Raw genomic sequence first — 72,089 nt, forward strand, 5'->3', positions numbered from 1 at the left:
GGCTTAATTTGATTAAGCCAATGGACTGAGATTAAGTCTAATTAAATATGATTTAATTAGATTTAGTTTGGGCTTGATTGGATCAAGTCCAATTGGTTTATTGGATAAGCCAAGTGCAAGGAAAGACTAGTCCTAGTTCAACTAGGACTTGGGTCAATCTAATTTCTAATTTGATTAGAAAATTAAATCAGATTTAAATCTAATTTAATCTGATTAAATTAGGTTCTTAATTAGGTTAAGACCTATTTTAATTGAGTTGATCTAATTTTGATTTGATTTGGTTTGGGAAACCAAATTAAAACAAGTTATGAGACAGAATCCTAGTAGGACTAGGATTCCACCTTGCGCCACATAAACCTTCTCCACGCCCTCTCTCTTATTCAACGCCAATCTCCACTTATTTTGTGCGACAAAAGCCCTCTCCCAGATCTCTCCCACATTCACAAAAGGTCTCCTCTCTTCTTTCTTACATGGAAGGTGATTTGGATCAAATCTAAAAGGAATAAGTTTGGATTTCGAATTCTATGAGATAGAGTTTTAGAAATCCAAAACTCTTTCAATTTTGCACCGAATTTATCCAAATTTTTTTTGGAATTTTCGTGGCTTTTAGGGTTTACATTGTACACCCTTTTCTGGTGATCCATGTACGAAAATATGAGGAGGTGCTCAAGAGTTGGGCGTCCCTTAACTTGCCATGTTTGGATAAGCCTTGACTAGGTGTTTGACCTAGACAAGGACTCTATCATATCTCTCTATATAAGATGAGTTTCTTTATGAAATTTTAAGGAGAGATAGATATTTGAGAGGCCTTTTGCCATCCAAAAATAAGAGAGAAATACCTTTGGGTCGTGGAGATATAAAAGACGAAGTTTGGGTGTCTAGAGAGAAAAACGTGAAGAAGAAGAGGGTCTTCTTCTAGGGTTTTTATTTTCATATCTTTCCTCCTTCCATCTTGAGTTTCCTGAGAGCGTCTCAGATCTGAAACTCCTCCTTCTACTTTTCATCTTTGGAAGAGTCCAAATCAAGAAGAAGGAGGCACCTGATCAACCATCAAAGAAGGATCAGCGCAGTACTAGCATACTGTGCTGATTTCCTGAAGCAGGACTTCTGATCGAGATTCGTGGGCTCGTGTGGACGACTCCTAGAGGCCGGACGCGTGTGCGGCTTGCAACATCATCCTTAAGCCTGGATCAGCGAGGTTAGAGCATCTAACTTGCAAGGTAATAGATCTGATCTATTATTTAATACATACATTAGATGTAGCTAGTATAGAAACATGTTGATATGATCAACATGTAGTTCATACTATATTTATATATATTTTAATTTTTGATTTAATGCTATGTAATAATCATGTAATAGGATCTTAGATCTAGAGATTTTCTGATCTTATAAAATAAATTTTGATTTATTTTAGTCTTCCGCTGTATGATCTTGAAAAAGTTTCAAGATCTAACTCTGAAACCCTAGATCTGGTTCCTACAGGAGGTTCGTCTTCTGGTTCTCGATCTTTTAAGAAAGGGAAGAAGAATAAGAAGAAGAAAGTGAAGAAGGTGCAAGTTCAGGTTGGGACATCAGTGCAGAGCCAGACCAGAAAGATCAAGCCCGATAAGAGTCTATTCTACTGGCAAGCACCCTAGATTAGATAGTATGTCAGATATCTACTTATGGCACTGTAGGCTAGGTCATATAAACAAGAACAGAATAAACAGGTTGACTAAAGAGAAAATCCTCGAAGTCAGTGATTGTGAATCACTTCCAACCTGTGAGTCCTGTCTTCTTGATAAAATGACCAAGTCACCTTTTACTGAAAAGGTGAGAGAGCTATTGAGCTCTTGGGCCTAGTACATACTGATGTATGCGGGCCCATGAGCACCAGTGCTAGAGGTGAATATTTCTACTTCATAACTTTCAGAGATGACCTATCCCGATATGGATATGTCTATCTGATGAAACATAAGTCGGATTCATTTGAAATGTTCAAACGATTCCGAAGTGAAGTAGAAAAACAAACTTGGAAGAGTATTAAAACTCTTTGATCTGATCGAGGAGGAGAATACCTTTCTAGTGAATTTCTTACATATCTAAGAGAGAATGGGATTCTCTCCCAATGGACTCCTCCAGAAACACCACAGCATAATGGTGTGTCTGAAAGGAGGAATCAGACTCTGTTAGACATGGTCCGATCCATGATGGGTTTTGCTAGCTTGCCGATATCCTTCTGGGGATATGCACTCGAATTGGCCTGTTATCTGTTAAATAGGGTTTCAAGTAAGTCTGTAATTAAGACTCCATATGAGATATGGATGGGACGTAAGCCAGCACTTTCACACCTTAGGGTCTGGGGGTTCCCGACCTATGTCAAACGATTAGTCACAGACAAACTTGGACCTAGGTCTGACAAATGCTCATTCATAGGGTACCTCAAAGAGACAAAAGGATATTTTTTCTACCATGCTGATGAACAAAAGGTGTTCGTCAGCCTTAAGGCAATCTTTTTAGAAAAGGAGTTCCTTGGTGAAGGAACTGTTGCCTCTAAGATTGAACTTGATGAAGTTCAACAGGTAGAAGGACCGATACCAATAGCTGAACCTGAGTCTGATATGATTAGATCATATCCGGAGCCCAATGTACCTGCACCATTAAGGCGATCTGGTAGAGTACCGCATCAATCGGACAGATACTACGGTTTCTTGGTCCAGGATGGTGATCCCATCGAACTTGATGAGAATAATGAGGATCCGATCACCTATATGGATGCAATGCAGAGACCTGATTCTGAGAAATGGCTTGAAGCCATGAAATCCGAAATGAAGTCCATGAAGGTCAACGATGTATGGACATTAGTTGACCCACTTGAAGGGGTTAAACCCATTGGGTGTAAATGGGTCTTCAAAAGGAAGAGGAGCACAGACGGAAAGGTGGAGACCTATAAAGCCCGTCTGGTAGCCAAGGGGTATCGTCAACGTTATGGTATTGACTATGACGAGACATTTTCTCCTGTGGCAATGCTCAAATCCATTCGGATAATACTTGCAATAGCTGCCCATCTGGATTATGAGATCTGGCAGATGGATGTAAAGACAGCCTTCCTGAATGGAGAGCTGACCGAAGAGGTGTATATGATACAACCTGAGGAGTTTACATCCACAGATGAGTCCAAGGTGTGCAAGCTTCAGAGATCCATTTATGGATTGAAGCAAGCTTCTCGGAGTTGGAACATGCGTTTTGATAAGGTGATCAAAATGTATGGCTTCATTGAGAATGAAGAAGAGCCCTGCATCTATAAATGGGCAAATGGTCCAGTTGTGGTATTTCTTGTCTTGTACGTAGATGACATTCTCTTAATCGAGAATGACATCCCCGCACTACAGGGAATAAAAGTTTGGTTGTCATCACAGTTCTTCATGAAAGACTTGGGTGAAGCATCCTACATCCTAGGGATGAAGATCTATAGGGATAGATCTAAAAGGATGCTTGGGTTATCCCAGTCCATGTACATAGATACTATGCTGAAGAGGTTCAGCATGGAGAATTCCAAGAAGGGCTATCTACCGATAGGCCATGGAATTTCTCTCTCTAAGAAGGATTGTCCGACAACTCCTGAAGAGAGAGAGCGTATGAGCAGAGTCCCATATGCTTCGACCGTGGGATCTATCATGTACGCCATGACATGTACAAGACCAGATGTGGCATACTCACTAGGAGTAGTGAGTAGATACCAATCTGATCCTGGAGAAAATCACTGAAAAGTGGTTTAAGCCATCCTTAAGTATTTGAGAAATACTAAGGACCAATGGTTGGTTTATGGCGAGTCAGATCTGAAACTTGTGGGGTTCACAGACTCCAGCTTCCAATCTGACCATGATGATAGCAGGAGTGTGTCGGGTTATATCTTTACTCTGAATGGTGGAGCCATCTGCTGGAAGAGTTTCAAGCAGCATACTGTGGCAGACTCTGTTTGTGAAACGGAGTACATCGCAACATCAGATGCCGTGAAGGAAGCTGTGTGGCTAAGAAAATTCATCAACGAGCTCGGAGTAGCACCCTCCCTCGATGGTCCAGTCCTGCTCTACTGTGACAGCACTGGTGCCATAGCTCAGGTGAAGGAACCCATAGCACATCAGCAGACGAAGCACATCTTGTGCCGCTTCCACCTGGTCTGAGAGATCGTGGATCGAGGTGACGTCGACCTTCAGAAGATCGACGGAAAGGAGAACCTGACAATAAAGGAGTTCGACAACCACAAGTCAAAGATGGGTATTAGATACTGTGCCGAGTGGCTTTAGGACAAGTGGGAGTTATTGGGAAATATATCCCAAAAAGCCAATCGTCAAGCTGTTGATGGTTGAGCAACCAAGTATTGTAATTGATTTGTTAATAAATAAAATATATTTGGTATCTTCATCATAAGCTTTCATCTTCTAATGAACTCCGTTGTTATGATGAAGTCCTTAGGACTATTTAGGTTCGATAAAGAGAAGATTTATCGATTAGTCCTTAAAACTGTTCACGACCAAATGATAGGCTGTTAATAAGGACGACAGCTTCTATCGAGCATAGGTCGCTGTAGGCCATATGGGTTGGTTGTCCTCTTAACCAAAGAGTGTGGAGACACTGGTATGGCATACAGGTGAGATGTAAGGGTACATCATCATTGAACGTGACCAACTCCAGAGTATTCTGCTGTAGAGAATGTCTCTGATGGGATATAGGTATAAGTGTCCCTTAGACTTGAGATCGCCTCAGTGACTTGTAAGCAACTCACTGTGCTTTGGTACTGGACTAACTGAATTTTTAATTTAGGGACGGAAGGCTTTTGGGCACAGTCAAGTACTTGCGAAGTCAGAGTGTGATCGAGATGGGATTGACCACTCCAAGAGTTGGAGAAGAATGAGTCGCTGTATTTCAATTTAGCAAAACCTTGGCCAGGGTAATCCATCAGATGGATTTGATATTTTGAAATACAATGTGGACAACCTGATCAGAGTTGACAGTTAAACTCTGGGGTGTCCTATGGTCATTTTGGTCAAGGGGATGAATTATATGAAAACTATATCCGTATGGGTTCTAAGGATGTTGTTCTACACATTCGACCTATCCGGTCGTCGGGTATCATTGCTAGATGGTCACTTCGATTGGTATAGGAATTTATTCTTATGCTACCGACTTAGGTTTGGACCTATGAGGTCACACACATTAGAGTTCATGATCCGATCAGATGGTTGATCAACGATTAAGAATCGTTCTAGGGTTAAATGATCAATACGATTGACATTTAACCCAGTGCAAGTGTTGCAGGAGGATCTATTAGCAATTCGATTGCTGATTGGCTTAATTTGATTAAGCCAATGGGCTGAGATTAAGTCTAATTAAATATAATTTAATTAGATTTAGTTTGGGCTTGATTGGATCAAGTCCAATTGGTTTATTGGATAAGCCAAGTGCAAGGAAAAACTAGTCCTAGTTCAACTAGGACTTGGATCAATCTAATTTCTAATTTGATTAGAAAATTAAATCAGATTTAAGTCTAATTTAATCTGATTAAATTAGATTCTTAATTGGGTTAAGACTTATTTTAATTGGGTTGATCTAATTTTGATTTGATTTGGTTTGGGAAACCAAATTAAAACAAGTCATAAGATAGAATCCTAGTAAGACTAGAATTCCACCTTGCGCCACATAATCCTTCTCTACGCCCTCTCTCTTATTCAACGTCAATCTCCACTTATTTTGTGCAACAAAAGCCCTCTCCCAGATCTCTCCCATGTTCACAAAAGGTCTCCTCTCTTCTTTCTTACATGGAAGGTAGTTTGGATCAAATCTAAAAGGAATAAGTTTGGATTTCGAATTCTATGAGATAGAGTTTTAGAAATCCAAAACTCTTTCAATTTTGCACCGAATTTATCCAAATTTTTTTTGGAATTTTCATGGATTTTAGGGTATACATTGTGCACCCTTTTCTGGTGATCCATGCACAAAAATATGAAGGAGGTGCTCAAGAGTTGGGCATCCCTTAACTTGCCATGTTTGGATAAGCCTTGATTAGGTGTTTGACCTAGACAAGGACTCTATCATATCTCTCTGTATAAGATGAGTTTCTTCATTAAATTTTAGAAAAAGTTTGATATTTGAGAGACCTTTGTACCATCCAAAAATCAAAGAGAAATACCTTTGGGTCGTGGAGATATAAAAGATGCAAGTTTGGGTGTCTAAAGAGAAAAACGTGAAGAAGAAGAGGGTCTTCTTCTAGGGTTTTTGTTTTCATATCTTTCGTCCCTCCATCTTGAGTTTCCTGAGAGTGTCTCAGATCTGAAACTCCTCCTTCTACTTTTCATCTTTGGAAGAGTCCAAATCAAGAAGAAGGAGGCACCTGATCAACCATCAAAGAAGGATCAGCGCAGTACTAGCATACTGTGCTGATTTCCTGAAGTAGAACTTCTGATCGAGATTCGTGGGCTCGTGTGGATGACTCCTAGAGGCTGGATGCGTGTGCGGCTTGAAACATCATCCTCAAGCCCAGATCAACAAGGTTAGAACGTCTAACTTGCAAGGTAATAGATCTGATCTTTTGTTTAATACATACATTAGATGTAGTATAGAAACATGTTGATATGATCAACATGTAGTTCATGCTATATTTATATATTTTAATTTCTGATTTAATGCTATGTAATAATCATGTAATAAGATCTTAGATCTAGAGATTTTTTGATTTTAGAAAATAAATTTTGATTTATTTTAGTCTTCCGCTGTATGATCTTGAAAAAGTTTCAAGATCTAACCCTGAAACCCTAGATAAGGTTCCTACAGGATACACTAATTCAGATTTTATATTTGACATTGATGGTAGAATATCTACATCATAAGGTGTGTTTCTATGTCGATATTTTGGAAGGATTCTAAATAGTCGATCAATGAATGTTGAGTATACTGTAGATGTGTAGGATGCATTTTGATTTTAATGTTAGTTGTAGGATTGATTGTCATGCCATTTGAAGCCATAACACTATACTGCAAGGACAATGACACCATAGTCCTTGCTAAGGAGCTAAGGTCTCACCAGATATCCAAGCACATAGAATAGTAGAACACGTGACTACCTTAAGTAGAAATACATAGAGGTGCAGAGAGCAAACTTTATATGTGATGTGGTTGACTCACTGGTAAGTCACTTAGCTAGCCTAAGACTAAAGTCTGTCTTATGAAGATGGGGCTTGGTACATGGCAGATTGGCTTTAGTGTAAGTGAAAGATTGTTGGATATATGCCCTAGAAGTCAATCTTGGCTAACACATTTTATATCTAAAAAATAATTTTATACTTATTTGGTAGTTATATTAACATTCATGTTTATGTGTCTATGAACCATCCAAATAATTAATAAGATGATGACACATATTCTCAAAGAGTTGAGAATTTGAGACATGTGTCATTGATGATTGATTCTTAAATTACTCCTGATCATAGAATCATCATGGGGATGGTGATTGATCCAGATAGATCAGTGCACGGATCACTTTCTTTAGGCAAATGGATCTCGAGTCTGCAATGTAGTGACACTGGAGCGAGAGTACAGATAGTTGTTAGAGAATAACTAGCACTAAACGTGACCAACATGAGAAGTCATATGGATGTCTGCTCACTTGTTAGTGACTTTCTCGATGTTGCAGTTATATGATTGATCCTTTAACATAAGATGGCACTACTGCTCGCAGTGAGGCTGCTAGAGTTTGACTGACACATCAACACGAGTCTCGAGATGCCCTTGTAGTGGATGTTGGTGACAATTGGTCCACTGTAGGAGTGGGGTGGCCTTAAGATGGGATCTATCGACTCTAGCAGAAGGGAGTAGTTCTATGAGATTTAAGAGGCTAAGTCTTTAAGTCTATGGCCATAGCATTGTGATTGATGGAAAAGAGTTTTCATAGAATCACATATGGACTTGAGTTGATTGAATCTATCATATGATCGATGTTGAGGTTGTTAGGACCATCGTATACTTATGTGGACCTGAGGAGACCAGCGATGAACCTCTCTACAAGAGCCCATGTCAATCCGAACTCTGTAGGGCCAGCAAACACAAGCCTTAGCACTGCTGCGCAAAATCCCTGCATAGATCTGGATTGCATAGCTTGGATTGCTCTGTGTATAAATCCCAAACCCTAAGGATTTATGATGCCATCTTCTAGGGCTCAAAAGGGGACTTCCCCCTTTTTTACAGTAGAGAATCAGATCAAGAAGCCTTCTGATTCTTGTGCAAATCCTGATGGAATCCCAGACTGCCTGCACACCTAGGTGCTAGAAATCCTGTCACCTAGGGCTTCCAGTTTCCTACCCTTACTGCCCTTATCCAAAGCCCATATTCACCTGGACTCTTCCTCTCTGATTTCTCCACATGCTTCAGGTGCCTTTTACCATGGAAAACTTGGAGAAACCAAAGAATAGAAGTGCACAATCTTAGATCAGCAGCTAGCTTGTGGTGGCAAGAGTCCTTCTCAAGAAGAACTCTTTTGGCATCAACTTCCTCCCCTTTGGATAATCCTTTTAAGATGCCTCTTCACATGGGATTCCTTGGAGTATTGGGACTCCAGATGGCAGCACAACTAGGGAATAAATCACCTTAAAATTATACGGAAGAAAAGGATCCAGCACTCCTTCTCTTGGCACTCCAAGGGGGTGCACGTAGATACCCCACACACCCCCCCCCCCCCTTTCTTCCTTCTCTAGGGTGGCTTCCTTGCTGCCCTAGATGCTATCCAAACCCTGGGAGAGAGAGAGAGATAGGGAGAAAAGCCTCTCTTGATTCCTTGTAAATTAGAGTTACATATACAAATATATATATTCAAAATACATGGACCAAACCCAAGCCCAAAAGCTCCCTAGGATAATCCAATTGAGATTGCTCTCAATCTTATGGATCCAAACCTAGATTAGCCCTCCTCAAGACCCAATCACCTGGGCCTTAAGCCCGTGGAGGCCGATCCTCCATCCTAGGCCCAAACCGGCCTAGCTCTAGAGCCTAAACCGGCCCTAGAATCCTTGAACCAAACCCATGGCTCACTCTATGGGCTCTTAAGGCTTGGGAGTACCACATCAACTCCTACAATCTCCATCTTGATGCCCCAAGTCTTGGCAAACCTGGCAATATTCTCCTACACGATCCTGCTGCCTCTGCTTGCCCTGACAGCTCCTTGTGTGACCCTTGCCCTACCAACCTTCTTCAGCTTTTGTGCATCCTTGAAGACCTCTGGGATGACCGTCTCCATCACTAAAAATCTTAACTTGCTTCTTGGCACCACCCTAAAAATTGTAGACTTCCTTCTGCTAGGCAGCTGCATCACTTGCCCTGGACTTCCTTGGAGAAATCACAGTGTTCTTAGACTGGCATTCGCTGCAACCAAAATTCTCTCCACCTATGAAGCCACCTCTTCCTGGTGCTCCCCCTAAATCCAAAGTCCATCTGATGCTGTAGAAGCCGACTCTGTAATGAGTCACGTAAGGCCAACCACCCAACTCTGCATTGCTGGGTCTGCTGCTGCACCTCAATCACCATCGCAGTCCCTTCGGACCCTCTGCACTCTACGGACACCTCCAAAGCCATCTCGGATATCTCCATATCTTGTGAGCACCTTCAAAACTCAAGAGTTCATCCAACTCTTCTAAAATATAGCGATTGAACCTAAGGAATTCCACCCTAGCACTTTATCTTCTTCTGCCTTTGCACCAACCATCGTTTCAGCTTCTCCTGGAGGAACTGCAGATCTCTTGGCATGCACTGAACCCACCTATCATTACCTGGGCTAGTCACCACCCCCACATAGGTATCTAGGTCCTCTCTTACTGCCACCACTGCATCTAACACCATCTCTGTAGAGCCTCGATCCATGGTACCCATAATCCTACATAAATCTATGCAATGTGTCACCACCGCTGGTGCTGGAATCAGACACCTGTCTCTGCACCCCTTGGCTCTAAACTTGTGCCAAGCCATCCTCCACATATGGAGGCACCTCTGATCGGTGCTCCACTTGAATCATGAGTCTTCCTGATGCCCCTGTAGAATTTAAAATCTGATCCAAGATTAGCCATCCAGCCCTGCCCTACTGGACCTCTTACTGAACCTCCACTATCGTTGCTACCGTTTCGAATCTTTTGCACTCCATAGACACCTATGAAACTACTAGAAAACCTCCTCCTCCTCTGAACCAGCTATGATACTCTATGGATCAGCCATCTCCATCACCTCAAGGCTTTGCAAACCCTTGATCTGGTCGAACCACTGAATGCACCCCAACTACTTCCCCTCCTTCCTATATCCGAAGGCTGTATAGTCGCTTCTTCAGCTCCACCTCGACCATTACCCCTTGGAGAACCTCTTCTCCAGTGCACCATACATACCAAACACTCCTCATCCACCAAATAATGTCTTTGCTGCCCACCTTCCCTAGAGAATATTATCGCCTACCTATCACACCCTTCAGCCTTTCTTTTTCCAAGGGTGGATCCAACCGAAGTTGGACCAGAAATCCTATCACCTAAATCTCCACCTCGAAAAATTTTTCTTCCCGTCAAGCCTCTCAACCTCCACCTTCAACCCGCTGCTCCTGATTGACCAAACCATAACAAAAAATGAAAGTGAATCGAGGCATACCGTGGACTAGGTGTGCTGATTTCTGCAATCTGTGTGACTTCTTCCTCATTTCCATGCTCCACCTGGCTCTGATACCAATTGTTAGGACCGTAGCTCCTAACTAACTTTTTAAAAGGCAAATACCTATTGGGAGGTGAGATTTATTAGCCTTTATCCACTAGGCACAGGGGCTTCACATCTAAGTTGACCCGCATCAAGCTAGATCACCCTCAATCAGTAGGCTGGGTGGTTAAATCTATTTAATCTTACCAACTAGGTACCAGTCGATCCTCCTTATCAATTTCTATAATTATTATCAATATATCAGCTACCTTCGACTACCAACCCCCACCTAAGTCTCATCGAACTCCCTCAGCCACCATCCTCTTCCAGAGTCTCATAAGTCCTCTTCGACTACCTCATCGAATCTTCTCGACTACCATCCTCTCTTAGAATCTCATCGAGTCCTCTTCGGCTACCAACCTCTCTTTGGGTCTCACCAAATATATGCTGGAACCTTGCACAATAGAGGTTTGATGATTCATCGATGACCTACCATCTGATCGGGACTCATGATAGAGGGACTGTATCATACACTAACTGCACCTAGAGGTTTATCTTTTATTCTGCTGGATTGTCACTACATATTGCTAGGTATCACTGATGGATTATAAGACTCATAAGGATCATCTTGATGATCAATGATCCTTGATGGGTAGAGTTAGAATTATTCCAATCAATTGAAAAGTGTTTCAATGATATTGTGATAGAAATCACAATATATCTCACTACCAGACAGAATAGAACCTATGGGGTCACATACAAAAGAAACTTTTGACTGATCAGATAGTTGAATTATGATTATGAATCGTAATAGAATTTGATTATCAATTTGATTGATAATTGATCCAATACAAATATTGTATTATATAACTTACTAAAGAGTTAGTGAGTTATAGGAGAATTAATTAGCAATAAGATTGCTAATTGACTCAATTTGATTGAACAATGGGGTTTGTATTGAGTCTAATTTAATTAGATTTAATTTGACTCATTATGGATTTGATTTGATCAATCCCAATAGGATTAAAGGATAACCCCAATAGGGTTATAGGATAACCCCAAAAGGATCGGATGATTAGCCCCTGTTGAATTAAGATTTAAGTTTGACTCAATTCTTAATTAGACTAAGATGTATGTATTCTTAATTGGACTAAAAATCCTCATTTCTATGGGTGCACCAAATCCTAATAAGATTAGGATTAAAATTGAGTTTGACTCAAGCACCAAGAAAGAATCCAATAGGACTAGGACTCCTCCTCAAATTAGGAGACATCTAATCTAAATAGATTGAGCTCCAAATCAGATTTAATTTTTTATCTATTTGAGTCTAATCAAGTTCTAATATGATCAAAATTTATTGTTGTTTTATTGGATTTAAAACAGCCAATTTAATTAAGAGTGCCATGTTCTTGAAACTCTTCCATTCCATGCGCCAAAAGGAATCCTATATTCAACCAGATTTGTGCACCACCTATGGTCCACACCACAACTATTTTTTTATGCCACTTTCTCCCTCTTTTTAGCATGTAAGAAGAAGTGAGAAATCCCTCTTCATCATGTAAAAAAATTGGGCATGAAACCATGTGATGGGTAGTGTCCAATGTATGCTAGAGTCCTAAAGTGCTAGGACTCCAATCTCCTACTCAACTTGAAACTCCTTTTGGCCTATAAATACCCACCACCTTAGGATGGCTTAGAGAGAGAAATAGATCAGGTTGGGATGGCAAAAAACCAGACTTTTAGGCATAGAGAGGGGGCGGCGTGCATGATCCTTAGCATGAGGTGAGTAGGTCCCTATTTCTTCTTTCTTGCAACAACCAAGGGTTGGTTGCTAGGACATCTTGTCTCCTCCCTCTCATCCATGTTTGGACATGGTTGTCTCATCTTTTCTTTATCTAAAAGTTAGATAAAATTTTTACATCTCTATTATAGAAATTTGATGCATGAATTTTAGGAAGAAAAGAGAAGAAAGGGTTCTTCTCATGATCTCTAGCGTAGAGATCAAGATCCTCCTATATTTTTTTGTTCTCTAAAAGTGTCTTAGGAGAAAAAAAGATTTTTAACAATCAAGATGAAATCTCTGCAAGGAAGCTAGCATCCCAGTGAGATCAAAAAGCTTCTGATCAAATTAGAGTCTTGTGTAGATACTCATAGAGGCTGGATGTTTGTGCAGCTACAAAGGACCTTTGAAGGACATCCATGATCATCTATTCACGTTGAACATTGATCCATATCCAGATATATTTTATATTTATTTCTATATCTAAATCTTATATCACATATGATGATCCTATTTATGGTTTGAAGATTTGATCTTATGCGTGCTTAGATTAAATTAGATTTAATTTAAAAAATTTTAAAATTCTGCTGCATATTTATTTTATAAAATATGCATGCATGAAACCATAAAACTTCAACATAAATATGTTCAAATGAGATCTAAAGTAATTTATGATTTATGATCTAATTTTTGATAGTTTAGATTAGATCTAAATGAATTCAAAGATTAGATCAATTGTTTTCTTAGTAGCCTAGTACTTGGATTGAATTGATCACCATGGCCGTCTGATAATAAGAGGAAGCAGGGATCAAAGTTTTTCTCTTGCTTATTTGATAGATTCTCTTATGACATGTAGGGGTGCCACTTGTGATTATATCCCATGAAGAAGAACTGCAAATAGAAATTGTATGTGTTTTATGTTTTAGATTTAGATCCTATGATACATATGTTCGATATGTGCTTTTAATTTATTTTAGATCTAGAATTTATATATGTGATATATATATATTGTAGAATTTAGATCTAAAACTTAATTTCTGTAAAAATCTAGATTCAAAATCCTAGGATCTATCTAAAATATTAAAATTATTTATGCAAAATATCTTGATTTGAAATTCAATAATGAGTTGCTGGTATGCCTGCCGAGTCATGTGAATACTAGTTGGTTGCTGTTCAGATCTCTTTCTTTATGTGGATATCTGTAGAGGTCAGGCACTTGCATGGCCACAAAGAAGAAAATCTTTCTGCAATCATCGATTGCGGAGATCTTCTACCCATGCAAAGGTATAAAAAAAATATATTTTTTTTATTCTATTTTCATTCTCATATGTACATAGAGATTTTGATATTAGATTTTTCTTTTCACATGAAAGGTTAGGTAGATTATTTTATTCCATTATATTTTCATGATTAGATTAGATCTATTCATCTCTACCTTTCCTATGAATATGATTAATTAGATCATGTGAAATAGATTTTAATTAATGAGATTAATTAAAGTACATGGAAGCAACCTAAGAAATTCTTCACCCGCTTCTTAGTCATAGAGGTCTTCTACCCATGTAGATTGGAACGACGGAGCTAGATTGGTGAATATTGGGGGTTCTTATAAGTTAGCCCCCACTTTTCATATGACTAAGATCTTCATGAGCATTGGTTCATTGATAAACAAGGGGCCTTTTGGGGTTCTTATAGGTTAGCTCCACTTCTTAGTCACTGAGGTCTTCATTGTTGATCCTTTGTATCAACAAATTTCAAGGGTCCTTTTATGTAAGCCCTCACTTTCCGTATGACTAAGATCTTTATGGGCGTTGGCTTGCTAAAAAGTGAGTGGCCTTCGGAAGTCCTTATAAATTAGCCTCTGTTTCTTAGTCACCAAGGCCTTCGACTTGTTGGTCGCAAGAGACAATAGTATTCCTAGAAAAGGAATCATTTTATTAGTGGATCATCAAGTCACATTATTAGTAATACATTAAGAGATTCTTTGAGTTCCATGGCCAAGATAACAGTGTCCTATCTAGTTGCTTGAGGCGATAAGTCTTCGGTCTGATGACTTCATCCACTTAATAAGGGCCTTCCCATTTTGGAGATAATTTTTCACATTCTGTAGGTTAGAAGACTTTGACTCATCAAAAGATCAGATTGCCAGTTTTAAACTCTTTGTTCCAGATATGAAAATTGTAGTATTGTGCCACCCTTTGCTGGTAAGCCGCCATTCACACTAGTGCTTTCTCGTAAACTCCTTCGAGCAGATCCAGATTTGCATGAAGTTGCTCTACATTACTCCAGTTGTCATAGTTCTCAACTCGATGTGAAGGGAGTCCGATCTCTATGAGAATGATGGCTTCTGTTCCAAAGGAGATATTGAAAGGAGTTTCTACTATAGGGGTTCTTTAAGTGGTTCGATAATCCCAGAGCACACTATGTAGCTTATCCACCCATGCTCCTCTGGGTCGATCGATCCTGGCCTTTAGTCTCTGCAAAAGTGTATGGTTAGTTACCTTAGCCTAGCCTTGCCATTAGCTTGCGGATGTCATAATGAAGTGAAGTGCTTGACAATATTGTAGCTTTGACAAAATTCAATGAACTTGGAGCCCAAGAATTAGCATCCACTGTTAGTGATCAGTACCCACGGGTAGCCAAATCGACAAATAATAGACTTCCAGATGAAGTATGTTACTCTGACTTTGGTCATTTTGGCTAGGGGCTCAGCTTCTAGCCCTTTGGTGAAGTAGTCAATGACCACAAGTAAAATTTTTTTCTGATCCAATGCTGGTAGAAAGGGGCCTAGGATGTCCATCCCCTATTATACAAATGGCCAAGGGGTGGCTATTGGGACTAGCAGAATAGTTGGCTGACGCTGAACATTAGCGTTCCATTGATCAATCGCAATGCTTGGTGAAGTCAACTACATCATCTTGCATCGTAGGCCAATAGTACCCCTGTCGAAGTATCTTGCAAGCTAGTAACTTGCCATCCAGGTGGTTTCTACATATCCCCTCATGTATCTCTCAAAGGGCATACTCAGCTTCGAAAAGATAAAGACACCTGAGGAGTGGTAAGGAGAAGGATCTTTTATAAAATTTGCCTTCGTAAAAAATATAGCAGAGAGCTTGGTACTTGATTTTTCAAGGCTCTTTAGAATCTGTTGGCAACACTCTATCTCGTAGAAAGTGGATGAAGGGATCCATCCAATAAAGTTCATCATTGATCTGCAAGACTAGAACAGATTCTTCAGTGCTGAACTTCTTCATAACCTCAACTCTATGATATGGCACCATAATTAAGCAAAAATACATATTCGATGGTTGACTTGCACTCATCTGGGTCTCCACCCCAATCTATATTAGTATATCTAATCAAGTGTAAATCCTTCCCTTGATAACATAAGCAAAACTCTACCATGCCTTGTAGATATCTCAAAATTCTTTTGACTACTTTTAAGGGCTTTACTCCAAGGTTTGATTGAAAATGGCTAACCAAGCTAATGATATAGCAAATAGCAGGCCGAGTACACATCATATCATACATAAAACACCCAACAGTGCTGGAGTAAGTGACTTTTCTCATTTATTCATGTTCTTCTAGAATTTTATGGCACATGTTTTGACTTAGGGTCTCTTCTTTTGCTACTGGTATATTAATGGGATTGCAATCTTGCATTTTGAAACATTCAAGAACCTTCCTAATGTATGGTTTTTGAGATATGGCTAGTAGTTTCTTTGATTAATTTTTTATGATCTTAACTCCAAGCACATATGCAGCCTCTTCCATGTTCTTCATTTCAAAGTTGGAGGACAACATTCCTTAATGGCAATGATAAAACTTATCAAATTATCAGTTAGTAAAATATCATCCACCTAAAGAGTTAAAATTATGAAATCATTCTCAAATCACTTGACATATACATAGTGATCTTCATCGATCATCACAAATCCATAAGATATTATGGCATAATGAAATCTCAAATATCACTATTTGGATGATTGTTTCAAGCCATATATGGACCTTTGAAGCTTACACACCTTGCACTCTTAGCTTACTGAGTCGAAACCTTTCAGCTATTTCATATAAATCTCTTCATCTAGTTCTTCATTAAGAAATGCAATCTTTACATCCATATGATATAATTCTAAATCTAAATATGCAATTATTGCAAAGATTAGATGAATCGAGGCAAACCTCACTATAGGTGACAAAGTTTCCTCATAATCAACATCCTTCTTGTTGATTATAACTCTTAGCCACTAAACATGCCTTATATCTTTCAATAGATATATCTACCTTTCATTTATCTTGAGAACTCGTTTGTTCCCAATGGCTTTACGTCTTGGTGGCAAATCAACCATGACCCAAACATACTTGGCTTTCAAGGACTCTATTTTTTCCTCCATTGCTTTCTTCCACTCTTCTTTTGCAATGGATGAAAGAGCTTCTTCCACCATTTTAGGATTACTTTCATCTTATGGAGCAATCATAAAATCCTCATAATCAATGTCAAAACAATGATGAGATATTCTTTCATGATTGCTTCTACTTATTTGAGGTTCTTCTTAAGCCAATTCATTGGTAAGTGGATCACTCCCACTTGGCTCAAGATACCATGATGACAACACATTTGGTTGTTCAGTGGTTTCACTTTCATTAGGATCTTCTATTTCATAGAATCAAAAATCCTTAACAACCTCACCTTTGATTGGAAATTCACTTCCAAGAATGTAGCATCTGTTGGTGCAATTTCAGTTACAATTTCATCTGATTGTTCTCTAAGGAATACATATTCTTTGGATTGCTTAGAGTATCTCATGAAGATACATTTCTTTCCCTTTGGACCCAATTTTCTGTACCTATGAGATAGGTTATGAACATAAGTAGCTGACTCCCACAATCGTAAGTTGCTCAAGTCAGGTCTTCAACCAGACAATAGTTGATAGGGAGTTGAATTAACTGATTTTGAGGGGATATAGTTAAGAATATAAGTTGCGGTCAATAATGCATCATCCCAATAAGATATTGGCAAAATCAAGAGTGTCCTATTCCTCCTTTCTGCAACATCATTTTATTGAGGAGTTCTAGAAATGGTTAATTATTTGGATATGTCTCTTTCATCACAAAATTCTTTAAATTATTTAGATAAGTATTTATGCCCTCTATCCATTCTCAAAGCTTTGATACATTTGTCAAGCTGATTATCAACTAGGTTCACATACCTTCTGAAGCAATTCAATGCTTCTGATTTGTGAGAAATCAGATAGATATGATCATATCATGTAAAATCATCAATGAACATGATGAAATATCAAGCTCCATACCTTGTCCTCACATTCCTTAGGCCATAAACATTAGAATGGAGTAATTGCAAGAGGAATTTTGCTCCAGTTTCCTTATCGAATGATTTTCTAATTACTTTTCTAGCTAAGTAGTGTTTGAAGTGAAAAATCAGTGCAAAGGTAAAATGATAATTTTAAAACTTTTTCAAAATCACTATTTTACAGTAAAAATTATTAATTAATCTAATTAATTAATAAGAATTTACCCTACACTAGGATCTAAATATGATATATAGCATGCATGCATTTAAATTTGAAATTCGAATTTGAACAGTAAACACTTTACTGTAATATGTTCAGAACACAATACCTTTGTGCGGGTAGTAGATCACTGCAATCAGATCACCGTCGGGAGAGTCTGATTGTCGTGATGCAGCTACTCAGTGTGTCAGGCCTCTGTGGATCATCCACATGAAGCTCTCGATCTGATCGACTCCTCACGAGTGCTAGCTCGTTGTAGAGCCCTTTCGACGGTCGATGCTGATCGAACTCCTTCGATCTATGTCTGTCAATTCTTTGGATACTCCAAATCATCAGCAGACGTGTTTGAGAAGATGTTGAAGATCTCTCTAAAATTTGGTGGGTTCACGACACTCGTAGCTCACCTTCTCACTTTTCGAACTCCAGGCTGAAACCCTGAAGAACTCACTGAAACCCTGCGCACACTTTTTCTTTCTTTTTTTTCTTTTTATCTTGGAAGGATATTGACCTTCACCTTGCACACAAGGATTCCTCATGCCCAAATTTTCTCTGCAAAATTTTTCTTTCACACGCCCCACTCTTCTCCTCCTTTTAAAATAATGTCAAACGTCTTACCCACGTGAGAGGATAAAGATGAGTAATTGCACATTTGAATTCAAATCAAATTTTGAATTCAAATGGAAATCAATTTATCCCTATCCACTAAGGGCGTGAGAAGAGGAGGGCGTGGCTTAATTTGTGCATGAATGATTTCATGAGAAACATTTTCTCATGTAATAAATGGAGCGTTAAAAGAGGATAAGGTCAAGGCACTAAGATTGGTTGCTCATTCAAATTCAAACTTTATTTTGAATTTGAATGGCCAACCAATCATCCTTATCCACTCATATGGTGCATTAAAGTAGGGCGTGAGGAGGGCTTTGTGTGAGAAAAAATTTATGAGAACTTCCTTCTTGTGAATTCAAATGAACGCAGTGGAAGTGAGGTGGCGCAGGGAGAATGGGTCAAGGTGGTTTCATTACTTAAACCAACCTAATTGAACCAAATAAGTTAGGCCCAATTAGAATAATTTAAATCCAACTTAATTAGGCTTAATTAGGCTTAATAAAATCTTAATCAAATCTGAAATTGATTAAGCCCAACCCTTGATCATTACAGGGACCAAACCATCTCGATGATTAGGTCAACTCTTAACCTAATCGGGTCAAACCCAACTGAATCCAATTCAATTGGACTTGATCCAAAATTAATTACTCAATCAAATTGAGTTAATTAGTGATGAAATCACTAATTAAATCTCTCATAAATATTGAGTCCAAATTCGATGGATAATCGGGCATCAGAATTCATCGATATGTAACCTTAATCGAAGAGTCCCAAACCAGTGGGACTCTTGACCCCGGTACCCAAAATGTGTGGGACTCATGATCAGAGAATCCTGATTCTCAATCACAGAGTCCCAGACATGTAGGATTCATAGTCCATGAGCATTAGGACTCTTCATTAGCCATCAGATCAGATAGAAACCTCTAATGTATGTGACCCCACAGGTTCGAACCTAAGCCGGTAGCATAGGAACCAATTCCTGTACTAATCGAAGTGACCATCTAGCAATGGTACCTGACGATCAGATAGATCGAATGGTCACAATCGCAACACTCAGAACCTACGTAAATATGGTTACTGTATAATTCATTCTGTTGACCTCTGTGTTTAGGACAACTCAGGGTTAAACTGTCAACCCTGATTGATCATCCGAATCGTGCTCAACTCAAACAGTCCTATGACTCCTCACAAAGATTACCCTGGCCAAGATTTTGCTAAATTGAAATATGACTGTACATAGCTCCTAAACTGGAGTGGTCAATCTCATCTTGACACATGCACCGACAAGTCAAGTACTTGACTACACCTAGCAGCCTTCCGTCACTGAATTAGAAATTCAGATAGTCCAGTGCCTAAGTGCAGTGAGTTACTTGCAAGTCACCATGGTGGTCTCAGGTCGGAGGGATATCTATACCCATATTCTATGGGAACAAATCTTGACAGCAGAAATAGCTCCGGAGTCAGTCACGTTCAGTGCAGATGTACCCTTACATCTCACCTGTATGCCATACCAGTGTCTCCACACTCATTGGTTAAGAGGACAACCAACCTATATGGCACACAATGACCTATGCTTGATAAACGTTGTCGTCCTTGGTAATAACGTATCATTTGGTCGTGAACAGATTTAAGGACTAAACGACAAATCCTCCTTTGTCGAGTCTAAATAGTCCTAAGGACTTCACCACAACATAGGAGTTCATTAGAAGATAAAATATTTTGTGATAAAAAATATCAAAATAATTTTTATTAATTTATAATTTATGTACATATACAAAAATGAGCATAACCGTCAACAAGCTGATGATTGACTTTGGGACACTATTCCCAACAATCTCTCACTTGGCCTAAAGTCAATCGGTGCAGTATCTAATACCCATCTTCGATTTGTAGTCGTCGAACTCCTTCACCGCAATGGCTTTAGTGAATGGATCGGCCAGGTTCTCCTTCCCGTCGATCTTCTGAAGATCGACGTCACCTCGATCCATAATTTCTCGGATGAGATGGTAGCGGTGCAGAATATGCTTCTTCCGCTGGTGTGCCTTCGGTTCCTTTGCCTGAGCAATGACTCCAGAGCTGTCACAGTAGAGCAGAACTAGACCAACAAGGGAGGGTGCTACTCCGAGCTCGGTGATGAACATCCTCAGCCACATCGCTTCTTTGACAGTATCTGATACAGCGACATACTCTGCCTCGCAAACTGAATCAGTCACTATGTGTTGCTTGAAACTCTTCCAGCAGATAGCCCCACCATTAAGGGTAAAAATAAATCTCGACACACTTTTGCTATCATCGTGATCAGACTGGAAACTAGAGTCTGAAACCCTAAAAGTCTCAAGTCCGATTCACCATAAACAAGCTACTGGTCCTTAGTATTTCTTAAATACTTCAGGATGGTTTTAACAACCTTCTAGTGATTCTCCCCTGGATCAAATTGGTATCTACTCACTACCCCTAGTGAGTATGCCACATCTAGTCATGTACATGTCATGGCATACATGATAGATCCCACTGTCGAAGCATATGAAATTCTACCCATACGCTCTCTCTCTTGAGGTGTTGTCGGACAATCCCTCTTCGAGAGAGAAATTTTATGGCCTATCGGTAGGTAGCCATTCTTGGAATTATCCATGCTGAACCTCTTCAGCATAGTATCTATGTATGTAGACTGAGATAAATCAAGCAACCTTTTAGATCTATCCCTATAGATCTTCATCCCTAGGATGTAGGAAGCTTCTCCCAAATTCTTCATGGAGAACTGTGACGACAGTCAAATCTTTATTCCCTGTAATACAGGAACATCATTCTCGATTAAGAGAATATCATCCACATACAATACAAGAAATATCACTATTGGACCATTAGTCCACTTATAAATGCAGGGCTCTTCTTCGTTCTTAACGAAGCCATACGTCTTGATCATCCTATCAAAACGTATGTTCCAACTCTAGGATGCCTGCTTAAGTCCATAAATGGACCTCTGTAGTCTGCACACCTTAGACTCATCAGTGGATGTGAATCTTTCAGGTTGTATCATATACATCTCTTCATCCAGCTCTCCATTTAGGAAAGCTGTCTTCACATCCATCTACCAGATTACATAGTCCAGATGGGCAGTTATCGCAAGCATAATCCTAATGGATTTGAGCATTGCCACAGGAGAAAACATCTCATCATAGTCTATACCATAACGTTGACGATATCCCTTGGCAACCAAATGGGCTTTATAGGTTTCCACCTTTCCATCTGCACCCCTCTTCATCTTGAAGACCCACTTACACCCTATGGGTTTTACTCCTTCGGGTGGATCAACCAATGTCCACACATCGTTGACCTTCATGGACTCCATTTCGGATTTCATGACCTCTAGCCATTTCTCATAGTTGGGTCTCTGCATTGCATCCATATAGGTGATCGGATCCTCATCGTTTTCATCAAGTTCGATAGGATCGTCGTCCCGGACCAAGAAACCATAGTATCTATCCGATTGACGTGGTACTCTACAAGATCGCCTTAAGGGTGATTGAACAATGGGCTCCGGATCTGATCTAATCAAATTCAGTTCAGGTTCAGCAACTTGTGTCAGTTTTTCCACCTATCGAACTTCGTCAAGTTCGACCTTAGAGACAACAGTCCCTTCACCAAGGAACTCTTTTTCTAAAAAAATTACCTTAAGACTGACAAACACCTTTTGCTCATCAATCAGGTAGAAATAATACCCTTTGGTCTCTTTTGGGTATCCTATAAAATTACACTTATCAGACCTAGGTCCTAGCTTGTCTGTAATTAAACGTTTAACATAAGCCAAACACCCCCAAACCCTAAGGTGTGAGAGTACTGGCTTACGTCCTATCCATATCTCATATGGTGTTTTGGTTACAGACTTACTCGAAACTCTATTTAGAAGGTAATAAGTCGATTCGAGCGCATATCCCCAAAGAAAGATCGACAGACCAGCAAACCCCATCATGGATCGAACCATGTCCAACAAGGTCCGATTCCTCCTTTCAGATACACCATTATGCTGTGGTGTTCCAGGAGGAGTCCATTGAGAGAGAATTCCATTCTCCCCAAGATATGTCAGAAACTCATTGGAAAGGTATTCACCTCCTCGATCAGATCGAAGAGTTTTAATACACTTTCCAATTTATTTTTCTACCTCATTTCGGAATAGTTTGAACATTTCAAATGACTCCGACTTATGCTTCATTAAATAGACATATCCATACCTCGATAGGTCGTCTATGAAGGTTATGAAGTAGAAATATCCACCTCTTGCACTTGAGCTCATGGGTCCACATACATCAGAATGTACCAGATCCAAGAGTTCACTGGCTCGCTCACCTTTTTCAGTAAAAGGTGACTTGGTCATTTTACCAAGAAGATAGGACTCATAGGTTGGAAGTAATTTACAATCACCTACTTCAAGAATTCCTTCTTGAGCCAACCTGTTTATCCTGTTCTTATTGATATGACCTAGCCTACAGTGCCAAAGGTAGACTTCTGACATATTATCTATTCTAGGACATTTACCGAAGGTTTGAACCACATTAACAGGTTGTGATAGAAAGTAAATTCTATTATTAAGTTGTCCAACAAATATTGTAACACCATTCAAAATGATATTGCAAATATTTTTTTTTATTAAAAATTGATAACCGTACATGGCCAAAAGGCCTACAGAAATAATATTTAATAAAAAGCTTGGACAATAGTGACATTCACTCAGAATTATATTTCGATAACTGATTACAACATTCATAATTCCTAATGCTAGAACTGGAACTTTGCTTCCATCTCCAACATTCAGGAACCTCTCGCCTTCATCAAATCTCCTACTGACCTGCAGACCCTGCATCAAATTACAAATATGATAAGGGCTTCCGATATCCAATACCCAGGCAGTAGTATCACAAATGAAAAAGTTGCAAGGTGTTATCATATAAGTACCTTGCTTCTTCTTTGGCCTGTTCGGATCCAGTGAGGCAATGTATAGAGGACAGTTCCTCTTTCAGTGCCCCTGCTTCTTGCAAAAGAAGCACTCTGCCTGGCTCTGGTCGGGCTTGCGCTTCTTGGTCTGATCCTGTGCAGACGTCCCAGCATGCAGCTGCACCTTCTTATTCTTCTTCTTCTTGTTCTTCTTTCCTTTCTTAAAGGGTCGACGACCAGAAGAAGACCCTCCCACAATATTCACCGACTCCTTATGGAGCTGGTGGTCCTTCTCAAAGTTCTGCAGCAACCCCAATAAGCCGTGGTAGTTCACTGCAGGCTTTGTCATTCGAAAATGAGTAAGGAAGGGAAGGTAGGACTTGGGCAGAGAATTAAGGATCGCATTCTTATCGAGCTGCTCGTGCAAGAGAAAGCCCAGTTTATTTAGGCACTCAATCATTTCGATCATGTACAGTACATGATCAGTGACTGAGGCTCCATCCCTCATCCGAGCATTGAAAATGGCAGAACTAGTTTTATGCCTTTCAACGTCGTGAGGCATGCCAAAGGAGTCGTTCAACATTTGAAGCATCTCCTGTGGTTGGGCATTCTCGAACCTGCGGCTGAACTCATCATTCATTGCCGCCAGCATAATGCACCGAACGGTGGTGCGGTCGTTGAGCCACTTCTGGTAAGTGTCTCGGACCACCCCTCTAGTGTTTGGGGCTGGCTCCTCAGGTGTCGGATCCGTTACTACATAAAGGATCCGCTCATGCTCAAGGATAATTTTTAATTTTCGATACTAGCTATCAAAATTAGGTCCCATGAGCTTATCATTATCTAATAATGATCGGAGCGAAAGGGTAGTGGCCATAGCTGCATAAAAAAAATCAGACCTATATTAGTACATAAATTATTAATACTAAAGACTTGGACTTTAGTCTAAAGTTTCTCCTAGTATTTTTACGAACTGGTAGCCTCAACCTCCAATTCGAGGAATTACTTTAATTTCTTAGTGGGTAGTAGAATCCACACAGACTACACACAAGCCCAACTTTGGTTGGTCAACCCATGTGCATCTATGGATAGGTTCATAATCAGTTGTTTCTCTAAACAACTTCTAGTAATTGATTTTGCCCCAGAATCTAATCAGTAGGCTTTGGCCTCCACTGAAAAGATCTGGTTAGGTCCAACCATTAACATGACTTGATTTGGTAAATCAGACCAATAAATGATCAGGCCCGACTTTGGTCGGCCAACCTGACCACCATCAGAAAGACTCAAACCAAATTATCATATTATGAATGATAATTCCATTAGTCAATAAGCACCAGGCCTTTGGGCCTCCAATGATTATTAAACTAATGGACTGATTATCACTCACTTAATGGAAGGCTATGACTTAGTTATCACTATAACTTAATCATTTTAGGGACCTAATAATTTTGAGGATTTTATTAAAGGATAGATGAGAAGAAAATATCATATCCAGCCAATTTCAATCCTCCCACTGACTTCACCAAGTCAGATTAAAAAAGATTTAATTAAAACTGATATTAGGAGCACCTAAATCAGTCACACTGATTTACCTAATGACATGGGTGAGCCCTAATCACCAAGTGATCTAATCAAAACCTAATTCACCAGGTTGGCCAGGTAAGTGAGATCAGTGGTGGGGATAAGCCATTAACTCGTCAGAGATTGAGTCACTGAGAGTATTTCCTGCTTAAAAACCATTGATCAAACTGCCAAACTTACTTTAGACACCAACTGGTTCATTAGTTTTAATTTGATCAACTTAGTAAATAGGGTTCCACCGCATAGCCATGAATTAAGTCCATCTTGGTCTAGTTAAAGACATGGACCCATTCAACTACAACTATTGGAGTTGAGTCTAGAGTATCTTTGACCTAATCTAATTTAACTTTTGATTAGATTTGACCAATTACTCTAATTTAGTCCATTTCTTTAAGCTAACCTTAGGTCTAACCCAATTATGGACCTAATCCATCTAACCCATTGACCCACAAGTTTATGCAATTGTCTTAGGTCTTAATTCATAATTCTAGACCTACTAGACAACACTTAATTCTTTTAATTAAGTATTTGGGCTGATGGGTCAGGGTTTGGCATTTCGAAAATAATTTTTAAATTTGAAAGGTTTTATTTTCTGTTCACCAAATATGTTGACGCATTTCATAAATAGCAATCCTATTGCTAATTACATAACAGAAAATAACTCAATCAAAATAAATCATGAATATTTCTTTCGCTACTTCATCTGCATGGGATATAATTGTATCGGCACCCCTACCGCCATAGGAGACCCCATCGAATGGGAGGAAATGGCCTTCAAACCCTACTTTTCTCCTATGACCGGACGGCCATGGCAACCAACCTAATTCGATTACTTGCTACTTGGATCAAGTATATCTAAATATATCAATTTCAAAATTTAAATTTTAGATTTCAAATTTTAAATTTTGAATTTCAAATTTCAAACAAATTTTAAATTTCAAATTTTAAAATTTTGAATTTCAAATTTTGAATTTTAAATTTTAAATTTCAAATTTCAAATTTCTTCTAAATTTCAAATTTAAAATTTTGAATTTCAAATTTTTGAATTTTGAATTTTAAATTTCAAAATTCAAATTTCAAATTTTGAATTTCAAATTTTGAATTTCGAATAACTTTCAAAATTCAAATTTTAAATTTTGAATTTCAAATTTTAAATTTAAACTTTTTTAGATTACAACTTAATCTACGTATGCAAATATATATATCATATCTTACAACCTTGCTCTGATACCATTTGAAGCAAAAAATCAGTGTAGGGGTAAAATGATAATTTTAAAACTTTTTCAAAATCATTATTTTATAGAAAAAATTATTAATTAATCTAATTAATTAATAAAAATTTATCCTACACTAGGATCTAAATATGATATATAGCATACATACATTTAAATTTAAAATTCAAATTTGAATAGTAAACACTTTACTGTAATGTGTTCAGAACACAATACCTTTGTACGGGTAGTAGATCACCACAATCTGATCACCATCGGAAGAGTCTGATTATCACGATATAGCCACACAGTGTGTCTAATCTCTGTGGATCATCCATACGAAGCTCCCGGTCTGATCGACTCCTCACGAGTGCTAGCTCGTTGTAGAGCCCTTTCGACGGTCGATGCTGATTGAACTCCTTCGATCGATGTCTGCCAATTCTTTAGATACTCCAGATCATCAACAGACATGCTTGAGAGGATGTTGAAGATCTTCCTAAAATTTGGTGGGCTCACGACACTCGTAGCTCACCTTCTCACTTTCTGAACTCTAGGCTGAAACCCTGAAGAACTCCCTGAAACCCTGCGCACACTTTTTCTTTCTTTTCTTTCTTTTTCTCTCAGAAGGATATTGACCTTCACCTTGCACACAAGGATTCCTCACGCCCAGATTTTCTCTCCAAAATTTTTCTTTCACACACCCCACTCTTCTCCTCCTTTTAAAATAATGTCAAACGTCTTATCCATGTGAGAGGATAAAGATGAGTAATTGCACATTTGAATTCAAATAAAATTTTGAATTCAAATGGAAACCAATTTATCCCTATCCACTAAGGGCGTGAGAAGAGGAGGGCGTGGCTTAATTTGTGCATGAATGATTTCATGAGAAACATTTTCTCGTGTAATAAATGAGGCGTTAAAAGAGGATAAGGTCAAGGCGCTAAGATTGGTTGCTCATTCAAATTCAAATTTTATTTTGAATTTGAATGGCCAACCAATCATCCTTATCCACTCATATGGTGCATTAAAGTAGGGCGTGAGGAGGGCTTTGCATGAGGAAAAATTCATGAGAACTTCCTTCTCATGAATTCAAATGAGTGCAGTGGAAGTGAGGTGGCGCAGGGGTCAAGGTGGTTTCATTATTTAAACCAACCTAATTGAACCAAATAAGTTAGGCCCAATTAGACTAATTTAAACCCAACATAATTAGGCTTAATTAGGCTCAATAAAATCTTAATCAAATCAGGAATTGATTAAGCCCAACCCCTGATCATTACAAGGACCAAACCATCTCGATGATTAGGTCAACTCTTAACCTAATCGGGTCAAACCCAACTGAATCCAATTCGATTGGACTTGATCCAAAATTAATTACTCAATTAAATTGAGTTAATTAGTGATCAAATCATTAATTAAACCTCTCATAAATATTGAGTCCAAATCTGATGGGTAATCGGGCATCAGAATTCATCGATATGTAACCCTGATCGAAGAGTCCCAAACCAGTGGGACTCTTGACCCCAGTACCCAAAATATGTAGGACTCATGATCAGAGAATCCTGATTCTCAATCATAGAGTCCTAGACATGTAGAACTCATAGTCCACGAGCATTAGGACTCTTCATCAGCCATCAGATCAGATAGGAACCTCTAATGTGTGTGACCCCGCAGGTTCGAACCTAAATCGGTAGCACATGAACCAATTCCTGTACTAATCAAAGTGACCATCTAGCAATGGTACCCGATGATCGGATAGGTCAAATGGTTGCAATCGTAACACTGAGAACCTACGTGAATATGGTTACTGTATAATTCATCTTTTTGACCTCTGTGTTTAGGACGACTCAGGATTAAACTGTTAACCCTGATTGGATCATCCGAATCGTGCTCAACTCAAACAGTCCTGTGACTCCTCACAAAGACTATCCTAATCAAGATTTTGCTAAATTAAAATACGATTGTACACAGCTCCTAAACTGGAGTGATCAATCCCATCTTGACACACGCACCGACAAGTCAAGTACTTGACTACACCCAACAGCCTTCCGTTACTGAATTAGAAATTCAGGTAGTCCAATGCCTAAGTGCAGTGAGTTGCTTGCAAGCCACCGTGGCGGTCTCAGGTCGGAGGGATATTTATATCCATATTTCATCGGAGCAAATCTTGACAATAGAAATAGCTCTGGAGTCAGTCACGTTCAGTGCAGATGTACCCTTACATCTCACCTGTATGCCATACCAGTGTCTCCACACTCATTGGTTAAGAGGACAACCAATCTATATGGCACACAATGACCTATGCTTGATAAACGTTGTCATCCTTGGTAACATCGTATCATTTGGTCACGAACAGATTTAAGGACTAAACGACAAATCCTCCTTTGTCGAGTCTAAATAGTCCTAAAGACTTCACCACAACTTAGGAGTTCATTAGAAGATTAAATATTTTGTGATGAAAAATATCAAAATAATTTTTATTAATTCATAATTCATGTACATATACAAAAATAAGTACAACCGTCAACAGGCTGACGATTGGCTTTGGGATACTATTCCCAACAATGTTCATATATAGATAGGTCCACTTTCAAAATTGAATCCAACAAACTTTTTCTTATAAGTTTGTTCATTCGATCTTGATCTATATGTCCTACTCCTGCTTGCCAAATATTTACATCTACATTGTTACTACTAGAAGATGCATTTTAAAAAAAAGCAACTATTAACAAAAATATCATATTATTCAACATCCAATAGAATAAGACCATCCAGAAAATATCCAACACCATAAAATAAATCTCCACTATATAAATCCAAATTATTATCATGAAAATTCAAATTGAAACATAAATCTAGAAGAACAACAATTGATATTAAGTTTCACCAAATTTCTGGGGTACTATATTAGTGACGACAAAAGTTGCATTGCTAAAGCCATTGCTAATAACTTATTAAATTTAAAATAATAAAATAATTAATTAATTAAAATTTAAAAGTTATAGCGATGGCTATGCTATCGTTAATAACAAAACCCTCCATTGCTAATGGATCTTCAACCCATTAATGATGGTTTTCTTTTTCATTGTAATAATTCATTGGTAAATATTACTAATAGTGATGGCTTCTTAGCCATCATTAATAGAGAATATTCTTGTAGTGGCCATATTACAATGTTTAATTAAAAAAATTAAAACTATTGGGGGGTAAGTGCAAGTCATGAAAACTTGAAGGGTTGTCACTGTAATTACCCTGATTCCTTTTGATGCCAATCGTTGACTTAAAAAAGTTAAAGAATGCACACAGAAATGCCATGGATTAGGTGATCGTTAATTTAACAACTTTTTCTATGGTGCTCAAAAGGATAAAATTATCTTTTAACAAAGTCAAAATTCTGATAATTTGATCCATTTTGGATGGTCAAGATTAATCCATCGATAACTACCTATAGCCAATCATGTGCATGGCTAGTGCAATAATGTTTTGAAATACAAGATTATTTTCATAGTGAGATGAATGGCAGAGGAGGATAATTTTGTTGATGTTAAGGGGCTTTTTTCGAACAATCTTCTCCCTTTCAACCCAATAACTAGATCCTTACCACAGAACTTGGAGGAGGAGGAGGATGAGGGGTGACTTGAAGATGGAGGAGAGGAGAAGGAGGATGTGTGGGTTGAAGATAGATGAGAGTAGGAAGAGGAGGATAAGTGTGGGTTGAGGATGAAGGAGGAGGAGGAGGAGGATGTAAGGGCCCAATCCATATATAATCAACAGGCCCAAGAGTTTTTTTCTCACATGAATTTTAAAGCATCCAAAAAAAGAAAGACTTTGTATGTGCTATGTATGTGAGTGTCCTGATGGGAGTTTGCCTCTTTTCCAACTCCGTTAGAGAAAGGTACCTAGGGCATGCTGAAACCTTAGGATTTTGGGTCTAAAAAAGGGTCTCCTCCACCCACTAATCACCTCACCCCCAAAGATAATCAACACCAATGAAATCTAACGAAAACCTCTTATTTTTCCTTTGAGCACATATGGTGAACCATCATCAATTCATCTCTCAAAATTGAGGTAAGAGACCTCAAATCCCTCTCCCCACCTTATCCCAACTTTTACACCATTGATGCAATGGGTTAGAATCAACCGAGTGTCAGATTTGTGATGAAATGGGACCTCCCCTATTCTAATTTTTTTTTTTTAATTTTATCGACCACCAGTAGATATGGCTACTATCGAGGTCATGTCCTCTTTAGCATCGAGCACTGCTGTTGATCGTCGGCCCTAGTTTCCATCGGCATGGTGAGTAGAAGAGGAAAAGGGGGGAAGGGAGCTTTGTTTTAAAGAAGAAGAAGAAGAAGAAGAAGAAGAGAGAGAGAGAGAGAGAGAGAGCTATCTCTCTTCTATCTCTTTCCTCCTTCATTCTCTCTCTCACTAGTTAGGTGAGGGATTAAAAAAATAAGGAGATTCAAGGGCCTTAGTAATTGACCCTAGTGGACTTCAAAATTTTTAATAACTACTATACAACTTTTCTTGATGTTTGGGTGGATTCTATAAGGGACAAGTCATCCATAGAAGAAGAGTTTGATCAGAGTATACTGCACCCTAATTCATAAATTCTAATGTGGGATTGCATTTACTGTGTTAAATCAATCATCCATTGCAGTAAGGGGTCTTCAACACAATCATCTACACAATTATAGAATTACATATATAGATGTACCCTAATGATTGTTATATATTTCATATATATGGTATGTGTATTATAATTTGATGAGTTGATGCTGCATAGTTCATGATTAATTGGTGCTTAATTATAAATATCATATTGAATAAAGAAAAATTATGATTTAACAAAATTGATGGGGTGTGGGTTGCATCTGAATCAGTCAGTCATGCAAGAAATATGGTGTATATACTAGGTCATCCTTGGACTAAAGTACAGCAATGAGTTTGACCTATCAGGGTTTGAAGCATAACTGTGACTAATCTAATATCAAAAATTAGATTATGACTTTAATATAATCTACAGGGCTTGTTGTGAAGGATTAGTCTTAGGCTGAGATGCAGCATTGTGTTTGGCTTACCACAAACTAGAGCATAATTGCAATTCATCCAATATCAAAAAAAGACAAACATAATTTTGCATAATTGTAAAAGTGTAAAATAAAGAGCATGTGGACTAGTTAGCCATGTGTGAAACATGGCATGTCAACAATGGGTTGAGATGTGATATTATGATTGTCAGCCATGGATGGAAGTATGATACATATTTGGCCTATCACACATTGGAGCATAATTGTGACTAGTACAGTGCTAAAATCAAATCAAGATGATTAATCATGTCTAATTGAAGGATATCTGGACTAGCTGATATGTGTGAAATGTGATATTTGTGATGTTAACTATGGGCTAATATGTGGTTGCCAGCCACAAGTAGCAACATGGTGTATGTTGGCTTGCCACGGGCTAGAGTGTGGGTGGGTCTACTCCAGTGTCAGAGTGGTGATGTGATCACAATCCAATTATGTTAATTAGATAATGAAAAATAACTTTACTAAATTATTGTTGAATAGAATTATTGCTTAGGTGACATATGTAACATGTATCTTGAGATTGCTATCATGGTGATATATATGCAATTGAGTAGCTATACAGTTAACTTAATGTGTATATTGGCATGACTTATATATATGTATTTTATAGTATATACATTGATCCATTAAGTATTATTCAAATTACTGATCTATGAATTTTACTATTTTCTTATCGGCTAAATATTACCTCAAAGATATTTCATATTCATACTGGTGTGAGTGTGAAAAATTCTTATTGGATTATAAAGCTTATATCCTCTTTTTCATTTAGAGCTATAGGATGCATAGTATCGGTTGGTGTGGAGTTCAAATGATGGAGTTATTAGTTAGTTAGTTGATTATTTGATACCAAATAAATATTTCAATCTTTTAAACTTTATTCAATAATGATGGATTGGTTTGTTTTGATACATTTGATTGAATTTTTATGATTAATATGATTCTTTCGGTACTCTTGTAGATTTATTTATTATTTAGGTCTTACATAATCTCTAGGGCATTACTTTAAGATTCATGTGGCCATACCATGTGGTCGATTTGGGTGTTAGATTCGGAGCATAATAAAGTAGTAATAGAGTTAAGATTTAGGATTCTAGGGTTTAAGTCCAAGGAGAGCATTTGTGGGTAGACTGGTAGGTTGGGGTGAATTAAGTTTGTTATGAATGTGAGTCTTTTTGTCACTTCGACTAATGTAATTTGTTGAATACTAATAACGACCCATCTAGGTTGCTATGGTGCGGGGGAGTGGACTCGAGTGTGCTAGGAGGCCCCTCCAATTTGCTGATGGCTCTAGTGCTAGGAGCCCTTTAGGCAGCAAGAAGATGTCCCATCCTTGTCGGTTAGTGGTACGCATCAGCATGAGCATCCCAATGAACCCACTGAAAATATTCTAGAGATGGGGATCCCAAGTGAACCTAAAATTCAGCCTATGGAACATATTACTGCATATTATTTAATGCAAGTATTAGTGCAATAATAAGTTGCCATGAGGGCAGATATGATAAAGATGTTGGAGGTGCAATATCAATAACAATAGGAGATCATGCAACAACTAATATAGGAACAATGGCCTCAACAACAATAACAAGCCAAAAACTAATGGGAGCATCCAATTAATTTGATAGATTTTAAGAAGTATGTACCATCGGTATTCATAGAAACCTCTGATCCCATGGAGCTTGAAAGTTGGTTGAAAGAGATAGAGAAAGCATTCCATGCCTTGAGATGTCCTATTAAGGAGAAGGTCACTTTTGTCACCTTCATATTATAAGGTGAGGCAGCTGATTGGTAGGAGATGAAGATCGAAAAGTTAGGACCAAATGATGGACTATTTACATGAAAAGGATTTAATTAAACATGTCTTTTATAAGAGATATTTTTCTTAGAGTATCTAGTTCTAGAAATTTCGAGGGCCTGACTGATTGGAATAAGGCAGTATGACGGTTGCCAATATACAGCAAAGTTTTGAAGAAATATCTAGATATGCTCCAACACTGACAGCCAAGGAGGACATTCGGATTAGAAAATTAAAAAATAAATTTAAAGATCGAATCCAGTAGTTGATGACTGCATTTGAATTACCTCCCTATAAAGAGGTTGTTAACAAAGCCTTGGTGATAGAGAAAAGACTTAATGATGCTTAGACTATAAAAGAAAAAAATTTGAAGAAAAGAGGCCGATCAAATGATTCCCAAATTCAAAGTGATGAGCACTTCGAGTCAAAGACAAAAAAAATTGAGTTCTGCTATAGAAGGCAGAGAACAATCTCAAGATGACAATAAATTTATTGATGTGGTGGACCTCATTACCTAAGAGAGTGGAAATAATTCAATGGAAGTTGCTTCATATGTGGTCAATAGGGCTACAAGATAGCTGATTGCTCTAATTGGAAGGAACAATGGATGCAACAAGAAGTCCTAGCAACCCAAGTACCCCAAGTTGTGCAGAAGCCTTGGACCTAGAGGCAGATCTATACACTTATTCAATAAGGCAATCAAGTTTCTGATCCAATAGTGGCAGGAATATAGGTCCATATGAGATCTTAAGGTAACTAGCATTATCACTAATTCTATTGAATGTGTATAATTCGTTTTATATATTGATATTGGTAAGATATGTTGGACTTTAATTATGTGATAGAATTTAAAAAATTGTTGAATTTTCTTACATGAATCTGACCTATGAGGAGTACTTGATGTAGATGATAATTGGAAGAGATCAAAAATTATAGGGACCAAACTTTTCTTTATTAATAGTTTAATGGAGCAATCATGTAAGAGAGGATGCTATGCGAAAGCTCGAAGTTGAGATAAAGGATTTGAAATCCTTGACATTTCAAAGCTTTGAGCATACAAATTTTGAAGAAGAAATAATTTTAAGGTGTGGGAGAATGTACAGGCCCGGTCCATTAACCAGCAGGCCCAAGAGTTTTCTTCCTCACATGAATTTTAAAGCATCTAAAAAAAAAGAGAGACTTTGCATGTGCTGTGCACGTAAGCAAGGGAAGGAAGCCTCCTAATGAGAGTCTTCCTCTTCTTTGACTCCAGGAGTCTTCCTCTTCTTTGACTACATCAGAGAAAGGGATCCTAGGTATGCTAAGACCCTAGGATTTTGGGTCTAAAAAAGGATCTTTTCTAGCCTCTAATCACCTCACCCCCAAAGCTGATCAATGCTAGCGAAATTCGGTGAAAACCTCTTGATTTTTCGTTGAGCATACATTGTGAGCCATCATCGATTCATCACCAAAAATTGAGATAAGAGACTTCAAATCTCTCTCTACACCTAATATCAACTTTTACGATGCTAGTGCATGGGTTAGAATCGGCTGAGTTCCAAATTTGTGATGGAACAGGACCTCACTTATTTCGAGTTTATTTTTTTATTTTGTTCTTTCTTTTTTTTTTTTCCAACCATCAGTGGCTGTGACCACTGTCAAGGTCATTTTCTCTTCGGCATCAGGCACCACTATTGGCTATCGGCCCAAGTTCCCATCACCATGGCAAGGTGAAGAGGAAAAGTTGGGAGGGGAGCTCTATTTTAAAGAAGAAGAAGAGATAGAGAGCTATTTCTCTTCTCTCTCTTTCCTCCTTCATTCTCTCTCTCTCTTCTCTCTCACTAGTTAGGTTGAGGGATTAAAAAGACAAAAAAAGATATTCAAGGGACTTAGTAATTGACCCCAATGGACCTCAATAAAAGTTATAAATTTCTAATAACCGCTCTATGATTTTCCTTTGATGTTTGGGTTACTTCTACAGAGGAGAAGTTGCATGTAGAAGAAAACTTTGATCAGAGCATATGGCACCCTGATTCATAAGTTCTGGGTGGGACTATACTAGTTATGTTAAATCAATCATCAGTAGAAATAAGGATTCTTCAATGCAATCATCTACATGATTATGAAATTATATATATAGGTATACCTGTATGATTATTATATATTTCGTATATACCGGTATGTGTATTATGCTTTGATGAGTTAATGTTGCATGCTTTGTGATTAACTGGTACTTAATTATAGATATATCATATTGAGCAAAGAAAAATTATGGTTTAACATAATTGATGGGGTGTGAGTAGCATCTTGATCAGTTAGTCATGCAAGAAATATAGTATATATGCTGGATCAGCTTTAGATTGGGGTGCGGCATTATGTTTGACCTACCATGAATTGGAGCATGACTGTGACTAATCTAATATCAAAAATTAGATCATGACTTTAATATAATGGATGCAGCATGGGCAGTATTTGGACTCATCGGCCATGCAAGAAACATGGTACATTCTAGATCAGCCTTGGACTGAAGTGTAGCATTTTTTTTGGATCTACCATGGGCTAGAGCATGATTTTAATTAGTCTAATACAAGAAAGACAAAATGTAATTTTATATAATTATAAAAGTGAGAAAAAGAAGAGCATGTGGACTAGTTAGTCATGTATGAAACATGGCATATCACCCATGGGCTAAGATGTGATATTATGGTTGTTGACCATGGATGGAAAAATTATATGTATTTGGCCTATCATAGGCTAGAGCATGGTTGTGACTGGTATAATACCAAAATCATATCAAGATGACTAATCGTATATAATTGAAGGGCATCTAGACTGGCCAGTATGTATAAAATATGGTATTTATGATGTCAACTACAGGCTAAGATGTGGTTGCCAGTCGTAGGCAAAAATATGGTGTATCTTGGCCTGCCATGGCTAGAAGCGTGGGTGGATCTAGTCCAGTATTAGAGTGATGATGTGATCATGATCCAATTATGTTAATTAGATAATAAAAAATAACTTTATTGAATTATTGTTGAACCGAATTATTGCTTGGGTGATATATGTGACATGTATCTCGAGATTTCTTTGGGTGATATGTATGCAATTGGCTAGGTATGCGGTTAAGTTGATGTATATGTTGGCAAGGTTTATATAATATATTTTATATTATATATATTGATCCATTGAGCATTATTCAAATTGTTGATATATCAATTTTATTATTTTCTTGTTAGCTAAATATTACCTCAAAGATGTTTTATACTCGTGCTAATGTGAGTGTGGAGGATTCTTACTAGACTGCAAAATTGATATCCTCTATTTCCTACACAGTTGTAGGATGCATAGCATCAGCCGGATTGGGTATGGAGTTCGAGCGATGGAATCATTAGTTAATAACTTGATTATCTGATAGCAAATAAATATTTAAATCTTGTAAACCGTATTTAATATTAATGGATTGGTTTTGTTTGATAAATATGGTTGAACTTTTATGACTTATATGATTATTTTGATATTCTTGTAGATTTGTTTAGTATTTAGGTCTTGCATGATCTTTAAGACATTACTTTAGGGTTCATATGTCACGTGGACGATCCAGATGTTGAGTTCGGAGTGTGACAAAGAAGGGACATTGAAGATGAAGGAGTGATATATTAAAGATGTAGGAGGAAAAAGGGGGCCAGCTAGGTCGGACAAAGCTGAGAGGTGGTGGGGTGGGGCCGCGGGCGGTGGTGAGAAAGAGATATTTTTAGAAAAAATAAAAAAAATAATGATAGTTGGTCTTTTAGTCTATCGAAAAAAATTAGATTAATTATTCTTACTAACGAATGGTTAGAATTTTTTCATCATTTTCATAAAAAATAATAAAAAAAATATCATAGCACATCCCATAATTTGAGTTGAAATGGCATCAAGGACCCTCGTGGATCGTTTTGCAGTAATATATATATTGTGAAAGTCAAAATAAATTAATCGATAACACAAATTAATTTAACATTAAAATAAATTATTATAGAGGTTTTTTTTGAAGAAAACACGGCAAATACCTTCGGAACAATTATATTTTGCCATTTGTAACGTCAAAATGGCCATCATTTTATTTCTTGCTGGCGAAGGAAACAAAAAAAAAAGTAAAGGCCAATGACAACAGGTCAAGAAGGATCACGTGCTGGGTGGGATTCAACACAGAGAGAAATTAATTGGGTGGACCAAGTTCACCAAATAAGTTGACCATTAACGCAGGAAGAGAGGAAACGCGCTTCTGCTTCTTTCTCCACGGCCAATAAACCGATAAATCAACAATCAGTCGACACGGTATAGCTTTCCCTTTCGCATCCCAAGCTTGAAGCCTCCTGCACCTCTGCAAAGAATATATGGGTGAAGTCATTCTCTCTGCCTTGGTGCAGGTGTTGCTCAAGAAATCCACATCCCACATCCTTCATCAATATGGAGAGATGTGGGGCTCCAGTCTCCATAAGGAAGAACGAAGCGCTGAAAAAATGGATGGCAGATCTCAAGGATGCAGCCTATGATGCTGACGACATACTGGACGAGTTCAACTACGAAGTTCTGCGGCGGCAGAGGGGGGAGATCCCAGATCGCATGAAAAAGAAGGTATGGGACTTCTTCTCTTTCCGTAATCCTAACGTATTTCGAATTAAAATGATCAACAAGATTAAAGAGATCGTGGGGAGATTGGATAACATTGCAGCGGAGAAATCTAAGTTTCATCTGACAGAAATCGGTCAGGCGGATAGGCAGAGACCGCAGACTCACTCTTTTGTCAATGAGTCACAGATCATTGGAAGAGAGAAAGACAAGAAGAAGACCGTAGAGTCGCTCATGAGTCGAGCTGGCAGGAGCGATGTTTCGGTCCTTCCAATAGTTGGAATAGGTGGCCTCGGGAAGACGACGCTAGCACAGCTGGTGTACAATGAAATAACGGCTGCAGAGCATTTTGAGCAGCGCATGTGGGTCTGCGTGTCAGAGGATTTTGATATCAAAAAGCATCGTCAAGACAATTATGGAATCAGCAACAGGGTAAGAATGCTGATTTTTCGACATCCATGGGAAGAATTAAAAGAATTGTTAACTGCTGGAGCTGAAGGAAGTTGCGTTATTGTGACAACTTGCAGTACAAAGTGTTGTTTCATCTATTATCGGCACACTCGATGCTTATGAACTGAAACATGTCCCAGGATGAATGTTGAAGCTTGTTCGAAAGGAACGCTGTCACGTCTCTAATCTGAGATTGTGAATCGAGGATCGCGACAACCGCCGCATACTTATGAAGAACTCTCTCCATAAGTATGCAAGGCATCTCATCACGATATCAATGCATCACAGTGAAATAAATTCAAATAATTATTATTCAACTGTAATTCAAGTAATTAAATCAAATGTCTTACATCCAATTAAATTTTTGCTAACAATAAAATAATAGATCTAAATTCAATGAAGTTGACAATGCTAATCTCGCTTCTAAAAGCTCTGTCCCAATATTTCTTCCCACGCTTGAAATTAATTATCTGAATCTGAAAAATAGAAAGAAAGGTAATGAGCTAGACAGCCCAGTAAGTAACAAATATCTCTACCAGATATTTCAGATATTATCTAATTTTCAAGAATAATGCTGCAAATAAACATAAGAGTATATTTCATGCTGATCAAATATTTTCAAATATTCACATATAATATAATCATAAATCCGATTCGATTCAAAACACTCGTAACTCAACAGCCTCGACTATGACCAACGTTTAACCCCCATTGACGGGGTCCACAGAATACCAGCGCACAACCCCCACTGGCAGGGTCCAGAAATACCAGCGCACAACCCCCACTGGCAGGGTTCACAAATACCAGCGTACAACCCCCACTGGTAGGGTCCACAAAGTACCAACGTATAATCCCCATTGGCGGGGCCCACTGAAACATAGTTAGGCTGAGAGCATAAATCCGATCTATATCAAAACACTTAGTACCACAATATATATCATAATCTTTCACTAAACATGTGCATAAATCGATATACCATAATATTTCAAAAGCACTTTTCTTTCAAAACATAATTTCATAAATCATGCATAATTTCAGAGAATAATTATTTATTTTCAGAATAAATATAGAATATCTCGAGAAGATGATTCATTACTTACCTTTCACGGAGCATTGAACGAATAGATCGACTAACTTCTAGGAGATTCTTCCGTGCCTATTATCCAAAATTATATTTTTACATTAATTTAATTCAAAATTAAATCTAACAAATCCCAAAATTAAAATCTCGCTTAAAATCAGACTCGTCTCTAAACTCGATCAGAATCATCAGATGAAGCCTTCCCCTATGCTAATCCTAGAAGGATAATTTTAGAGAGAGAAATCCATCAAGAGAGAGAGAAACAAGCTAGAGAGAGAAAATTCTAGAGAGAGAAAGTAGAGAGAGAAAGTCCAATTCCAGAGAGAGAAAGTCAGGGTTCAGACTGAAAGAAGAGAGAGAAACTCTCTCTCTCATCAATTTCAATTTATTTATTTATTTATTTATTTATTTATTTGTTCATACATATATATATATATATATAAATATATATATATATATATATATTATTATTATTATTATTATTATTATTATTATTATTATTTTCTTTTCTTTTCTTTTCTTTTCTTTTCTTTTTCTTCTTTTCTTTTTCTTCTTTTTCTTTTTCTTCTTTTTCTTCTTTCTCTTTTCTTTTTCTTCTTTTTCTTTTTCTTCTTTTTTTTCTTCTTTTCTTCTTTTTCTTAGTTCTTCCCGTGCCGGAACAGAGGACCGGCGTCCTCCGGCCTTGACCGGCCATTCGGGCCACGGCCGCCGCGGCGGAGGCCGGCGGCCGACGGAAATCACTCCCCCGGTCACGGAGGAGGGTGGCCGGCGATCAATTCCGATCGCCGGTGCCAAAAAATTCAAGGAAAAGAGCTCAAAAACAGGGTGTCTTTCCCGACCGAAAATCGACGACTTTCGTCGCCGGCAGCCGCACACAAATGCACGAGAAGGAAGGAGAAGAAAGAGGGGAGGAAGAGGAAAACTTACCTCAGCCTCCGGAGACCTCGTCGGCGGCAATCACGGCGAGAAATCAAAGGGTGTCCGCGGCCTTCGATCGAGAAAAACGGAGAGAAAGAGAGAGGGAGGAGGTCGATCTTCGGTCTCAAGGGGAAGGGGTCTTCTTATAGAAAACCCTAGGACTCCGAGGGGTCCTAGGAGTCCTAATTTCCATGGGTTTCGTCGGAGAAGAAGACTCCTACCGGGAGTCTTCTTCCCGGTTGCTCCGTTTTTTTTTTTTTTTTTTTTGGCTGGGCTGGGCTTGGTTGGGCTGATTTTGGGCTATAACATTCTTCACCCCTAAAAAAAAATTTCATCCTCGAAATTTTTCATACCTGTCACCATTGTATTGGAAGCCTGTGGATTCTGTTGAGTAAGCGCATAAACTCTTCCCTGGGTTTTAGAAATCGGTCCGCCACCCTTATGTTGTCCTTCATGAGTTCTTTGGCCAACTTGATTTTCAGTATTTAGCGGGCAGCTAGTAATTTTATGATCCTTCTGACCATATTTGAAACAAGCACCGGTATTCCAATAGCAATCTTTGTCTGCATGATTTTTGCCACATCTGGAGCACGGCTCACCATCAATCTGTTGAGTCTTATTGTCTACTGTTCCCTTGGCTGATCTTTTGATATTTTTATTATTCTGCCCTTGTATATCATTTGATCTTGCTCTCTTTCTTTGCCTTCTTTTCCTTTCCATGCGTTCTGCATTGACTTTCCTTTCAATTATCAGTGCTTTGTTTACCACATCTGCATAAGTTGTCAATTCATATGGAACCACTTGTTTTCGAATCTCAGTTCTCAGTCCCATCTCAAACTTGTGAACACGTTCTTGCTCACCATCCACTAATCTCGGAGCAAATTTTGCTAACTCTGTAAATTTTGCTTCATATTCAGTCACACTCATACCCTTTTGCTTCAAATAAATAAACTCTTGCTCTTTCTGGATCCTTATACTCCGAGGAAAATACTGATCATAGAATGCAATCCGAAATCTTTCCCAGGTAAGTATTTCGCCGTCTTATTCATGCTTGCGCTGTAGTCGCTGACACCAGTTGTATGCTTCTCCTTGTAGTAAATAAGCTGCATATCAAATCTTTTCTTCATCAAGACACTCTTGGACAGCGAAAGCCTTCTCCATCTCCATTATCCAGTTGTCAGCCTCCAAAGGTTCAGTAGTCCCCTTGAAAGCTGGAGGAGCAAGCTTTTTAAATTCTGAAATGTTGTTCCGTTGTACTGGTTGCTCTCCATGTTGTGGTGGTGGATGCTGATGTTGTTGTGTATCTCGTTGTATCTGCTGTTGTTCAAACATTTGCTGCTGTATTTGTTGTTGCGCTTGTACCATCATGATTAGGGTCTGCATTAACTGAGCCATATCTGGTTCTTGACGTGCTCTCGAAGCACTCCTATTTGGATCTACGACTCCCTCCTCCTGAGGGGTGCCACTGGACAGATGGGGAGTGCTACCATCCCGTGGTTGTGATGTCTCTCTTGCAATTCCTTGAGTAGTTCTTGTCATTCTACGGGGAGGCATGGTAACCTTGTAGTAGTAAAACTTTATTAGATTCATTTATCTATTTGTTAGGATGGGTTTATTATGATGCTCATATTCTAATGTCCCAATATTCCTAATGTTTACCCACCTACACTCATACTGTGTCAAATTCTATGTGTCATAATTTATCCACTTATGCTCTGATACCATATTAATTGTCACGCCTCCGACCCGAGATTGTGAATCGAGGGTCGCGGCAACCGTCGCATACTTATGAAGAACTCTCTCCATAAGCATGCAAGGCATCTCATCACGATATCAATGCATCACAGCGGAATAAATTCAAATAATTATTATTCAACTGTAATTCAAGTAATTAAATCAAATGTCTTACATCCAATAAAATTTTTGCTAACAATAAAATAATAGATCTAAATTCAATGAAGTTGACAATGCTAATCTCGCTTCTAAAAGCTCTGTCCCAATATTTCTTCCCACGTTTGAAATTAATTATCTAAATCTGAAAAATAGAAAGAAAGATAATGAGCTAGACAGCCCAGTAAGTAACAAATATCTCTACCAGATATTTCAGATATTATCTAATTTTCAAGAATAATGCTGCAAATAAACATAAGAGTATATTTCATGCTGATCAAATATTTTCAAATATTCACATATAATATAATCATAAATCCGATTCGATTCAAAACACTCGTAACTCAACAGCCTCGACTATGACCAACGTTTAACCCCCATTGATGGGGTCCACAGAATACCAGCGCACAACCCCCACTGGCAGGGTCCAGAAATACCAGCGCACAACCCCCACTGGCAGGGTCCACAAATACCAGCGCACAACCCCCACTGGCAGGGTCCACAAAGTACCAACGTATAATCTCCATTGGCGGGGCCCACTGAAACATAGTTAGGCTGAGAGCATAAATCCGATCTATATCAAAACACTTAGTACCACAATATATATCATAATCTTTCACTAAACATGTGCATAAATCGATATACCATAACATTTCAAAAGCACTTTTCTTTCAAAACATAATTTCATAAATCATGCATAATTTCAGAGAATAATTATTTATTTTCAGAATAAATATGGAATATCTCGAGAAGATGATTCATTACTTACCTTTCACGGAGCACTGAACGAATAGATCGACTAACTTCTAGAAGATTCTTCCATGCCTATTATCCAAAATTATATTTTTACATTAATTTAATTCAAAATTAAATCTAACAAATCCCAAAATTAAAATCTCGCTTAAAATCAGACTCGTCTCTAAACTCGATCAGAATCATCAGATGAAGCCTTCCCCCATGCTAATCCTAGAAGGATAATTTTAGAGAGAGAAATCCATCAAGAGAGAGAGAAACAAGCTAGAGAGAGAAAATTCTAGAGAGAGAAAGTAGAGAGAGAAAGTCCAATTCCAGAGAGAGAAAGTCAGGGTTCAGACTGAAAGAAGAGAGAGAAACTCTCTCTCATCAATTTCAATTTATTTATTTATTTATTTATTTATTTATTTGTTCATACATATATATATATAAATATATATATATATATATATTTATTATTATTATTATTATTATTATTATTATTTTCTTTTCTTTTCTTTTCTTTTCTTTTTCTTCTTTTCTTTTTCTTCTTTTTCTTTTTCTTCTTTTTTCTTCTTTCTGTTTTCTTTTTCTTCTTTTTCTTTTTCTTCTTTTTTCTTCTTTCTCTTTTCTTTTTCTTCTTTTTCTTTTTCTTCTTTTTTTTCTTCTTTTCTTCTTTTTCTTAGTTCTTCCCGTGCCGGAACAGAGGACCGGCGTCCTCCGGCCTTGACCGACCGTTCGGGCCACGGCCGCCGCGGTGGAGGCTGGCGGCCGACGGAAATCACTCCCCCGGTCACGGAGGAGGGTGGCCGGCGATCAATTCCGATCGCCGGCGCCGGAAAATTCAAGGAAAAGAGCTCAAAAACAGGGTGTCTTTCCCGACCGGAAATCGGCGACTTTCGTCGCCGGCAGCCGCGCACAAATGCACGGGAAGGAAGGAGAAGAAAGAGGGGAGGAAGAGGAAAACTTACCTCAGCCTCCGGAGACCTCGTCGGCGGCAATCACGGCGAGAAATCAAAGGGTGTCCGCGGCCTTTGATCGAGAAAAACGGAGAGAAAGAGAGAGGGAGGAGGTCGATCTTCGGTCTCAAGGGGAAGGGGTCTTCTTATAGAGAACCCTAGGACTCCGAGGGGTCCTAGGAGTCCTAATTTCCATGGGTTTCGTCGGAGAAGAAGACTCCTACCGGGAGTCTTCTTTCCGGTTGCTCTGTTTTTTTTTTTTTTTTTTTTTTGGCTGGGCTGGGCTTGGTTGGACTGATTTTGGGCTATAACAAACGCATTTTCTGAGGGCGGTGCGGATAAGTCCGCAAATCTAATACATATTGGAAAGGCCATTGTTGAGAGGTGTGGAGGCCTACCCTTGGCCGCAAAGATGCTAGGGAGATCAATGCGCACGATGAGGGAGGGGCGGGGGTGGAGGTCCGTGATGGAAAGCAAAATTTGGGACATAAAAGATGACAAGATCCTCCTTTCATTGAAGTTGAGCTATAATCACTTGCATTCTCATATGAAACAATGTTTTGCCTATTGTGCCACATTCCCAAAAGATTATGAAATCGATAAAGAGATGCTGATCCAATTGTGGATGGCTAATGGATTTATACCATTTGATCCGGAGAAGGACATAGAATTGAAAGGCCATGAGATTTTCAACGAGCTATCGTCAAGGTCCCTCTTCCAAGACATCGAGGAATTTCGACAGGGCATTATCACATTTAGGATGCATGACCTCATTCATGACCTTGCACAATCTGTTATTGGGAATGAATGTTGCATTCTTGAAAAGCCTAGAAGCATTTCAAATACAACACTTCGGCATTTGTCTGTAACCATGCATGATCCTAAAATTTCAAGTATGGAGAAGGTGCATACATTTAATACTCTCCGGACGCTATTGCTGTTGAGGGACTGGGAAAGTGATTTTGATCTATCCCATATCAGTTGGGAAGAAACCAAGCTGCGGGCACTTGGCTTACGGGGAGCTATGATATATGACTTTCCTATTTCAAGACTCCATGTAAAGCATGTGAGATACCTTGACCTCTCGAAAACTAATATTAGTACATTACCTGAGGCTACATCCAATCTTCTGAACTTGCAGACACTGAACCTCTCCTATTGTGACTATCTTCAACAGCTACCCAAAGGCATCAGAAAGATGAGCAGTCTTAGGCATCTTTATCTTCATGGTTGCATAAGATTAGAAAGCATGCCTAGAGGGATAGGGGAATTGAAGTGCCTCCATACGCTCACAGCATACCCAGTAGGGAATGAGATTGAAAGCGGAAGTATCAAAGAGCTGAAGGACTTGTGCATCGGAGGCATGCTTGAACTTTATCGCCTTAAGAATGTGAGGAGTGTAGCAGAAAGCTGAAGCAGCCAATTTAGGTTCCAAGCATGATCTTCAGTATTTGAGATTGGACTGGTGGTTTGAATCAGATATTGAATTAATAGAGGAGAACACAGAGAAGGTATTACAAGTCCTTCAACCTCCTCAAGGCTTAAAATGGCTTAGGATATCACACTACCCAGGTAAAATATTTCCTACATGGCTAGGGAGCCTCACAACACTCGTGAATCTTCAACTTCGAGATCTCCCAAATCTCTCCTTTCTGCCTGAAGGGATGGAAGGCCTCGAAGCACTCAAGGAATTGGCAATTCTTCGTTGCCCTAACTTGATCTCACTGCCTACAGGACTGCAACAGCATCTCCCCAGCCTCAAAACACCTGTATGTAAGAGGCTGTCCGGAACTAGAGAGAAGATGCGAGACCGGAGGAGAGTATTGGGCTCTCGTTTCATGTATCCCAGATTGTTTAGTTGGTTTTATATAATAATCGTGCCGATGATAGTGCAATTACCAATAATTTAATATTATTGATGAAAAGAAATTGTACGCTTTTTTTTATAGTATATACAATCTAATTTGGCACATACATATGAAGAGTCACATGTGCAATTTGAAAACAAAAGATAATCTGAATGATCTGTTTAATATATCGCTAGTATTCAGTCTTTCATAGATGTGTTTCATCTTATCCAATCCTTGGTTAAAACTTTTCTTCTCTATTCGACTTCAAAAGATTAGCAATTCCAGAAGAACCAAAGATTTGCTTGCTTGTTTGGGTTTTCTAAGTAATTTCTATAACTGAGAAACATGTTTCCAAGCAGGACTTGGCATAAAAAATTGTCACTCAAAATATCATTCTGTTATGCTGGAGCTTTTCTATTCTTCTTGGATTAGAGTTTGGACTAAGACTGCCAATCAAGAAATAATGGGAAAGCTCCACATAATTAGATTAATTTTCTTGAGATTTTTAAAAGGAAAATGATGACCAGATTACCTCTATTTCATTCAGATTATGAAATAGATATACAAAGAGAGATAACGTACGAAAAAGGAGTAGGAATAATCCTAACAGAAGAACCATAAAGAAAGTCCAGCAAATTACACCTCAAAACTGAAGTAGCGAACTAGAATGCATGGGGGCAATATGTTGGAATGCGATCAGAAGAAGTTCTTGAGTGGGGTTTTCTAGTTACAAGAAATCTAGTCTGAGAGGAATTAAAACTAAGAGTTCAAAGAGCTATAACAATAGTAAGCAACAGGAATTAAGCAATTTTAATGAGCTTCACCTGCAATTAAAGAAAACTTCCGTGCCGGCTGAACATTTCACACAATACATCATTCTAGACAAAAATGATCGAAGAATCAAGTCAGCAGTACATAAATCAATGGAGGGGAACAAGAGATGGAAAGAGGACATCAGTTTTAATTGTAAAGCTAGCCTGCATGTCAGACAATTCTTACAATACAATGCAACTGAGAGCAATCTGAATATCAATTGGAGAGAAATTTATCAAGAAGACAACATTGATCTAAGTAATCTAGAGGCCTCTTTTTCAAAACGTGAGATCAAGGAGGCAATTTTCAACCTGCCGACAAATAAATCGCCAGGATTGGATGGTTTTCCCTCATCCTTTTTTCAAAAATTCTGGTTCATCATCAAGGATGATTTATGCAGACTTTTTAATGCAATTCACTCACATTCCACAGAACCAGACAGGCTCAACTATACTTATACGGTTTTGATTCCGAAGAAATAGAATTGCAAAACTTTAAGGGACTTTAGACCAGTTAGTTTAGTAAATAGAGTGATGAAAATACTGTCAAAAGTCCTCACCAAAAAACTCTCAAAGCACATCACATCTCTCATTACAAACTCTCAATCTGCTTTCATACAGAGAAGGCAAATCACTGATAGTTTTGCTTTAGCATCAAAGCTAATTTCATACTAGAAGAAGACTAAGCAGAAAGGAATTATTTTGAAGCTAGACTTTGAGAAAATGTTTGATGATATTCGATGGGATTTCCTCCTAATGATGCTCAAAGAAAGAGGTTTTGGACCCAATTGGTGCTCATGGATCAAAGATATTCTTCAAACAAGCAAAGTTGCTCCAATAGTTAATGGCAAACCACAAAATTGGATAACAGCTAGAAGAGGTCTTAAACAAGGAGACCCCCTCTCTCCTTTGCTTTTCATTCTAATCTCGGATGTGCTAGCCCGAATCCTCAAATTTGCTACTTCTAATGACCTCATTGTCGGGATTGGACCACCTCAAATATCAGGGCACATCCACTACATCCAGTACGCAGATGGCACTATTATCGTCAGCGATGCATCTAAGATACATATCTCTATCATTAAATTTATATTGTATTCTTATAAACTTTTCATAGGACTACAGATAAATTTCAAAAAGAGTTCTTTAGTTGGCATCGAACTGCATGAGCACCATTGCAATGCTTTTGCAAAAATCCTTGAATGTATGCTTTCTTTCTTTCCAACAAATTATCTTGGCCTGCCACTTCACTTCGCCAAGCCAAAGATTTCATATTGGAATTTTTTATCTAAAAAGATCGAAAGAAAGCTTCAATCCTAAAAGGGGAGAATGCTTTCTATGGGTGGGAGATTGATGTTAGTCAATGCAGTGCTGAGCTCGATCCTAATATATTGGATGTCTTCATTCATGCTCCCACAGCAAGTGATTCAAAAAATCGACAAGAAAAGAAGGGAGTTCCTATGGAGAGGTGATAAACCCTGTTATAGAATTCATTGCTTGGTAAGTTGGGATAAGGTTTGCCAACCTAAATACCTTGGTGGGTTGGGAATCATCATCCTAAAAGCTTTCAACCTATGTCTGTTGACAAAAAAATGGGGGTGTCCGACCACTGTTCTTCTTCTCTTTTTCTTCCATCGAACCAACCACTGTTGTCGGATGTGAGCTGTGCTCCTATGGTTGAGGTTGCCGTCGGTGGGTTCTACCAGTGTGGGGTGGGGGGTCCACCCCCATAAGGGGTCATGGCCATCGAGGGCCACCACCATGGGAAGAGGGCTGGTGCAGTATCTTTCCCTATTTCAATGAAGAAGAGGAGAGAGAGCCTCTCTTCCCTCTCTTTTTTTAATTTTATTTTATTTTTTCTCTCTAATTAGGTTAAGAAAAATATTAAAAATAAATTTTTAGGAGATTTGGAGTAGATCCCTGGTGAATTATAGAAGATTAAATTAAATAATTTATATTTTATTATTAATATTAAGATTGATTCTATAGGAGAATAATCTTTCGGACAAGAGATCTTTGCATAGGTTTCTTAGCACCTGATTCATTAATCAAAGTGTGGATCGATATTAGAAGATTAATTTATCTTCAATAGAGATAAAGATTTTTCAACATGATCACCTGCATATTTATGAGAATTAAATTTGTATGATTGATATATATTTTATATCTATTGGTATGTAAATTACATATTATTGATTTGATATTGCTTGAATCATGATTAATTGGTGCTTAATGATTGTTAAATAAGAAAAATATGATTTAACATAATTGATGGGATGGGCGGCATCTAGGTTAGCCAATCATGTAAGAAACATAGGGTATATGCCAGGTCAGTCTCGGATTAGGATGCGGCTTGGCCTACTATGGGATGGAGCATGACTGTAATTAATCTAGTACCAAAAATCAGATTATGATTTTAATAATATGGATGGGGCATGGGTGGTGTTTGGATTATTTGGCCATGCAAGAAACATGATGTGTATGCTGGCAGCCTCGGATTGGGATGTAGCGCTATGTTTGGCTGACCATGGGCTGGAGCATGGTTGTAATTAATCTAATACCAAAAGAACAAACATAAAGTATAGGAAAGGAGAGCATGTAGATAGTCGGCCATATATGAAACATGGCGTATCAGTCGCAGACTGAGATGTTTAGCCTACCACGGGTTGGAGCATGATTATGACTAGTTCAATGTCAAAATCAAATCAAGATGATGAACTATTTAATTGAAGGACATCTGGGCTAGACGGCATGTGTGAAACATGTTATTGTGATATCAGTTGTGGGCTGAGATATGATTACCGATCATGGACGAAAATATGGTGCCCTATCGCAGGCTGGAGCGTGAGCAGGTCTGGTCTAATATTGAAATAATAATATTGTTTAGATCAGAACTGTGTTAATCAATCTCATTGAATTATTGTTGAACAAAATTGTTGATTATGATATATGATATGTTTAGTAGAATTGCACATAATGATATTATTCCACTCTCATATTGATGATGTATCAATATATTATTTTCTTATCAATTATTTATATTTATTAAAAAAATATTTCATATTCATGTTGGTGTGAGTATGGAAAATTCTTACTGGCTGTTAAACTCATACCCTCTTTTTTTCTTCTGGCTTGCAGGATGCACAGGATTGATCAAATTAGGCATAGAATTTTGAGCCATGGAGTCCTTAGTTAGTTAGTTAATTTTCTGATACCAGATAAATATTTTATAAATATTATTCAATAAAAATAGATTTATTGATTTAATAAATATGATTAGATCTTTATAATGCTTTCGATGTTCCTGTGGACTTATTTATTTTTTTAGTCCTTGCCTTTAGGGCTTGCCTTAAGGAGTGTGCAACTATCACATATCCAATCTGAGTATCGAATTTGGGGCGTGACACTAATAGTGCAAATCCATGGAGAAACCTGATTCTAAAGCTTTACTTTAATGGCAACCCACCAAGTAGTCTGGAATCAAGCTGAAGCTCATATGGTTCAATAGTCTAGAAAAGCACTATGAAAGTCCAAGAATTCTTCAATCAAAGCTATCTGTTTGATGTAGGTGTTAAAATGCGCTATGATTTTGTACGTATAGTTCAAAAATTTTTTCTAAAACCTTATATAGTGAAAATAAATTAATTAACATATTTTTAATTTAATATACGTACCAGATCAGATCTGAAAATCACACTAAGGATGTTGACACGAACAAAAGATCTTAATCTGAAACCTAAAAGAAAAACAACATCAATAAAATAAAATTGGAGATCAGATCTTTATACCTTCGGATGCTGCAGATGTCTGATCGTACCTGCGCACGCACCCACCTCTACTAGTATCCATACGGAGATGGCTGATCAGAGCACCGAGATCAACAGTATGCTAGCATCTTGCAGATCTTTCTCCTCAATCTTAGATCTGTATCTCTTCTTCTAGATCTCGAAGAAGATGATCACTACGCGAAATCTTTCATGCAGATTTGACGGGATCTAAACCAAATCACTAAGAAGGGAAGAAGAACCTTTCTTCTTCTCTTCCTCTCTCTCTTTTTCTCTCTTAGATCTGATCTCTATTAAGTCTTAGACGTTGGGGTGAAGGAAGAAAGAAAGAGGGTGCTGAGAAAGATTGTACGGCAAGAAAGAAAAATATCTCCTAAATAGCGCACGCCACCTCTCTTTTCTTTTAATTTTTGCCGCACAAAAAGAAAGCCCTCATGCCCCAAAAGAGATAGAATCAGATCTTATCAAACAAAGTAAATGTGGCATGGAAAATATGGAAGAAAAGAGGATGTGAAACAAAGAAAAATGCATGAGATCTCTCACGTAATTTTTAGCACATGCCCCCACCTTTTCCAATGTTTTTATCACACAAAAAAATATCCCACGCCCCTTTCTAATCAGATTAGAATGTCTTCTTGAGAAGACATCTATTCAAATTAAATTTGGATAGTTGTCTTAAGGTGAGAGTCCCAGAAAGATGGGGCGCCAATTATTGGCGCCCCTCCATCCTTCACGCGTGCAAAACAAAAAAGGGAGTGCATCTCCATGCGTAGTTGGCGCCCCTCCATCCTTCACGCGCGCAAAACAAAAAAGGGAGTGCATCTCCATGCACTCCCTTATCTTTTCTATGTGAGATTAGGAGAGAGAGTCTCAGAGAACCTAGGCTTTATGAGTCATGCTTCATCTGGCTCAAATTGGATCTCAATCGGATTCAAATCAAGTCTGAATTGAATTAAATTCAAAAGGCTGTCAAATCGGATCCAATCAAGTTTGAAATCCAAATCTAATTTGAATAATTGAATCTAATTAATATTAAATTAAATCAAGCTTAATTAAATTAAATTTGATTTAAATTAATTAAGATTTCATCCATAATTTAATCAACCTAAAATAAATTATAATATTTACAATTAAGTCCTTGCACTAACAATTAGCAACTGCCAAAACTGTAACACTTACAAATTAGCAGTTTTTAAAATTCAAACTATCAATCCGATTGATAATTCGAATATGATCCAAGCCATTGATTAGACCATGCTCCTTTTGTGCATGACCCCTCAAGTTTTATTCTGTCTGGTAGTGAGACATACCATGATCTCTATCACAATATCATCGAAACTCTTTTTGATGGGCTGAAATGATTCCGACTCACCTCAACAAAGATCGTTGATCTGAAAACTATCCTAGTGAGTTCTCACGATCCATCAGTGATGCTTAATGGTATGTAGTAGCAATCCAATAGAACAGAAAGGCTACAGGACATCTTCGACAGACTGCTGCTCCAACTTCAGAAGGAGTTCTGAAGCACTTCCAAATCAGATAGAGATTTGATTTTTGGAGCATAGATTTACGAGGAAAAGATATTCTAGATCCTATCCGAGTGGATACCGGTAGAGGTCAGATGCTTGCATGGCTACATCAGAACCTCGGACTGTGCTGAGATCATCTACAGGGTAATCAGATTACCATTGAGGTATGTCTATACTTCTCATACTTTTAGATTTAATTTTAAATTTTAAATATCAGATAATAAAATTAGATCTAACAGACATTAGATCTGAAATATTGTAGGATAAAATTTTTAAATTATTCTGTCCTAGATTTGATGAAATCTAGAAGATCCTATAAAAGAAAAAGGCGGTTTTTTCTTCAATTGGTATCAGAGCTAGGTTTTTGGCTCTATTTCAAATCTAATTTAGATCTGATTTTTATATTTATTTATATGATATTTAAAAAATTTTAGATATCACATTAGATGTGATAAGATTTGAAATTAAAATATTTAAAATTAAATCTAAGAAGATCTAACATGCATGAGATGCATGACTTGTGGGGAAAATTCAATACAGGGGTAAAATGGTAATTTTAAAATTTTTTTAAAATTACTATTTTACAGTAAAAATTATTAATTAATCTAATTAATTAATAAAAATTTATCCTACACTAAGATCTAAATATGATATATAGCATGCATGCATTTAAATTTAAAATTCGAATTTGAACAGTAAACACTTTACTATAATGTGTTCAGAACACAATACCTTTGTGCGGATAGTAGATCGCCACAATCTGATCACCATCGAGAGAGTCTGATCATCACGATGTAGCCACACAGTGTGTCTGACCTCTGTGGATCATCCACACAAAGCTCCCGATTTGATCGACTCCTCACGAGTGCTAGCTCGTTGTAGAGCCCTTTCGACGATCGATGCTGATCGAACTCCTTCGATCGATGTCTGCTGATTCTTTGGATACTCTGAATTCTCAAAAGACATGCTTGAGAAGATATTGAAGATTTTCCTAAATTTTGGTGGGCTCACAACACTCATAGCTCACCTTCTCACTTCTCGAACTCCAAGCTGAAACCCTAAAGAACTCACTGAAACCCTGCGCACACTTTTTCTTTCTTTTCTTTCTTTTTCTCTCGGAAGGATATAGACCTTCACCTTGCACACAAGGATTCCTCACGCCCAGATTTTCTCTCCAAAAATTTTCTTGCACACGCCCCACTCTTCTCCTCCTTTTAAAATAACAACCAAGGTCTTATTCACGTGAGAGAATAAAGATGAGTAATTACACATTTGAATTCAAATCAAATTTTAAATTCAAATGAAAACTAATTTATCCCTATCCACTAAGGGTGTGAGAAGAGGAGGGCGTGGCTTAATTTGTGCATGAGTGATTTCATGAGAAATATTTTCTCGTGTAATAAATGGGGCGCTAAAAGAGGATAAGGTCAAGGCGCTAAGATTGGTTGCTCATTCAAATTCAAACTTTGTTTTGAATTTGAATGGCCAACCAATCATCCTTATCCACTCATTTGGCGTATTAAAGTAGGGCATGAGGAGGGCTTTGAATGAGAAAAAAATCATGAGAACTTCCTTCTTGTGAATTCAAATGGACGCAGTGGAAGTGAGGTGGCGCAAGGAGAATGGGTCAAGGTGGTTTCATTATTTAAACTAACCTAATTGAACCAAATAAGTTAGGCCCAATTAGACTAATTTAAATCTAACTAAATTAGGCTTAATTAGGCTCAATAAAATCCTAATCAAATCAGAAATTGATTAAGTCCAACCCCTGATCAAATCAGAGACCAAACCATCTCGACGATTAGGTCAACTCTTAACCTAATCGGGTCAAACCCAACTGAATCCAATTCAATTGGACTTGATCTAAAAATAATTACTCGATCAAATTGAGTTAATTAGCAATCAAATCATTAATTAAACCTCTCATAAATATTGAGTCTAAATCTGATGGGTAATCGGACATCAGAATTCATCGATATGTAACCCTGATCGAAGAGTCCCAAATCAGTGGGACTCTTGACCCCGGTACCCAAAATGTGTGAGACTCGTGATCAAAGAATCCTGATTCTCGATCATAGAGTCTCAGACACATAGGACTCATAGTCTACAAGCATTAGGACTCTTCATCAACTATCAGATCAGATAGGAACCTCTAATGTGTGTGACCCCGCAGGTTCGAACCTAAGTCGGTAGCACAGGAACCAATTCTTATACTAATCGAAGTGACCATCTAGCAATGGTATCCGACGATCGGATAGGTCAAATAGTCGCAATCGCAACACTCAAAACCTACGTGAATATGGTTACTGTATAATTCATCCTTTTGACCTCTGTGTTTAGGACGACTCAGGGTTAAACTGTCAACCCTGATTAGATCATCCGAATCATGCTCAACTTAAACAGTCCTGTGACTCCTCACAAAGACTACCCTGATCAAGATTTTGCTAAATTAAAATATGACTGTACACAGATCCTAAACTGGAGTGGTCAATTCCATTTTGACACATGCACCGACAAGTCAAGTACTTGACTACATCCAGCAGCCTTCCGTCACTGAATTAGAAATTCAGATAGTCCAGTGCCTAAGTGCAGTGAGTTGCTTGCAAGTCATCGTGGCGGTCTCAGGTCGGAGGGACATTTATACCCATATTCCATCAGAGCAAATCTTGACAGCAGAAATAGCTCCGGAGTCGGTCACGTTCAGTGCAGATATACCCTTACATCTCACCTGTATGCCATACCAGTGTCTCCACACTTATTGGTTAAGAGGACAACCAACCTATATGGCACATAACGACCTATGCTTGATAAACATTATCGTCCTTGATAACAACGTATCATTTGGTCGCGAACAGATTTAAGGACTAAACGACAAATCCTCCTTTGTCGAGTCTAAATAGTCCTAAGGACTTCACCACAACATAGGAGTTCATTAGAAGATGAAATATTTTGTGATGAAAAATACCAAAATAATTTTTATTAATTCATAATTCATGTATATATACAAAAATGAGCACAACCATCAACAGTCTGATGATTGACTTTGGGACACTATTCCCAACAATCTCTCACTTGGCCTAAAGCCAATCGGTGCAGTATCTAATACCCATCTTCGACTTGTAGTCGTCGAACTCCTTCACCGCAATGACTTTAGTGAATGGATCGACCGGGTTATCCTTTTCGTCGATCTTCTAAAGGTCGACGTCACCTCGATCCATAATTTTTTGGATGAGATGGTAGCGACGCAGAATATGCTTCGTCCGCTGGTGTGCCATGGGTTCCTTCACCTGAGCAATGGCTCCAGAGCTGTCATAGTAGAGCAGAACTGGAACAACAAGGGAGGGTGCTACTCCGAGCTCAGTGATGAATTTTCTCAGCCACATCGCTTCTTTGGCAGCATCTGATGCAGCGACATACTCCGCCTCACAAACTGAATCAGCCACTATGTGTTGCTTGGAACTCTTCCAGCAGATAGCCACACCATTAAGGGTAAAAATAAATTCCGATACACTTTTGCTGTCATCGTGATCAGACTGAAAACTAGAATCTGTAAGCCCTATAAGTCTCAAGTTCGATTCACCACAAACAAGCCACTCATCCTTAGTATTTCTTAAATACTTCAGGATGATTTTAACAACCTTCCAGTGATTCTCTCCTGGATCAGATTGGTATCTACTCACTACCCCTAGTGAGTATGTCACATCTGATCGTGTACATGTCATGGTGTACATGATAGATCCCACTGCTGAAGCATATGAAATCCTACCTATACGCTCTCTCTCTTGAGGTGTTGTCGGACAATCTCTCTTCGAGAGAGAAATTTCATGGCCTATCGGTAGATAGCCTTTCTTGGAATTCTCCATGCTGAATCTCTTCAGCATAGTATCTATGTACGTAGACTAGGATAAACCAAGCAACCTTTTAGATCTATCCCTATTGATCCTCATCCCTAGGATGTAGGAAGCTTCTCCCAAATCCTTCATGGAGAACTGTGATGACAGTCAAATCTTTATTCACTATAATGCAGGAACATCATTTTCGATTAAGAAAATATCATCCACATACAATACAAGAAATACTACTACTGGACCATTAGCCCACTTATAAATGCAGGGCTCTTCTCCGTTCTTAACGAAGCCATACGTCTTGATCGTCCTATCAAAACGTATGTTCCAACTCTGGGATGCCTGCTTAAGTCCATAAATGGACCTCTGTAGTCTGCACACCTTAGACTCATCAGTGGATATGAATCCTTCAGGTTGTATCATATACATCTCTTCATCCAGCTCTTCGTTTAGGAAAGCTATCTTCACATCCATCTGCCAGATTTCATAGTCCAGATGGACAGCTATCACAAGCATAATCCAAATGGATTTGAGCATTGCCACAGGAGAAAACATCTCGTCGTAGTCTATACCATAACGTTGACGATATCCCTTGGCAACCAGACGGGCTTTATAGGTTTTCACCTTTCCGTCTGCGCCCCTCTTCCTCTTGAAGACCCAGTTACACCCTATGGGTTTTACTCCTTCGGGTGGGTCAACCAATGTCCACACATCATTGACCTTCATGGACTCCATTTCAGATTTCATGGCCTCTAGCCATTTCTTAGAGTCGGGTCTCTGCATTGCATCCATGTAGGTGATTGGATCCTCATCATTTTCATCAAGTTCGATAGGATCATCATCTCAGATCAAGAAACTATAGTATCTATTCGGTTGACGTGGTACTCTACCAGATCACCTTATGGGTGCTTGAACAATGGGCTCCGAATCTGATCTAATCAAATCTGATTCAGGTTCAGCAACTTGTGTCAGTTATTCCACCTGTCGAACTTCGTTAAGTTCGACCTTAGAGGCAACAATCCCTTCACCAAGGAACTCTTTTTCCAAAAAGATTGCCTTAAGGCTGACAAACACCTTTTGCTCATCAGCCAGGTAGAAATAATACCCTTTGGTTTCTTTTGGGTATCCTATAAAATTACACTTGTCAGACCTAGGTCCTAGCTTGTCCGTAATTAAACATTTAACATAAGTCGGACACCCCTAAACCCTAAGGTGCGAGAGTACTGATTTACGTCCTATCCATATCTCATATGGTGTTTTGGTTACAGACTTACTCGAAACTCTATTTAGAAGGTAATAAGCCGATTCGAGCGCATATTCTCAGAGGGAGATCGGCAGACCAGCAAACCCCATCATGGATCGAACCATGTCCAATAAGGTCCGATTCCTCCTTTCTGATACACCATTATGCTGTGGTGTTCCAGGAGGAGTCCATTGAGAGAGAATCCTATTCTCTTCAAGATATGTCAGAAACTCATTGGAAAGGTATTCACCTCCTCGATCAGATCGAAGAGTTTTAATACACTTTCCAGTTTGTTTTCCTACCTCATTTCGGAATAGTTTGAACATTTCAAACGACTCCGACTTATGCTTCATTAATTAGACATACCCATACCTCGATAGGTCGTCTGTGAAGGTTATGAAGTAGAAATATCCACCTCTTGCACTTGAGCTCATGGGTCCATATACATCAGAATGTACTAGACCCAAGAGTTCACTGGCTCGCTCACCTTTTTCAGTAAAAAGTGACTTGGTCATTTTCTCAAGAAGACAGGACTTACAGGTTGGAAGTGATTCACAATCACCTACTTCAAGAATTCCTTCTTGAGCCAACCTGTTTATCCTGTTCTTATTGATATGACCTAGCCTACAGTGCCAAAGGTAGACTTCTGACACATTATCTATTCTAAGGTATTTACCGGAGGTTTGAATCATATTAACAGGTTGTGATAGAAAGTAAATTCCATTATAAAGTTATTCAATAAACATTGTAATACCATTCAAAATGATATTGTAAATATTTTTTTTATTAAAAATTGATAACCGTTTGTTGGTGCAAAAATCTGCTTGCGTCGGAGAAGCTGGAGTCGAGGGAGTCGCGGTCGCCGTCGGGACCTGTAAAAGAAGTCTAAACCGGAGGTGGGGTTGCTCCGGCAAGATCCTCCGACGCTCAAGTCAGTTCTCTGCCTCAACAAGAATGGAGTGCTCGAACGAAAATTTTAGCAGAGTTTCTAGGTAAAACGAGAGCTTATGGAATAATGTATCTGGGGTTCTCCCTTTTATAGGCGGAGGGGACAACAAACTGATGGTGACGCCTGTAACCGTCTGATAGTGGGCCGCCCATGGACAGAAAAAGTTTGTTGCGGCTAGTAGTGGGGTGGACCCGTGGCTATTGCTGGGGCATGCCATGTGGAGTCTGAAGTGGAGCGGTGTCTGTTGTCGTGACTTGCCAAAGGATAGGAGAATCGCACGATATCCGTCGCAGGAAGTGGAGCAAGACCGTGGCCATTATTACGGCCTGCCAAGGAGTGATGGAGCCACGTGGAATCCGTCGCAGGAGGTGGAGTAGGGTCGTAGAGTGATGGAGCCGCATGGAATCTGCCGCAGGGAATGGAGCAGAATCACGGCCGTTACTGCAGCGCGCTAGGGGGCGAAGGTCTACCGACTGAAGTCCGGCGGGAGTGTCTGGCAGAGAGAGGTAGTTAGCCATCTGTCCAAGAGGAGCTTGGAATCTAGCTTTCACAGGAGTTCGGATGGAGTCTCCCTTAAGTCACATCAGAGGGTGGAGCCCGGCTTCCGTAGGAGTTCGGGCGGAGTCTTCCTTGCGGTCAGAGTCGTGGACGGAGCCCGGCTCCCATAGGAGTCCGGGCGGAGTCTTCCTGCAATTAAAGTCAGGTGCGAAGTCCGGCTACCGAAGGAGTCCGGACAGAGCTTACCAGCAGTTGAAGTTGGCGACGGAGCCCGGCTCCCGTAGGAGTCTGGGCGGAGTCCTCCTTGTGGTTGGAGTCGTGGACGGAGCCTGGCTCCCGTAGGAATCCGGGCGGAGTCTTCCTGTAATTAAAGTCAGGTGCGAAGTCCGGCTCCCGTAGGAGTCCGGACGGAGCTTACCAGCAGTTGAAGTTGGCGACGGAGCCCGGCTCCCGTAGGAGTCCAGGCGGAGTCCTCCTTGCGGTTGGAGTCATGGACGGAGCCCGGCTCCCGTAGGAGTCCGGGCGGAGTCTTTCTTGCGGTCGGAGTCATGGACGGAGCCCGGCACCCGTAGGAGTCTGGGCGGAGTCTTCCTTGCGGTCGGAGTCATGGATGGAGCCCGGCTCCCGTAAGAGTCCGGGCGGAGTCTTCCTGTAATTAAAGTCAGGTGCGAAGTCTGGCTCCCGTAGGAGTCCGGACAGAGCTTACCAGCAGTTGAAGTTGGCGATGGAGCCCGGCTCCCGTAGGAGTCCGGGCGGAGTCCTCCTTGCGGTTGGAGTCGTGGATGGAGCCCGACTCCCGTAGGAGTCCGGGCGGAGTCTTCCTTGTGGTCGGAGTCATGGACGGAGCCCGACTCCCGTAGGAGTCCGGGCGGAGTCTTCCTGCAATTAAAGTTAGGTGCGAAGTTCGGCTCCCGTAGGAGTCCGGACGGAGCTTACCAGCAGTTGAAGTTGGCGACGGAGCCCAGCTCCCGTAGGAGTCCGGGCGGAGTCCTCCTTGCGGTTGGAGTCGTGGACGGAGCCCGGCTCCCGTAGGAGTCCGGGCGGAGTCTTCCTACAATTAAAGTCAGGTGCGAAGTCTGACTCCCGTAGGAGTCCGGACGGAGCTTACCAGCAGTTGAAGTTGGCGACGGAGCCCAGCTCCCATAGGAGTCCGGGCGGAGTCCTCCTTGCAGTTGGAGTCGTGGACGGAGCCCGGCTCCCGTAGGAGTCCGGGCGGAGTCTTCCTGCAATTAAAGTCAGGTGCGAAGTCCGGCTCCCGTAGGAGTCCGGACGGAGCTTACCAGTAGTTGAAGTTGGCGACGGAGCCTGGCTCCCGTAGGAGTCCGGGCGGAGTCCTCCTTGCGGTTGGAGTCGTGGACGGAGCCCGGCTCCCGTAGGAGTCCGGGCGGAGTCTTCCTTGCGGTCGGAGTCATGGACGGAGCCCGGCTCCCGTAGGAGTCCGGGCGGAGTCTTCCTTGCGGTCGGAGTCATGGACGGAGCCCGGCTCCCGTAGGAGTCCGGGCGGAGTCTTCCTGCAATTAAAGTCAGGTGCGAAATCCGGCTCCCGTAGGAGTCCGGACGGAGCTTACCAGTAGTTGAAGTTGGCGATGGAGCCCGGCTCCCGTAGGAGTCCAGGCGGAGTCTTCCTTGCGGTCGGAGTCATGGACGGAACCCGGCTCCCGCAGGAGTCCGGGCGGAGTCTTCCTTGCGGTCGGAGTCATGGATGGAGCCCGGCTCCCGTAGGAGTTCGGGCGGAGTCTTCCTTGCGGTCGGAGTCGTGGACGGAGCCCGGCTCCCGTAGGAGTCCGGGCGGAGTCTTCCTGCAATTAAAGTCAGGTACGAAGTCCGGCTCCCGTAGGAGTCCGTACGGAGCTTACCAGCAGTTGAAGTTGGCGATGGAGCCCGCAAGGGTCAATAAATCCTGTTGAAAACTTCGGCTGTGGGTATTTTATACCCAACACGAGTCCCCCTACTTTCGAGTTTGAATTTCGAATGAAGGAAGTACACAGAGATTGGCATAGCCGAAGTTGTCTCCTTGAATCCTGCGCACGACCGCCCCCAGATATCTTGGCATTAAATGTGGGCATGCTGGAGTCTTTTCGAATCGGGGCGATACGAAGGGACCCTTCGAAATTCCCGCTAGTACACTGGCTCAGGTACGGTGCAATAATGGCCCTGCCAACCATCAGCCGCTTTTAGCCGTCTGTCGGGGCGAGTGGGACACGTGTCGGGTGCGGGCTGGCCTGGAAGGATTCGTGATCATTATGGCACCGGATCCCAGAGGCTATTTAAACCCATCCTTCCACCTTTAGGGGCCCTATTCTGCTCCAGAGTTCTATCAGTATCTACCCTTCCTTCGAGAGCCTTGTTTCCGTTGGCGTCTTCTCGGGCCATAGACACCCTTCAAATCATCCCTATCCTCGCCCCTCTGCATCCCTCAGAGCGATCTAGGTTAGTCCCAGAACCTTCGTCTTTCTTCCTGCCACTTAGGGGCCTTTTATTCGCCATTTTTTTTTTGTATTCCTCTGAGTTAGTTTTCTGTGGCCTCTCGCCCTTCATCCTGTCCGCCTTCTTCGGGATCTTTTGAGTCTTCATTCGAAGTTATTCGAAATATCGTCCAGCTCTTCCGCTCCCAGCGGTTCTGGGAGTTCTTCCACCTCAAACCCCTAGGTCCCTCGCTCTGTAGACGAACCCATGTCTGGGGCTGGGCTTCGCCCGATTTTTGCACCGGGCGCCATTCCATGTTCTCTGACTCCGGATGAACTCCTTCTGATAAGAGTTCAGTATGGAGTTCCTTCGGAGTATGATCTGGAGCTGCCTGGCCCCTCTGACCGGGCTAGCACTCCCCCACCCGATCATTTTTGCCTGTATCAGGAGGCGTTCCGTGCCGGACTCCGGCTTCCGCTTCCATCCTTTGTTGTCGCCCTCTTCCGCTTCCTAGACATCTCCTTGGCTTCTGTTGCTCCGAATTCTTTTAGGTTTTTGATAGGGTTTCTCTTCCTTTGCCACGTAGTCGAGGTCTAACCGTCCCTCTCCCTGTTTAGACACTTCTATACCTTCAAGCGTCATCCTTCGATGAAGGAGTGGTGGTACTTCTCCCCTTAATTCGGCAAGAAGGGGTTGCTGAAAGGTGCCCCTTCTTCAATCCACAACTGGAAGGAGAAATACCTCTTCGTCCACTGCTCGACCCTGAGGCTGGACCTGCCCCCTTGGGGCTCTCTGAGGGATTCTGTCCGTCGGGCCCCCAGCCTAGGGGAGGATGACCTCCAGGCTGCCCGGAAGCTTCTCGCCTATTCCGCTCCTTCCCTTCCCAACCTTCTGAGGGAGCAATTTTTGTTCAACATTGGCCTGAGCCCCCAGGATCCTGCGAGTACTTCATCTTTTCCTTTCTTTTCTTTTTCTTCTGTCCTTCTTTTTTCTCTCTCTTTTTCTTTTTCTTTTCTCTCTCTTTTTTTTTTTTGATCTCTGATTTCTCTCCTCTTTCTCTTCTTCCTCTTTTTTTTTTTTTTTTTTTTTAAGGAATGGACGCCAAAGCAGCACGGATGCTTGCCAGGGGCCTCAAGGCCCACAAAAGAAAGGGTGCTGCGGCCGTCAGATCGGCAAAGAGGGTCAGGGTGGAGGAGTCGAGCTTGGCCGCGCCCGTCCAGGCGGCTCCAGCGATCGACATTCCCTCAGACATTGAACCCACGGCCCCACGGGCCTCTTCGAGGAGTCCACCGACTGGGGCTCCCGCTTCGGGGGTCTGCCCTATGGAGGCGCCCGTAGCCGAGAGGGAGAAGAGAAGAAAGTCGGTGGCCCGCAGGGTGAGTAGCCGTCGAGCCACTGCTGACGAGTCCCTCTGTTCCGAAGAGGAGCCAGAGAATCTCTTCAATGATAGGGACTTGATCAGGCGGTTGATCGACGGCTGCATCCTGTCGGAAGTCATCGAGAGGATCGACCGCGTCGATCCTGAGCAGCGGGTCTGGGACTCCCTAGGGTCCTTCCTTGAGGTAAACAAATCTCTGCTTAACTGGCTATTAGACCCCTGTTCTGATCCCTTTATCGCCCTTGCAGATTGGGCACCAGCTCCTCGCCAATATCGAGGCGATGAATCGGGTGAGGAGGGACACCGTCCAGGTGGAGGAGTGCTGTCGGGCCGAAGTCGCTCGCCTCAAAGAAAAGGCAGCCGAAGTAGTCGCCCTCCAAGAGGCCCTGGAAAGAGAGAAACAAGCCCGGGAGGAGGAGAAGCAGACCTTGGAGGAGACGGTGAGAAAGGCGGAGGCCGAGGTCGCCAACTTGGCTGAGCAGATTCCAGCCCTGGTCTCGGAGGCCAGGGTCCTTCCGGTAGAGGAATTCAAGACCTCCGCGGAGATGAGGGACTTGAATGTCCAATTCGGCCAGGAGGCGTTCATCAAGGGGTTCGAGCTCTGCCAGGAGAAGGTGACCAGAAAATTTTCGGAGCTCAACCTCAGCTTCCTAGGTGAGGAGTCCGAAGACGAGGCCGGTCCCTCGCCACTGCCACTGCTGCCGCAGCCCCCCTCCAGGGACGCCAAGTTCTCCAACCCCTGCCCCCGAGGTCTGAGACCTCCGACCTTGTATTTTATTTTACCATAATTTTTCTTTTCCTTTTTGTCTTCAAGAATCATCCAGTCAATAAAGTTGAATTTCTTGTCGTGGGTGGCTTCTCCCTTCTCCCTTCCTTCTCTCTGCTTTTTTTTCTGTGATGAGTCGTGTCGTGACGCTTTTGCCTTCCGATGGCAGTGTCCCGCAAAAGCACTTCCCCTGCCCCTGGGGATTCCGCTAAAGTCGACGATCCAGCGGCTGGAGAAGAAAGTCCTTCACTTGACGAAAAAGATAAGGAAGATGGAAGGCGAGCTTTGCAGATTGAGAGAGGATCATTCTGAAGCCACCGTGGAGGCCACCCGCTTTCGGAATCTCCATGTGAAGGGGATCATAGAGTACAATCGGAGGAAGGCAGACTTCGCGAAGGAGCTTGAGGAATGCAAGAAGAGCGCCAGCAGCCGAATTTGGGCTCAAGCTGTCAAGATTAGCGCTCTCAAGGTGGAACTGTCGGCTGCGATGGAGAAGATCGGCCAGCTGGGAGGAAGTTCGTCCCGGCTCTTGGCTCGGGCCGACGGCGATCGGGAGTGGTCGAAGAAGGTCTCCGACCTCCAGCAGCAGCTTCAGGATGCCGAGGTGAGCTACGACGTGCATCGGGCCGGTTGACGTAGGTAGGTAGAGGAATATAACGAGACTCAGGGTGGCGACCGATGAAGTCACCTGTCTTCAGAGGCAGCTGGCTGACAGGGCTCAGCTGACTTCTGCCCGGGATTCCAATGAACTCCAGTCCCTGAGAGGAACCATCAAAGGGCTTTCTGTCACCCTTGGGGAAAGGACGGCTGAGCTGCAACAATTGAAGATCCAACTGGCATACGAGCAGCAGGTCGTCACAGATGCGGAGGCAGAATCTGAGGTCCTGAGAAAGAGGCGTCGAGAGGTGGAGACCGAGAGCCAGCGACTTCGTTGGACGCTCCAGGATGCGCTGCTGAAAAGGAGAGAGCTAGAAGAAGAGATTAAGAATCTAAGGCAGTCCTGGATGAGGGGTGGAGCGAATAATTCTAGGTCGGAAGGAGTAGAGCTTCCCTAGGGCTCTTTTTGTCCTTCTATCTTTTCATGTATACATTTTCCTTTTGTTGTTTCGTCTCGCTTTTGTTGTTTCGTCCCGCTTTTGTTGTTTTGCTTTTCTTTCTTTGGCCTTCCGAGCTTTGTAGTGTATATTTTGCAAATGGAATGAAAAAGAGATTTTGTGTTACCTCATCCGCATGTTGTATTAAATTGTCGTCCGTCGAACTTCTCTTATTGTTCGACTTGTCTGACGTTGACGTCGTTGAGAGGTGCCCAGTCGTCGATGTGCTGGTTTGCTTTCCCCGTCGTTCATGGCCGCAGGCCCGAGCTTGGTGGTCCGAACTCCGCATTACTTCGGAGACGTCGCCGTCTTCTTGACCTGTGTCGAGAGCCTTCTTAGAGGCCGGGGATGTTTAGTAGGAACTCCCCATCTTTGTTGAGACGAGGTTCCTTTGGTCTTTGGTGTGGTTTGTCCTTCATCTGTTTCCGACGTAGCTCATCGCTCTTCCTCTTTAATTTCTCTCCTCTTTTCAGAGCGAGGGCCCTCCCCTCGCTCTTTGTGGGGTTGCGTAGGAGTGTGAAAGTGCTGCTGAGGGGCCTTTTCCCTTTATCCGATCTTGTCGGGCGGTCGAGTTTCATCACCGTCAGGACGAGGTTCTTTTTTCGTTCCCAACGGGGCCGCAAGGGCACATAAGGGCCATCGCAAGGGTCTCTACCCCATCCGGTCTAAAAGAATCGGGCCTTTGACTTTGCTCATGTCAGGACGAGGTTCTCCTCCTGTTCTTGACATGGCTGTGGGGGCACATTAGGGCATTGTAAGGCCTCTCCCCCATCCGGTCTAAAAGAACCGGGCCTTTGACTTTGCTCATGTCAGGATGAGGTTCTCCTCCTGTTCCTGACATGGCTGTGGGGGCACATTAGGGCATTGTAAGGCCTCTCCCTCCATCCGGTCTAAAAGAACCGGGCCTTTGACTTTGCTCATGTCAGGATGAGGTTCTCCTCCTATTCCTGACATGGCTGTGGGGGCGCATTAGGGCGTTGTAAGGCCTCTCCCCCCATCCGATCTAAAAGAATCGGGCCTTCGACTTTGCTCATGTCAGGATGAGATTCTCCTCCTGTTCCTGACATGGCTGTGGGGGCACATTAGGACATTGTAAGGCCTCTCCCCCCATTCGGTCTAAAAGAATCGGGCCTTTGACTTTGCTCATGTCAGGATGAGGTTCTCCTCCTATTCCTGACATGACTTTGTTTTAAGCGTTTGAAGAGGTTATACCCAGTCGTGACAAATCCATGCCAAATGGAAAGAGCATGTCAAGTCAAAAGGAATTTAGATTCAAGGCGAAATCATAAGCGATATATTTACAGATTTCTCGAGTTCCATGGTTGTGGAAGGTCTGCTCCTCCTTGAGGCCCTCCGACGATGGAGTCGATGGTCTCGATGGGAGGCCGATCTCCGGGCTGCTCCTCCCTCCTTGGCGGTTCAGGTTGCGGCAGGGTCCTTGGCCGATCTCCTCTACCCTCAGGCCGGCATCGAATGAACCTATCGAGTCGACCTCGCCGGATGAGCTCCTCGATCTCATCTCGGAGCTGGATGCATTCCTCCGTATCGTGGCCGTGGTCACAGTGGTAGAGATAGAACTTGTTGGGTTGCACTTTTCGGGGTGTGTGCGCATCCTCTTCGGCCTAGGGAGCTGCTCCCTGACCTCCATCAGTACCTGGGTCTTCGAGGCATTGAGGGGGGTGTAGTTGCGGAACCTTCCTGGTGGAGAACCCCGCCAAACTTCGTGATCCAGACTCCTCTGCCTGCACACCCGGGGTGGAGTATGGGCATGCTTGTGCCCAGGAGGGAATCGAGAACGCGGCCGGGCTTCTCTTGACCTTTTTTCGACTGCGGGCTTAGTCGAGTCTCCCGCCTGTCGCTCTCTCGCGGTCTCCTCATCCTTCATTTTGAAGGCTTCTTCTGCTCAGGCGTATCCTTCAGCCCGAGCCAACAAATCAGCAAAATCCCTGGGGTACTTCTTCTGCAGGGAGAACAAAAGGTCATTCTTTTGAAGGCCGCCCTTCAGAGCGGCCATTGCGACTGATTGTTCCAAGTTCCAGACCTCCAGCACCGCGACGTTGAAACGGTTGATGTAGGCCCGAATGGACTCCCCTTCCCTCTGCTTGATATTGATGAGGGACTCCGAGCCCTTCCGGGGGCACCGACTGCTGACAAAATGGGCCACGAATTGGTGGCTCATTTGATCAAAGAAAAAGATGGTACCCGACTTCAGAGTTGAGTACCAATTTCTTGCCGCTCCCTTTAAGGTGGATGGGAAGGCTCGGCATAGAATGGCATCGGGAGCGCCATGAAGCAGCATCATCGTCCGAAAGGCTTCCAGATGATCAACCAGGTCTGAAGTCCCGTCGTAGCTTTCGAACTGGGGGAGCTTGAAGTTTGGCGGGATCGGTTCCTGCATGATCATTTGAGAGAAGGGAGGGTCAGTGCAAATATCCTCATCATAAGAGGGGGGAGCATGGCAGAGTTCTTCGATCCGTCGGTTCATCTCTTGGAGTCTCCGGTCTAGAAAATCCTCTCGACTTCGAGTCTCGAGGGTCCTCTGGCAGAATGTGGGCAGGGATCTTCCAGGGGTGGAGTCGTGGTCCGATTGAGGGCTCTCCACCCTCGGGTTCGTTTTCCCAGGAAGGACGGGGTAGCTGGCCCAAGTGGCCCGCCCCACCATCAGATTCTGATGTTCCGACGACACCCTTTCCAGGCGCACTAATGCCTGCGGCTGCTGCTGCTGCTGCATAGCATGCACAGCTTCTGTGAGGCCTCTGACCTGCTGCACTAGCAGATCAAACTGCTCCATGCCAACCACCGTCGTCAGAGGAGGAGGAGGTTGAGAAACAGGAGGGGAGGCCGGAGCTTGGGATCTGGCCGCGGAGGCCGTGGATCGTCGTGTGGATGCATTGCGGGGAGGCATCGAGCAAGGACCAAGTGGGGAAAGGAGGGGGGAGGGGACGCCGGAAGAGATGCCCGGGGGCGGTCCCGCTGAGCGCTCCTTTAAGAACAAGGATACTGCGAAGACACAGGCCCCTTCCTCTAGCGCCAATTCTGTTGGTAGAAAAATCTGCTTGCACCGGAGAAGCTGGAGTCGAGGGAGTCGCGGTCGCCTCCAGAACCTGCAAAAGAAGTCTAAACCGGAGGTGGGGTTGCTCCGGCAAGACCCTCCGACGCTCAAGTCAGTTCTCTGCCTCAACAAGAATGGAGTACTCGAATGAAAATTTTAGCAGAGTTTCTAGGTAAAACGAGAGCTTATGGAATAACATATCTGGGGTTCCCCCTTTTATAGGCGGATGGGACAACAAACTGATGGTGACGTCTGTAACCGTCTGATAGTGGGCCACCCATAGACAGAAAAAGTTTGTTGCGGCTAGTAGTGGGGTGGACCCGTGGCTATTGCTGGGGCGTGCCACATGGAATCTGAAGCGGAGCGGCATCCGTTGTCGCGACTTGCTAGAGAATAGGAGAATCGCACGGTATCCGTCACAAGAAGTGGAGCAGGACCGTGGCCATTATTACGGCTTGCCAAGGAGTGATGGAGCCGTGTGGAATCCATCGTAGGAGGTGGAGCAGGGTCGTGGAGTGATGGAGCCGCGTGGAATCTACCGCAGGGAATGGAGCAGAATCGCGGCCGTTACTGCAGCGCGCCAGGGGGTGAAGGTCTACCGGCTGAAATCCGACAGGAGTGTCTGGCGGAGAGAGGTAGTTAGCCATCTGTCTAAGAGGAGCTTGGAATCCAGCTTTCACAGGAGTTCGGATGGAGTCTCCCTTAAGTCACATCAGAGGGCGGAGCCCGGCTTCCGTAGGAGTTCGGGTGGAGTCTTCCTTGCGGTCGGAGTCGTGGACGGAGCCCGACTCCCGTAGGAGTCCGGGCGGAGTCTTCCTGTAATTAAAGTCAGGTGAGAAGTCCGGCTCCCGAAAGAGTCCGGACAGAGCTTACCAGCAGTTGAAGTTGGCGACGGAGCCCGGCTCCCGTAGGAGTCCGGGCGGAGTCCTCCCTGCGGTTGGAGTCATGGACGGAGCCCGGCTCCTGTAGGAGTCCGGGCGGAGTCTTCCTGCGATTAAAGTCAGGTGCGAAGTCTGGCTCCCATAGGAGTCCGGACGGAGCTTACCAGCTGTTGAAGTTGGCGACGGAGCCCGGCTCCCGTAGGAGTCCGGGCGGAGTCCTCCTTGCGGCTGGAGTCGTGGATGGAGCCCGGCTCCCGTAGGAGTCCAGGCGGAGTCTTCCTTGCGGTCGAAGTCGTGGACGGAGCCCGGCTCCCGTAGGAGTCCGGGCGGAGTCTTCCTTGCGGTCGGAGTCGTGGACGGAGCCCGGCTCCCGTAGGATCCCGGACAGAGTCTTCCTGCAATTAAAGTCAGGTGCGAAGTCCAGCTCCTGTAGGAGTCCTGATGGAGCTTACCAGCAGTTGAAGTTGGCGACGGAGCCCGGCTCCCGTAGGAGTCCGGGCGGAGTCCTCCTTGCGGTTGGAGTCATGGACGGAGCCCGGCTCCCGTATGAGTCCGGGCAGAGTCTTCCTTGCGGTCGGAGTCATGGACGGAGCCCGGCTCCCGTAGGAGTCCGGGCAGAGTCTTCCTGCAATTAAAGTCAGGTGCGAAGTCCGGCTCCCGTAGGAGTCCGGACGGAGCTTACCAGCAGTTGAAGTTGGCGACGGAGCCCGGCTCCTGTAGGAGTCCGGGCGGAGTCCTCCTTGTAGTTGGAGTCATGGACGGAGCCCGGCTCCCGTAGGAGTCCGAGCGGAGTCTTCCTACAATTAAAGTCAGGTGCGAAGTCCGGCTCCCGTAGGAGTCCGGACGGAGCTTACCAGCAGTCGAAGTTGGCGACGGAGCCCGGCTCCCGTAGGAGTCCGGGTGGAGTCCTCCTTGCGGTTGGAGTCGTGGACGGAGCCCTGCTCCCGTAGGAGTCCGGGCGGAGTCTTCTTGCAACTAAAGTCAGGTGCGAAGTCCGGCTCCCGTAGGAGTCCGGACGGAGCTTACCAGCAGTTGAAGTTGGCGACAGAGCCCGGCTCCCGTAGGAGTCCGGGCGGAGTCCTCCTTGCGGTTGGAGTCGTGGACGGAGCCCGACTCCCGTAGGAGTACGGACGGAGTATTCCTTGCGGTCGGAGTCATGGACGGAGCCCGACTCCCGTAGGAGTCCGGGCGGAGTCTTCCTTGTGGTCGGAGTCGTGGACGGAGCCCGGCTCCCGTAGGAGTCCGGGCGGAGTCTTCCTGCAATTAAAGTCTGGTGCGAAGTCCGGCTCCCATAGGAGTCCGGACGGAGCTTACCAGCGGTTGAAGTTGGCGACGGAGCCCGACTCCCGTAGGAGTCCGGGCGGAGTCCTCCTTGTGGTTTGAGTCATGGACGGAGCCCGACTCCCGTAGGAGTCCGGACGGAGTCTTCCTTGCGATCGGAGTCGTGGACGGAGTCTGGCTCCCGTAGGAGTCCGGGCGGAGTCTTCTTTGCGGTCGGAGTCGTGGACGGAGCTCGGCTCCCGTAGGAGTCCGGGAGGAGTCTTCCTGCAATTAAAATTAGGTGCGAAGTCCGGCTCCCATAGGAGTCCGGGTGGAGCTTACCAGCAGTTGAAGTTGGCAACGTAGCCTGGCTCCCGTAGGAGTCCGGGCGGAGTCCTCCTTGCGGTTGGAGTCGTGGACGGAGCCCGGCTCCCGTAGGAGTCCGGGCGGAGTCTTCCTTGCGGTCGGAGTCATGGATGGAGCCCAGCTCTCATAGGAGTCCGGGCGGAGTCTTCCTTGCGGTCGGAGTCGCGGATGGAGCCCGGCTCCCGTAGGAGTCCGGGCGGAGTCTTCCTGCAATTAAAGTCAGGTGCGAAGTCTGGCTCCCGTTGGAGTCCGAACGGAGCTTACCAGCAGTTGAAGTTGGCGACGGAGCCCGGCTCCTGTAGGAGTCCGGGCGGAGTCCTCCTTGCGGTTGGAGTCGTGGATGGAGCCCGGCTCCCGTAGGAGTCCGGGCGGAGTCTTCCTGCAATTAAAGTCAGGTACGAAGTCCGGCTCCCGTAGGAGTCCGGATGGAGCTTACCAGCAATTGAAGTTGGCGACGGAGCCCGGCTCCCATAGGAGTCCGGGCGGAGTCCTCCTTGCGGTTGGAGTTGTGGACGGAGCCCAGCTCCCGTAGGAGTCCGGGCGGAGTCTTCCTGCAATTAAAGTCTGGTGTAAAGTCTGGCTCTCGTAGGAGTCCGGACGGAGCTTACCAGTAGTTGAAGTTGGTGACGGAGCCCGGCTCCCGTAGGAGTCCGGGCGGAGTCCTCCTTACGGTTGGAGTCATGGACGGAGCCCGGCTCCCGTAGGAGTCCGGGCGGAGTCTTCCTTGCGGTCGGAGTCGTAGACGGAGCCCGGCTCCCGTAGGAGTTCGGGCGGAGTCTTCCTGCAATTAAAGTCAGGTGTGAAGTCCGGCTCCCGTAGGAGTCCGGACGGAGCTTACCAGCAGTTGAAGTTGGCGATGGAGCCCGGCTCCCGTAGGAGTCTAGGCGGAGTCCTCCTTGCGGTTGGAGTCATGGACGGAGCCTGGCTCCCGTAGGAGTCTGGGTGGAGGCTTCCTTGCAGTCGGAGTTGTGGATGGAGCCCGGCTCCCGTAGGAGTCCGGGCGGAGTCTTCCTTGCGGTCGGAGTCGTGGACGGAGCCCGGCTCCCGTAGGAGTCCGGGCCGAGTCTTCCTTGCGGTCGGAGTTGTGGACGGAGCCTGGCTCCCGTAGGAGTCCGAGCGGAGTCTTCCTGCAATTAAAGTCAGGTGCAAAGTCTGGCTCCCGTCGGAGTCCGGACGGAGCTTACCAGCAGTTGAAGTTGGCGACGGTGCCCGCAAGGGTCAATAAATCCTGTTGAAAACTTCGACTGTGGGTATTTTGTACCCAACACCGTTCATGGCCAAAAGGCCTATAGAAATAATATTTAATAAAAAGTTTGGACAATAGTGACATTCACTCAGAATTATATTTCGAGAATCGATTACAAGGTTCATGATTCCTAATGCTAGAACTGAAACTTTGCTTCCATCTCCAACGTTCAGGAACCTCTCACCTTCATCAAATCTCCTACTGACCTGCGACCCTGCATCGAATTGCAAATATGATAAGGGCTTCCGGTATCCAATACCCAGACAGTAGTATCACAAATGAAAAAATTGCAAGGTGTTATCATATAAGTACCTTGCTTCTTCTTTGGCCTGTTCGGGTCCAGTGAGGCAATGTATAGAGGATAGTTCCTCTTCTAGTGCCCCTGCTTCTTGCAAAAGAAGCACTCCGTCTGGCTCTGGTCGGGCTTGCGCTTCTTGATCTGACCCTGTGCAGACGTCCCAGCATGCAGCTGCACCTTCTTATTCTTCTTTCCTTTCTTAAAGGGTCGATGACCAGAAGAAGACCCTCCCACAACATTCACTGACTCCTTATGGAGCTGGTGATCCTTCTCAAAGTTCTGTAGCAACCCCAACAAGCTGTGGTAGTTCACTGCAGGCTTTGTCATTCAAAAATGAGTAAGGAAGGGAAGGTAGGACTTGGGCAGAGAATTAAGGATCGCATCCTTACCGAAATCAGGGACCAAACCATCTCGACGATTAGGTCAACTCTTAACCTAATCGGGTCAAACCCGACTGAATCCAATTCAATTGGACTTGATCCAAAAATAATTACTCAATCAAATTGAGTTAATTAGTGATCAAATTACTAATTAAACCTCTCATAAATATTGAGTCTAAATCCGATGGATAATCGGGCATCAGAATTCATCGATATGTAACCCTGATCGAAGAGTCCCAAACCAGTGGGACTCTTGACCCCGGTACCCAAAATGTGTGGGACTCATGATCAGAGAATCCTGATTCTCGATCACAAAGTCCCAGACATGTAGGACTCATAGTCCACGAGCATTAGGACTCTTCATCAGCCATCAGATCAGATAGGAACCTCTAATGTGTGTGACCCCGCAGGTTCGAACCTAAACCGGTAGCACAGGAACCGATTTCTATACTAATCAAAGTGACCATCTAGCAATGGTATCTGATGATCGGATAGGTCAAATAGTCATAATCACAACACTCAGAACCTACGTGAATATGGTTACTGTATAATTCATCCTTTTGACCTCTGTGTTTAGGACGACTCAGGGTTAAACTGTCAATCCTGATTAGATCATTCG

The 72,089-nt window shown here is 41.9% G+C and overlaps 2 protein-coding genes across 3 annotated transcripts; both read left to right on the forward strand.

The window, feature by feature from the left end:
• Positions 1–37,294: 37,294 nt before the first annotated feature.
• LOC105035675 (putative disease resistance protein RGA3) lies at positions 37,295–38,398 on the forward strand. Of its 2 annotated transcripts, none has more exons than XR_012136918.1 (2): positions 37,295–37,808; positions 37,906–38,398. XR_012136918.1 is itself a non-coding variant. In XM_073248839.1 (2 exons), exons 1-2 carry the CDS (start codon positions 37,641–37,643, stop codon positions 38,373–38,375), a joined length of 552 nt encoding a protein of 183 aa, XP_073104940.1. In that variant the 5' UTR covers positions 37,325–37,640; the 3' UTR covers positions 38,376–38,398. The 2 variants fall into 2 exon arrangements, 1 of the variants encoding a protein (XP_073104940.1); XM_073248839.1 differs by having other exon boundaries at positions 37,325–37,808; positions 37,992–38,398.
• A 5,870-nt stretch (positions 38,399–44,268) lies between these two features.
• Positions 44,269–45,246, forward strand: LOC105035677 (disease resistance protein RGA2-like). Its single transcript, XM_010911316.1, has one exon. It carries the CDS (start codon positions 44,269–44,271, stop codon positions 45,244–45,246), a length of 978 nt encoding a protein of 325 aa, XP_010909618.1.
• The last annotated feature ends 26,843 nt before the right edge of the window (positions 45,247–72,089 follow it).

The sequence above is a fragment of the Elaeis guineensis genome, chromosome 14 (genome assembly GCF_000442705.2).
Source record: "Elaeis guineensis isolate ETL-2024a chromosome 14, EG11, whole genome shotgun sequence".
Lineage (NCBI taxonomy): Eukaryota > Viridiplantae > Streptophyta > Magnoliopsida > Arecales > Arecaceae > Elaeis > Elaeis guineensis.

Excerpts from the sequence above, each read along its gene's own strand:
- LOC105035677 (XM_010911316.1), top strand. The coding sequence starts at position 44,269 with ATGAGGGAGGGGCGGGGGTGGAGGTCCGTGATGGAAAGCAAAATTTGG.
- LOC105035675 (XM_073248839.1), top strand. The coding sequence starts at position 37,641 with ATGGAGAGATGTGGGGCTCCAGTCTCCATAAGGAAGAACGAAGCGCTG. Across the intron at positions 37,809-37,991 it reads CAGATCGCATGAAAAAGAAG|ATCATTGGAAGAGAGAAAGA; the intron begins GTATGGGACTTC and ends AATGAGTCACAG.